Source organism: Tiliqua scincoides, chromosome 10, assembly GCF_035046505.1.
Source record: "Tiliqua scincoides isolate rTilSci1 chromosome 10, rTilSci1.hap2, whole genome shotgun sequence".
Classification (NCBI taxonomy): Eukaryota; Metazoa; Chordata; class Lepidosauria; order Squamata; family Scincidae; genus Tiliqua; species Tiliqua scincoides.
In genome coordinates this window covers 4,857,950-4,928,464 of record NC_089830.1, presented here as the reverse complement: position 1 = coordinate 4,928,464, position 70,515 = coordinate 4,857,950, and the positions used below count along the sequence as shown (strand labels likewise).

Sequence of the window (70,515 nt, the reverse complement as noted above, 5' to 3'; positions counted from 1 at the left end):
CAACAAAGCTAACTGGCTAACTCTATTATTCTCTAACCCTCACCTGGGTCAGCTTCTTTTGTAGATCCTCAGGCCAGTTACCTCTGAGGCCACATGGTCCTGGCGGGGCAGGATGTGCACCCACCACCTCTCACCAAGAGACCAAAACCAAAAAAACAAAAAACTCTGTCCTCCGGAAGTGGGCTGGAAGCTCGCCCTCTCAGCTCTTCCCTCCCCCCTGGAGATCTACAGCTGCATTCCATCCTTGATGGGTGTCTTTCTGGCTGCCTAGGTGCTACATAATCACCTTCCATTGAGTTGTAAATCCTTGCAGCTAGGACTGCAAGCCCCTTGCAAGCCCCTTCTGGGTTACTGTGGTTCAGGCTTTGCAATGCTACTAGGCCTAAACTGTACATATTCATGACATGGCGTCACTAGGGTTTACATCACCCAGGGCAGGAGATGAGCACATCACCCCCATGATGGACCTCTTCCCATGCAGAGGGCACGGCAATGCACCATTGCCCATTGGTGTTTTGGCTGTAACTTTTGTTATAACAGAGATATTTCAATGTGGTTTGTTTCATTGCATTCTGCATGAAATTACACATTGAGTGATATGACGGTATTATTCAGACATATCAAGATTTTAAAAATTTTGGCAAGTAGTGGTATCACCCCCCATGCGCGTCACCTGGTGCAGCCTGCACCCCCAGTGATGCAGCTGTCCCCATCAAGCTGGACTTCAACTCATGGTTTGGCTTCTGCGCTATGGTTAGTGTTACTCACGGATCGTGTGAGCAATCTGTAGTAGCAGTTATTTGTGGAACTGCTTGTTAATTGGCTGAAAGGCAGGCAATTCATCAGTTAAGATGTTTTAGTTATCTCATAACCCTGCATTTGGTGCACCTTTCCAGAAGGTTTTCTCCAGTCATCTTGGGGGAAGCTGGTGAGCGTTACTCAGAAAATGCCCCTGCAAATTAGGATGCTGGATTCAGGACCGAGTTTTGTTTCTTAATTTATCTCATGTGAAAATGTATACATTGTAAAAATGTGTTTCTGCTATTGTTGCTGCTCATGGAAATTAAGCCATTTCTGCCCAACGTTGCATATACACAACAGGGATCTAATGTATACACCTGTGTGCTGGGCAGAAATGGCTTAATGGAACGACAGAGAACGTCATAGGTCCAAATCCTAACCCACTTTCCAGCACTGGCGTAGCTATGCCAATGGGACGTTTGCTGCATCCTGCAGTTGGGTTGTAGTCACCGAGGCCTCCTCAAAGTAAGGGAATGTTTGTTCCCTTATCTCAGAGCTGCGTTGCCCTTATGTCGGTGCTGGAAAGTGGGTCAGGATTGCCCCCTTAAAAAATTACTGATGATGATTACTATGTTATAAATTTATACAACTTTAAAAAAGCAGAAAAAATCCTTTAAAAAGCAGTTTTTAAAACAACAACAACAAACGCCCAGTAATGGTATTGCCCCCTCTGTAAGTAGTAAGGGCAGGAGGTCTGGCTCAGTTGGTAGAGCTGCCACCTTGTATGCCTGAAGATCTGAGGCTACCAGTTCGAAACAACCGGAAGTACCCGAGAACTGACGACACACTGATATACTGATGAGCTGACCCTCGGTGGCAGAGAGGAGTTGCCATTAAGTGGAGCGTGGGAGGCGAAGGGCCAGAGAGAGACCAGACCAGGAAGGAATCCAGCTGGAAGGAGGAGTTCTATGAAAGACTAGAACTATTCAATTGTAAAAATCCCTATGGGGGTTTAGAACAGCCTGCCTATGTAAACCGCCTTGGATTAAAGTCTGAGGAGGAATCTGACAACCAAAGAAAGGCGGTATATAAATACCTGTATAAATAAATAAATATAAGGGTTGTGAGTGGCGGTTGGAAGTGGATTCAGGCTCCCCATTCCAGGAAAGCTAGCTATTGTTGTGTACTTGTCGGCCAGGCAGCATTCCAGATTTTGTACCGAAGGGCTTGTTATAGTTGACTGAATGTTCTTGTGCCTACAGATCTCTCATGCTGCCCTCTCTGGGCTTCGCAACTGGACAACTCCAGCTTCCCCTGTGAGCGTGATGTTTGCCCAGCAATTCAAGGCCTTCCTTCCCCCAAAGCACAAAACGGAACTTGGGGATCCCTGGTGGGTGATCCCCAGTGAACTGAATATCTTTACAGGATACCTGCCTAATAACCGCTTCTACCCTCCAGCTCCCAAGGGCAAAGAGGTCAGCATTCTGCTTATCAATATTAAGCAAATATATCTTGTATTTCTGTGATTCAAAGCAGCTTGCTCATGTTATTTTGGCAATCCTTACAACAACCTTGTAAGGTAGGCCAGTTTGGGGCGTTCATTGAGGTTATGGCTTCAGACAAAAAGTTCATTTGGGTGGCCCTGATTCTGTTCCTCAGGGGCATAACTTAGGGCCCAATCCCATCTAACTTTCCAGCACTGACGCAGATGCAATGCAGCCCCAAGGTAAGGGAACAGATGTTCCCTGCAGAATGCAGTGCATGCCCCCTTGGCACAGCTGCATCAGTGCTGGAAAGTTGAATAGGATTAGGCCCTCAGTATTTCCAGTCCTGATGGTGCAAGCTATTTCACTGAGTTCTGGTCCTTGCACAGCCAGCTTTCAGTCTGTGCAGGAGGGGAAGGGAGGGATGCGTGCCATCTGTGTGCACTTTCAAGTGCATTGTTTTCTAAATCAGGGTATAAAAAATCTTGCTGATCGATATGGCTTGACAGGAAAGTACAGTGAAAATGAGAAGATCAATTTCCAGTTCTTGGCTGCTGTACTGTAGAAGTATTGGATTTGGCAATTACAGCCCGACAACACCCCTATTACCATAACAGATATTCTGAGTGTCGGCTGGAGCGATAAATTATTAAAAGAGGCTAAGGAAACAAAGAAGGCCACACTTCTTAGTCAACTCCTGGATGCTAATTATTGGGCTTAACCTTCGAGGAGGATAAATTATAGTTCTGGGATTCCTCACTGCCACTTGTGTCTCACTCCCCTCCCCCCAATCATCCACAGATCATCATGCACAAGCTTCTGAGTATGTTTCATCCTCGGCCATTTGTGAAAACACGCTTTGCTCCTCAAGGTGCCGTGGCCTGCATCCAGTCTGTGGCTGAGTTCTATTACAAGATCGCCTTCAGGTAGGAAGAGGGGTGAGACCTGGGAGGAGCTGGGTGGAAATTAATTGCTAGATCAGTAGTTTTGCTGGGGCCTGTGTGCATTCTTATCCCCTGGGGGCTGGGGATAAGAATAGGCCCTCTGTTTGGCTGTACTTGTCGTAAAAGGCGACTAAACAGCCACCGGGTAGATGGGACTCGTCAGCCTGGGAAGGCAGCTCATCTGAGAGAAGGAAAGCTCTGATCCCAAACCTCCACTGCCTTGTGGCTACATCCAGTTAAGGAAAAGGCTTCAGGAGTCAACCTCGAGGCAAAATCCGGAGCCGGAGTCCCTGAGGCAGTTCATGGCTGAACACAGTCACGTTCTGGCAACTCCTGTGACGCCGCTGGAACCAACTGTATTGGCCTCTGCCTTTTCATTGGACCATTTCAGCGACGTGGAGAGGGGGGATTTGCTGCATGGGTGACAGTCTATCCTCCATATCTACTTTACCCAGGCTTTGCGCACTGGAGAGGACACTCTGTTCCAGAACACTGTTCAGAGCGCGATACCATAGTCTTCCGAGACTGAAGGATGCCAACAACAGTGTGCATGTGAGCTGCTGGATAAATTCAGCACGATTGGACCCAAGAACATGGTAGGGCCTTTAAAGCCTCTGCGTCCAACCTGGGCCCTTCATTCATTTCAGAGGCAAATAACACTTCATGTGAATTATATTAGTTGGATCCCCAACCACCTTGATCTCTTAGAGCCCAATTCTATTGGGGCCACTGTCTGGCGGAACAGCGGTGCCAGAGCGGCCACTGTTGTATCCTGCAGGACCAGGGAAGCAACCGGAGGTCTCTTCAGGGTAAGGAAACTTTGGTTCTCTTACCCATGTCAGGCCCCAACAGCCTCTATGGGTCTACTCACACCTGTGCTAGCTATTTAGCACAGGCCTAGGAAGGCCTGAGGAGATTAAGATTCAGTGGCAGCCAAGGCTGTTGTCCCAGCCCCCCTCCTGGGCCTAAACCACCCCAGCCTTCCCTCCCCCTGACCAGTTTTGCCCCCTTCCTGCTGCCCTCCCGTTGCCCAGGAATGCTTCCTGGCAGGGAACTTGTCACTGGTGGGCATCCTTTCCCCTCCTGGCCACCACAGTGCTTCTTATGGCATGTCTGCAATGGCCACTGGCACTACTAGGCATTAGGATTGGGTTGCCAAAATCCGCTTCTTTGTGCTCTTTAGGCCACGTTGTCTGACTTTTTTTGTTTCAGGATCCATGCCGAATTCCAGCTGAATGAGCCTCCAAATTTCCCCTTCTGGTTTTCCCCTGCCCAGTTTACAGGCTATGTGGTCCTCTCCAAAGATGCTTCCCATGTTCGAGAATTCAAGCTGTTTGTGCCGAACAACAGGTAAAGAGAAGTGTATTCCCCTTCCAGTTGAACTGGAGGCAAGTATATGGATTGCCCAGTCATGCAAAGTGTGCAAACTTCATAGCCTGTATTTATTGAATAAAGTAGGTTAAGTCCAGAACCTGAGATTTATGAATACACATTCTGGATTGCATTTGTTTGCAGAATAAGGTCAGGCTTGGTTGTGTTTCATTTTTTAGTAAGTTTAAAGCATCTTGTTTGAGTGCTTATACATTATTTATTTATTATAGTATTATTATACTGCCTTTCTCAAGACTCAAGGTGGTTTATTTTGGCAGGCTGATCATAAACCCCATTTTTATTCAAACCAGGTATTTACAAGTATTGTTCGTTCAGAGAAATTCATAAAACCTTCCGTTTCTCCAGATGTCTCCCTTCCAAAGTGTGATCGTCAACCAGGCTGCAGTCTTTCACTTCCCAAGCTTTCACCAGCAGCCGCAAATCACACCTTGGCAGGTTCTCAAGATGTTATCTGTCTCTTGACAGTTGATTCCTCCACATTCAACACTCCTCATATTCCTCTGCAAGCTCCATCAGTGACTTCCAGTCTCCCATCCAAGACCAATCCAAGGCTGATTCTGCTTAGCTTCTTCAGGCTCCTGAACTCAAAAACTCAACCTCCAGACCATACCTCCTGCCCCTCTGAAGAAATATTTGTTCTGATTGTGCCTGTTTTTCTCATCAGGTCCCTCAATGTAGACATGGAGTGGCTGTATGGGGCTCTGGAGAGCAGCAACATGGAGGTGGACATAGGATACCTGCCCCAGGTCTGTTGCAAGAACTTTGTGTGTCCATGTGGGATGCAGGTTCTAGAACCAGGGGTTTTTTTGTGCAGCATTGAAGGGCCTTTTTAGTGTTTTTTTTCTTCCGCTTTCTAGGGGAATGCAGGAGTTGTGGGAGATCCCTGTTGGAGCTGTCGGTATAGACTTTCATGAAAACTGAAGTGTTGTATTTTTCTCTTTTCTGTAGATGGAGTTGGAGTCTTTGGGACCATCCATTCCTTCTGTGCTTCATGACGAAAATGGGAATGTAATTGACAGCCGAGATCCCGAAGGGGAACCCATCCAGTTTGTTTTTGAAGAGATTACCTGGCAGCAGGAAATAAACTGGGAAGAGGCCGTCAGCAAATTGGAAGTGGCCATGTATCCATTTAAGAAAGTACGGAACAAATCTAGCTGATGTCCCCTTAAGCGTGTCCTTGGTGATTGAATTATTATTACCAGTACTGTGGGAAGGCCTTAAGCAATGGACCTCTCTGATTTGGGGTTTGTGAAAGGGACCACATTTTGCAGCTTGATGCCTGCTTGTGAAATACCTCGTTGGTAAATAATCGTTTATCCAAGATTCATCCCTTAAATAGGTGCATACTGTGTCTTTTGATGAATGAATGAAAAGGTTGGCTGAGTGTGCACCGTGACATGAGCTCAGATCTCCTTGGTACAGCCAGAGCTTCGAGCACAATATCATCCATCCTTACTGTTATCATAAGTCCCTGGTTTTGAAAGAGGCCAGCAATGGAGGTGGTCTGGAGGCCAGCAATGGAGGTGCTCGTAAGAGCACCTTCCTGGCGTGTGCGCTGCAGTGTACACGCCACCCTCAGAAGTGCGCTTTCCTTATCAGTAGGAAACACACAAGCCATGTGTTGATTGTGATTTGAAACAAAGAGTATTGTGGTAATAATTATGCACAGGCGCTAGGCTTAGCCTTGGTATGGTGGCAACAACGACAGCGGGCACGCCTGCATCTGTTGCGTCGGCACAAGAGCAAACTCTTGGCCTTGGTAATATGCTGAGTGTCTGAAGCCCAGTGCTGTCAACAATAGAGTCATAATCTAGGAATGTGTATTGCGGTTAAGCTAGAAGCTCCAGTTAGAGCTAGCCAGTGTAATCTTTTAACCTTTAATAAACTCAGTATTGCTTCATGTGTGTAAGACTCAATAAAAGCCTGAGCAGGCTGGCCGGAGGAGGAACTTATCTCTCGATCTCAGTTCGTTCCGCATCCTGCTCAGCTCTCTCGGCATCTCCAGATTCAAACCTGTCTGCCGTTTCTCATTCATTTGCTTTGATTCCATGCTCCATCAGCCCCTGTTCACAGGCTCAGCTTCTCAGTGCACTCTGCACTCCCACCAGGCAATAAAGTCCAAGCTGTGTGTGCCTCCCAAAGCGGTGCAGAACTGCTACGGAGTATATTTATAGCCTGAGCCGTTGAGTGCCGCTGACAATCCTGTGGCAGCCAGAATGGTCCCCACATATCTAATTCGTTAGCTGCGGGAAAGTGAGAGTCATCTGTGGAAAACAGGACTATCTGAGGAAATGGGGTGTGGGCAGCAAAGCATTAAGAACCCTGACTTTGTTTAAGGCCCCCCCCCCCCCGGCTGCCTCTGTGTAGGTCCTTTTAGAGAAGCGATTTTCAACTGGTGTGCCGTGAGAGGTCTGCAGGTGTGCCGTGGGAGTTTGGAGCACAGCGGCTGAAGATCGCTGAAGAACATGTGTGCGCTCAGTCCACAATATGGGAAACCTCCTCACTCACACCTGTCCTTTTTTCTGTGGACGGAGAAGGTTTCATCCTGTTCCTTCTGCTTTCAGGTGTCCTATTTCCCTTTTACCCAAGCTTTTGAAAGAGCAAGATCTGAGAGTAAACTGGTGCACTCCATCCTTTTGTGGGGGGCGCTGGACGATCAGTCATGTTGAGGTAAGAGACTGCTGCACTGTATTTTGCAGCTAAGTGTTGTTCTGTGTCGGTCGTGTCCATGTTGCCTTTCCTCCTCCTGACGGGAAACCACTTCAGGAGACTAATGGAGAAATTAATAGCAGTTTGCCTTCAGCTAATACTCTCTAGACATGGGTGGTCAGTTGATTCAGCTGCCTGATTTTTGAATAAATTAACCCTGTGTTTCCCAGACTGTGGGTTGGGACCCTCCAGTGGGTGAATCAGGTCATGCAACTGACAAGTGATTAACTCCCACGGAAAACTTATCAAGCCCAGTGGAAAAGGAAATGGAGCAACGCGTGCATTGACTTGTGAGTAGGCAGACGTGCCTCAGCTCTTGTCAAAGCCAGGCAAAGGGGAATGTGAGGCTCCACCAGAATGGTCCTGATCCAGTGAACGTGAAGCTCAACAAATGCTCCAGATGGCAGCCACCATAGTAAACTTGATAGAATCTTCATAGAGATACCAATAGATACCAATAGATAATAGATACCAATAGATACCATAGTAAGCAATAGAAATGCTTACTGAGTTACCCAGGAGAATACAAGAAAGCAAGCAGTGGCCAGCAGAGGGTGTGGGAACCCTTCCCTGCACCATGTCTGTAGCAGGTTGCTAGAGGGTGGGGTCAGGGGGCCACATTGCTGAAGACTGCTGTGCTCAAAATGCCTTCAGTTTCTAGAGCTTCTTATCTGCAAATGACATTCTAGTCATGGTAAAATGAGATTCCAGTAAGCCACAGCAGACCAGTTTTGTGCTTGGCTTTTGCTTCAGATTTTTTTTTTCTTTTAAAGTTAAATTCATACAGAAACAATAGCACAGAGTTATTTGAGTAAATATCTAAAGTCTGTTGCTTTGTAGGATCTATTTTAATAAAAATATTTTAATTTTTCATTGGGACAGAGGAGTAGTTAGCCCCCCCCAAAGGAATCAAAACTAACTACAGTGGGCCCTCATTATCTACATAAGAACATAGGAAGAGCCCCACTGGATCAAGCCAAAGGCCCATCTAGTCCAGCTTCCTGTATCTCTGTAGATACCCCTCTATCTACAGGGGTTTCAATCCCAAAACCCCCACAGATCACAAATTCCATGGATCGTGGAGTCCACAATCTGATGCCCTGAAAAGACTTACTGGCAGCCTCTGGAGCTTGTTCCCAGATTACTGTGGGTCTGTGATGCATTCTGTTGGCCTCCACAGGTGTCAGAAGCCTCTAGAGGTTTCTTTGGGTTTTTCGACACAAACTAGAAGTTGCTCCTGAAAACTGGAAGTAGCTTCTGGAGGCCTCTGTGATACATTCTGAAGCGCTGTGGAGACCAACAGAGTACATCACTGGCCTGGCGCAACCTGGGAGCGGCCTCTAGTGGCTGCCAGTGAGTCTTTTCAGGGCCCCTGGAGGACCTACAGTCTGCTGGTAGCTTGATCCACGGATGGTGAAATCTGTGAATAAGAAACACATGGATGTAGAGGGTCCACTGAACTTCGGACTAGAGTAGTCTACTATAGCTAGTTAGTTTTAAATAGTCAGTTACTCCAATAGTGCCGTGACCAAGGATGTGCTTCCTAGACTTGCTGTCTTCTGGGTCTGAACGGAGGTTTGACTTACCTGGCAGTCGGTTTCCCATGTGTGGATTGAGTAATGAGACTCTTACATAAAGCTTCAAAAATACATTCCTAAACTCAAATGGGCACAAATACATCTTTCACTTTTGTTTTCTCTTTCTGTTTGCGGCAGGTTCAGGGCGGACTCTACGGGAAACAGTCCTGGAGAGTTCGCCCATCCTTGCTTTCCTGAACGAGAGTTTCATCAGCACCTGGTCGTTGGTGAAGGAATTAGAAGAGTTACAGGTGAGCATTCGACTCCTGTGCAATAAAAGTCCATTCCCTGCCCCTACCCAGGTCTGTGCTACTTCATACTTTGTGTGTTGTCCTACTTAAGGGGTGGTGTCCTGCCCCATTGTAATTTAAGGATTTCACAGAAAGAACAATGGAATCTATTGGATTCCGATTAAAATTGATTCTTAAGAATGTAAAAAGGTTCTTGTTTGTGTGTGTGCCTCTGTAGTCGAAGGTGTAGTTGTTGTAACCTTTATTGGCATGTACATCATAACAATATACGGATAAAATTCAATATTTATATAAAATCATAAGATGGCTCCATGATCCATATTTACATGGCACACACACAGAGAAGATCCAATAGTAGATAATGCCCCCCATAAGCTAATCTCTTACAGGGCTAAGCTTCCAGTCTCATTTCCCGGGTACTTGTGACTGCAGCAACAAAGCAAGAGATGTTGACAAAAGTTTTTCCCTCCTTTGCTGACGAAAGTGCTTGCAAGGCATCTGCCTCTGCCCATCCCTGGAAGCGTGCCAGGATAGACCTAAGATGTTTTTGACGCTGAAATTTATGCAAAGGACAGAGCAAAATGTGTTCAAGTGACTCCACACGGTTCAGATCACAGGGACAAAGCCTTGTGGAAAGAGGTATCCCCTTAAACCGGCCCCATAGAAGGGCTGAAGCAAGGGCATTACATCTTGCCATCATGAAGGCTCTTCTTAACTGCGGGTTATATAGGTAGGATGGCATCCTGGTGAACTGAATGGGTATATGAAAGTGCAGTGGGGAACAGGAGGTTTTAGCCAAACTCTTTAGCTCCTGACATTCAACGTCAAGAGTTCTCTCCCTGATAGCTCTTTATGCTGCTGTTTGACCCATCATACTCGATACTCAATATCGAGACCAATTGATTTTAGCTTGGTATACAAAGTAATGATCCCACATGGCAGGTAGTCGAAGGTATTTTGCCTCTAAATGACCCCAAAATGGTCACAGTTCAGTAATAACACAACACGGAAGTTCCCCTGCTTACAAACACTTTGGTTTCAGGTGTCTGTAAGCCAACATAATTCTAATTGGCAGCAAACTTAAGACTGTTGCCAGATGCAAGGGAGGGCACCAGGATGAGATCTCTTGTTATCTGGTGTGCTCCCTGGGGCATTTGGTGGGCCGCTGTGAGATACAGGAAGATGGACTAGATGGGCCTATGGCCTGAGCCAGTGGGGCTGTTCTTATGTTCTTAACTACAATTCCCAGGAAGCCTTGCAGGTCTCTTGTTATCTGGTGTGCTCCCTGGGGCATTTGGTGGGCCGCTGTGAGATCCAGGAAGCTGGACTAGATGGGCCTATGGCCTGATCCAGTGGGGCTGTTCTTATGTTCTTAACTACAATTCCCAGGAAGCCTTGCAGATCTCTTGTTATCTGGTGTGCTCCTTGGGGCATTTGGTGGGCCACTGTGAGATCCAGGAAGCTGGACTAGATGGGCCTATGGCCTGATGCAGAGGTGCTGTTCTTATGTTCTTATGGGATGTCTCCACCTCTCTGCCTGACCATCCTCCCCTGCTTTGAAGCTCCCCATTGTGCCCTCTGCTCAGGGTCCATCCCATCGGTGAGACTCCCTGCAGCTGCCTAGCCAGCCTCCCAGTGAAGTCTTGTGAAAGTCAATCGCCCACCATCACCAGATGAAAAGCACAGAAGCCCCGACCAGCTATGGCTCCTTTGGGTTTCCCCACGGCTCGTGGTCATCCTGTCTGTAGTCAGTGGACATTTGGCCAGGCGTGTTTGTATCTTTGGGCGTTCATAAATAGTTGAGCTTCTGTAGCTTCTTTGTTCTGATGCAGCCATTAAAATAAACAAGTATTAACCATTCAGCACTGTTTTTGTTCATCCCGCCTGGACATTTTGAACAATAGGAAAAGGTGCATAAGGTATCCAAGGATGAGATAGTTATGTGGTAACTAACACCAGGGAAGGAGGGTATAATCAACCCCTCTACTATCAACAATATTCAATGCATCATGATATTTTAATGTTAAATCGTAAAAACATAGTCACAGGTTGATGGATTTTTGAAACTGTGACGTAACTGAGTTGCACATAGGTCAGATAAGTTGAGTGCTTTTTTCCAGCTGTGCAAAGCATGTCTGAGCATGTGCTCCTTTTCCACAGGTCAAGAAGGAGAATGAGGTCAACAGCAAACTTGCAGAGCTACACCTTGAGAAGTATAACTTTCCTGTGGAGATCATGATTTGTCTCCCCAATGGCACCGTGGTATGTCTCGGGCTCCATTTCCCCATGACCATTCATGCTCTTCCTTGTGTACGGTCTTTTAAATTGATGATGTCTCTTGGACTGGCCGATTAATAGATGTGCCACTTTAAGTGTTCTGCTTCCACCCCCTGCTGGGAGAGAGGACCTTCCTTATGAGGAAAGGCTATGGCGTTTGGGCCTCTTCAGCCTAGAAAAGAGACGCCTGAGGGGGGATATGATTGAGACATACAAAATTATGCAGGGGATGGACAGAGTGGATAGGGAGATGCTCTTTACACTCTCACATAATACCAGAACCAGGGGACATCCACTAAAATTGAGTGTTGCGCGGGTTAGGACAGACAAAAGAAAATATTTCTTTACTCAGCGTGTGGTCGGTCTGTGGAACTCCTTGCCACAGGATGTGGTGCTGGCGTCTAGCCTAGATGCCTTTAAAAGGGGATTGGACAAGTTTCTGGAGGAAAAATCCATTACGGGGTACAAGCCATGATGTGTATGCGCAACCTCCTGATTTTAGAAATGGGCTATGTCAGAATGCCAGATGCAAAGGAGGGCACCAGGATGCGGTCTCTTATCTGGTGTGCTCCCTGGGGCATTTGGTGGGCCGCTGTGAGATACAGGAAGCTGGACTAGATGGACCTATGGCCTGAGCCAGTGGGGCTGTTCTTATGTTCTGCTTGTGGGGACTGAGAGGTCTGCCTTCCTTAATGGGCACTTTGTTTTCCTAGGTCCATCACATCAATGCTAACTACTTCCTGGATATTACTTCTGTGAAGCCTGAAGAGATGGAGAGCAGCATCTTCGGTTTCTCTGCCAGCTTCGAAGATCCTTCAACTACAACCTACCTCCAGTTCCTGAAGGAGGGACTTCAGAGAGCAAAACCGTTCCTGCAGCTGTAAAGGAAGAAATGAAACAGTGTCCTCCTGTGGCCCATCAAAGAGTCTAGAGTTCTTATTTCTGGCACTCCATATGCTCAGGCACAGCACTGTACCGACTAGCAGAGCTCTGGGTGTGAGTGAAAGGGCTCCAGAGCTGGCCATGTAAGTGTCCCTTGAAAACACTTGTAATCACATATTTCTGGGATTTCCATTTAGCAAGCCATGGGGCTCCAGCATTATGAACTCACGACAATGTAGTGCAGAAAGCTGAGATGGGGTGGAGATTCCCAGGTCTTGTGTAATGAGGGTCTGGAACTAGAGCAGAGGCTGGGATTCCATTGGTTTGGGTTCCTCTTGGCATAAGGTTTGGGCTTTGCTGCATGGGTTCATGAATCAGTACCATCTTTTTTGTGCAAGCAGCACATGGTCTTGTGCTTCCCCTTTTCAGTAAAAAAAAAAAAAAAAAAGCTACTTCAATTCCTAAGGGGGCTTGGTTAAAGTGTGGAGCCACTTGCACAGTGGTTCCCAAATTTTCCAGCATTCCAACCTACCTTCAGACCCACCACAAGTCTGAAAAGTGCTGATCTAGAAGCTTGAATGAGACAGGCTATTTAGAGAAGTGAAAACCTGAGAGCAACAGTGCAGAGATGTAAATGTGAGAGAGTCCATCACAGAGAGTTTGGAGAGGGCAGTCCTTGGTCCAGGCCCCAGAATGGCTTTCTGAAGCTGCCACAGTTCCCTTTCAGGCTTGCATGCTGCACTGCTCTTCCTCCACTTCTTCCAGGATCAAGACTTTGGTATATTTCAGTGGCAGGAAAGCCATATGCAAAATTGTATTGAAAATGTATCCAGGAGATAACATATACAGTGGGCCCTCAGTATCTACAGGATATTATTCCAGGACCCCCCTGTGTTTACCAAAATCCTTGGATAATACGCAGCCCAATCCTATGCATGTCTCCTCAGAAGTAAGCCCCATTACGGAATTTACTCCCAGGTAAGTGTGGATGGGATTGCAGCCACAATCCACAGGGGGGAGCCCTGTGTGGCACCACAGTAGCTAACCTGGAGGCCACACCTGGCCTTCCGGAGGTCTTGCGTAGCTTTGCAGGCTTCTCAGAAGGCTTCCTGGACACAACCAGAAGGCACTTCAAACCAGTGACTTCTGGTCATGTCTGGAGGTGTTCCAAGGTGCGGGATGAGCTCATGGGCCTCCCCGCACTTCAGAGTTACAGTTAAGCATCGTGGAGGGTGAACGTCAGGTGGACCAGTGTTTCTCTTTTCCTAAGTCTGCTGTTGATTTGAGAAGGAAATCTCTCTTGTCCCTGTGAACACTCCCATTTCCGGCAAGCGGACGCTGATGTTGTTTCAGTCTGCTAGGTCAGGGAGGCCAGCAGTGTTAAGCCTTCAAATGAGCCGCTCGTTACGGCCAGTTAAGCTGCATGACAGTGTTTTGTGTTCTCGGAAGCACAGACCATTTCAGGGTTCTTTCTGTGAACCGTATTTTAAAAGGGATGCTTTTAAACCTTGCACCTTTATTATTAAAGAGACCTTATTCCTCTTGGCATTTCCCAGCATTAATTTTATGAGTAGCCTTTGGGTAGGGTTTGCAGTTTGTCAGTAACTCCCACATTGGGCTGTTCAATTCAGTTCCGTTGCTAGTGCTTGCAAGCCAGTATTTGTGTCACTTCACAGTCTTGTTCTTGAATCGACAACTTTTCTTTGCTACTGGGGAGTGAGCCAAAGTTAACTGTCAGCATTTCTGGTTTGAAAAAAGCATTCCTGCTTAGGCTAGGATGTTCAACACAATTTTTTGAGTAGCCAACCTCGGCATTCTATTCAGTTGGTATTCTGCAAACTATGACTGGAAACAGCACTTCATAGCATTGAAGTAATGCAGACCCATTTGCTGGGATTTTACAAAAGTGAATGATCAGAGATGGTTTAAAAAAAAAACAGTCCCATATAAAGGCTTGCAAAACTTTTGAGTAATTTTTTGTCAGTTTCTATGAAGAACTGGGATGTACAGCAGTGCGTGAGCAATTAATGAGTTTCTGCCTGTGCTGGGTCTATTGCGGGATGTGAAATGGGAGTGAACAGAAAATATTGTTCAGCTACAGTGGGGCAGCTGTGCATTCCAACCTCCAATAATGCATTTTCTGACACGCTTTTGCGCATTTCCAGTGCTTAATTTCTGTCCGTCCAGACGCAACCCTGACATTTGCTTTCATTGCCAGGGCTTGACTCTGAAGTCACTTTCCCGGCCTGTCTTCAGTAGGTCTCAGAACTGTTGGAATCTACAAAATGGAAGTCCTTTTGTGATCATCAGTCCGTTGCCATTACGGCATCTGAGTAGTTGCACGCATGAAACTATCCCACAGCTAACTCTTGCCCATTGGCACCATATGCTATCCCTCTTCCATGATTATTTTTTTGTTTAGGACTCTTTTAAGATGTAAGTAGCCTTCAGAGGAATTGTACAGGTTGTGCCTGCACATCCGTGGGTTTGAGACTCTCAGTTTTATCTCACCTGTGGGTCCCAAACTCGCAGATTTGCCCAGCCTGCAGTCCTCTGAACACAACCAGAGCTGGGTCCTGTGCACAGCCTCCCTAACCCTCAGGAAGGTTTGCCACTCACCCAGATTCTTTGACAACTAATTGTTAATGGAAATTTGCAATTCCTAGTATGACTACTGTGGCTGCTTGAATGTCTGGGGCAGACCACAGGGACGTTACCCCCTGCGTAATGGGTGCTAGCCTTTCTGTGTCCCGGGATGTCTTTCGTAGCCCTGCTCTGTGCGGGGTCAGGGATGGAAACTGAGACCTTCTGCATGCAGAGGTTGTGCTCTACCACTCAATGTGACCTTCCCCTCTCACCCAATCTGTTGTTGGGACGAGGGCTGCGCTAGTTTCATAGGCACCCATTGGATGGTATCTGGGACGTCACTGCAAACTCTTCCGTCATCTTTGTGTACATTTTGCATGTCCTTGTCATTTCAGAAGGCTGCTTCTCCATTCTTTGTGTTCCTTGTTTTCCTGGACATTATGTGCTCCTCTTCCAACACTCATGCCCAAACTTGAACCAGTAATGGGGGCAGGAACCTCCTTTTACCTGCTACGGCTAGTGAAAGCAAAAAACTAACCAACAAAAGCAATTCAGTGTTTCTCCGGGAATGGAAATAACTTTAAAATACAGGCATTCTTGTGTCACTCTTTCATCTGATCTCATTTTGAGCAATGGACTCCGCACAAAACCTGTGTCTTCTAGTTTTTTAAAGAACGTGCCAAGCTTTTCATGTTTATATTCTCTCTGTATTTCAAGAATTTTATAGATATTTTGATAACTCCAAAGAGAGAGAAAATGAAAGAGGTCTTTTCCCCCCCTATTCATCTGTTCTTTGTGATGACCTGACCTCAAATCAAGAACGGGTCAGATCTGATTTCTGACAGTTGAAGGTTGGAGAAAAATAACTTCATGTCGTTTTGCTCTCTTCCTCTTTTTAATGGTTACTTTTTGAGAATTTTATTTTTTTGCTAAGAGTTTACTCTCTCGGGGCAGCTCATTTTAAGACATGAGCTTCCTCCAATACTGGCCATTCTCAATTACACTGGGAATGTTTCAGAAATAATCAGTGTTACTAATTGTAAATTATAGCAAGAGAGCTTTGCAGGACAGATTATTGTGGTATTGAAGATATTTCAAAGATTACTTACAATGCAGATGATATGTGATGTCAATAAGGTTTTAAACTTTGTTATAAGACGTCTAGCTGGCTTGTGATACATATATTATCCTAACTTCTATATTGTGATACTATGGCCACTCCACCCCAGGGTTGACCCATCCATGAGGACAACTGAGCAGGTTGTCTCAGGTGGCAATTGTGTGGGGGGAGGGGTGCCCAGCTCTGCCCAGCCACTTCCCATTCCTGCTTCTTCCTCACTTGCTGAACTGAAAATGGAAGACAGGAGTGGAGAGAAAAAGAAGTGTGGAGAAAAGGAGAGTGGTGGACTATCTTCGTCTTCCATTTCCAGTCCAGGAAGTGGGATAAACAGAGTCTGGCATCAACAGCATTTGGCACACTGCCTTACGTGCCAGGAAGTCTTGGGCCAGTCCTGTGGTGCGTTCTGGCGGCTTTGATGCATCAGTTACAATGTTCATTATTCAGTGTAGTGGAAGGAAAATTGTATACTGTACCTGCAACATACTTCTTCCTTACGATCTTTTTCAAAGACTTTACATGTTTAAATAGCCAAATGTGCATTTTATGTATGAAAGTCCACCTATAGCAACATCCTGTACTGCCCCACAAGCTTTTGCTTGGGGTTCCAAGCAAAATGTCATAGATCTACTTTTGTATGGAATGTCCTCAATACTTCGCCTGTAGCAGCTCAGCTCTTTTTTTTTTTTAAGTAATAAAACCAGAAAATCCAAATGTGAGTGTTTTATACTCTGATGCGATGACAGTTCTCATTATATTTGAAAAGCAAAGGAGGAGTGACAGGCCTGATGTTTTGGCATACAGTGAAGGGGATGCATCTAAAGTGGAGCAAGGCTTGTTCATCCTGCCAGGTCTGATCAGGCACTGGTGCTTATTGAAGAGTTGGGGGGGTAGCTCTTTCTGTGGATACAGATCTTCCCACACTGGCCTTCCCCAAGCCCGCTCTCCTCCACAGGAGTGGAGGACACATCATGCCCCATTGGACAACAGGAAAAGCCACATCCGTGGAACTGTTTTGCAATTCTGTTCATTTTCTGTGGGTTCCTATTTATTTTTTCACATTTATATATCACCCTCCAAGGAGTCCAGGGGTGCTGTCCATAGCTCCTCCCCTCCTTTTGTCCTCACAACCCTGTGAGGTAGGTGAGCCTGAGAGTGACTGCCCCAAAGTCACTCAAGAAGCTTTGTGGCTGAGCAAGGATTTGAATCTGGATCTTCCAGGTCTAACTCCAGAACCACTTACACCATCCTATGTGTCTTCACAGAAGGAAGCCCCTGACCTCAATGGGACCTCTCAGGTAAGTGTTACAGGATTATAGCTTTAGACTTCCAAGAAAGACGAATTTAGTATTCTCATAACTCAGTGGTTCCCAAATGTTTTAGCGCCGGGACCCACTTTTTAAAATTACACAATATCAGGACCCACCTAACTTTATGAGCCAAAAAAATAGCTTCACCATACCAGATGCTCAACTCTCTGTTTTTATCCTTTTTACTATTGGGGGGGGGGAACATCTCTGGTTCCATGTTCATGAGATCAGAAGCATTCTGGTGGCCTTGCATTCCCCTTCACCTAGCCTTCCATATGAGCCAAGACATGGTCACCTGCTTGTGAGTAAATGTGCATGTCTGGCTGTTTTGCTTTCCATAGAATTCAATACATTTTGCTTGTCAGCTATCAGCTTGTTGGTTTCAGGACTCATAATCAGGTCGCAACCCATTGGTGGGTCCTGACCCACAGTTTGGTAAACACTGTTTTAACTAATTGAATTGGGCTTCTCGTTTTAGATCTAGCTTGGAATGTTGTCAGAGTGGTTTGTAATGCTGAATGCAACAAGGGCAGTGTCATGGCTTCTTTTCACCTTAAGGGACTGGGAAGATTACATAAAGCTGGGCAGGAGGAGGTGGTGGAGGTCTGTCTCTAATGTGCTCTTGAGGTTTCTTCTGATGTCAGATGTGCCCTCCTTCGGTTGGCACATAGAGGCATCTCCTTGCCACTTGGCATCATGCATCATCCCAAACAGCTTCCTTAGGACTTCACCACATTCCCAGCCTTTCCTGTGTAGATGTTATTGTGCTGTTTCCCAACTGGGCTGACAAAAGAAGTCAGTGTTTGTCAGGATTCAGTGTTTAAATGGGGGTTAGTATCTACCCCACAGTGTGATTGCGGATTTCTCTGCCAAACCATATACCACACTGTGTCTGGCTGCAAACTGAAGGTGTATACTGGCCCGTGGTCTGACTTTTTTTTTTAATTGAAGGTAACTCTGTCCTTGAATAGCTGGATGAACTGGACACTGATATTTGATCTAGTTATCTAAGTCCATATGCCATACACTAAAGAATAAATAAATCCTCCAGCTTTGCAGAGATGATCTTGTCACAAGTAGCCTGGCACAAACAAAGCACCCACTACTGGTGGTGTAGTTATAGGGGGGGCAAAGCACAAAGTTTTGCAGGGGGCCTTGCTCCAGCATGCGAAGAGCCCCCTTCGGAGCCATTCCAGACAGTGGGAGCAAAACGGAGGCACCCATCAGCAGTGGCGTAATTAGACGGGGTGCAAAGCACAAACTTTTGCAGGGAGCCTCACGGTGGCGTGCAAGGGGCCCCCTTGGGAGTCACTCCAGGGGGTGGGAGCAAAACGGAGACATTTGCCTGGAATGGCTCCCAAGGGGGCCCCTTGCACGCGGCGGTGAAGCTCCCCGCAAACCTTCGTGCTTTGCCCCCTCTAGCTACGCCACTGCCTCACGCCCACCGTGAGAAAGCCCCAGGGGACTGAATGGGGCTTACTCCGGAGGAGGCACCCCAAGGGCTTGCAAGCAGCAAGCAGCGCCGGAGAGAGGGGCGCCGTGGTGTGCCTCTTGTGCGCGCGCGGGCGCGCACCCACAGACACGTGCCCGCGCGTGCAGACGAGCAGCAGACACGGCTGCGTGCAGCAGAGGGCAGCAGCAGCTGGAGGAGGCTGCGAGCGGAAGGGGCGGCCGGGCTGCTGGGAAGCGGCTGCTGCGGGGCTTGTGCCTTCTGCGTCCGGGTCGGCGCTGCTGGAGCGGCGGGGAGGCTCTGCCCGCGCCCGGAGGGTAAGAAGAGGCGTGTCGGGCGGACGCGTGAAAGCAGGCGAGGGTGCCTCTGAGCGCGTGCAGAGCGCAATGCCCCGGCTTGCCCTTCTCCCTCCCCGTGCGCGCCCCAGCAGCAGGCTGCCACCCTGTCCACGCTTTCCTGGGAGTAAGCCCCATTGGCTAGGAGGGGGCTTACTTCTGAGTAGACACATCCGGGATGGGGCTCTCAGCCTTTGCAGCGCAGGTGCCAGAGGAGGCTGGGCGGTCCCGGGCACCTTTGCTGCGGAGCCGGGGGGAGCGGGCTGGAGGTGTGTGGGGTGGGGGGTTCCCTGGAGCGTAGTGGGACTCCTCGCGGGTAGGGGGTGCAGGGGACAGCCTGGGTCCCCCCCCCGCGCCCAGCGCAGCCTTTCCTGCGGGATTCCTTGCGAGTAGGGGGGCGTTGGCGCTGTGCCGTTGCACTCCAAGGGCCGGTGGGTGCCCTCCGTGCGTTCCGCGGCGAGCCGGGGGGAGGAGTCCGTGGCCCCCCGGCGCCCTCCCGTCCTGCTCCCTTGCCTGGCCTGGAGGGATGCTGCCCGCTGGCTGCGGGGATGCTCCGGGCGCCCTGCGCTGCTCATCCCTGGGGCGCCCTCTGCGCACCGCCCTCCGTGGCCTGGAGGGGGGCTGGGCTGGATCTTGGGGGGGGAGGAGACTCCAGGGCCCTGCCCGCCCCACTGTGGGAAGTGCGGCCCCCAGCCGCTCCTCTCCGGCTGCTTGGTTGGGGGGCTGCCCTTCTCTCTCCTGAAGGGACTTGTGGGGAGACCAGAGTAAAAGGGGGGCGTGGGCTGTGGTGTACGGGGGGAGGAAATACCCCAGGCGCCAGGCTTGGGGGGGGCAATGCCATGCTGCCACCCACCCACCGACCCCCGTGGAGCCGTCTGTAGCACTCCGTTGGCCGGCATGCCAATCTGGAGCCCCCCAGAGGCAAGCCAGAGAGGCCACATACAGCCTCCCCAGCCCCCAAATTGGAAGCAGGGAGGTGGCACCAGTGGGGGGAGGGGCAGCAGCTTGTAGCTGTGGCCCCAGGTGGCACTGGGACCAGGATGGCCACTGGGCATAGTTGTTGTGCCAAGCGGGGAGGGGGGGCCGTGCCAGTCAGCTAGCCAGCCCCTGGTGCTTGGCCTCCTCTCTCCTCAAAGCAAGGGCAGACCCCAGGAGGAACCTGATGCCTTAAAGCGGGTTCTTCAACCTTTTTCATGTCAAGACCCCAACATATAATGCATGAGAATCTCGGGGACTCCACTGTCTGTTCTGCACCCCTTTCCAGGACCCTGCCCGTCCACCTTGCCCCCACCCCACCCTTGTAGTGGCCTCCCAGCACTGTTCACTGTAGCTAAATATACTTACTAGAGAGAGCAGAATAAAGTGACCACAAAACCTGGCACTAGTGAAAGCTGTTTTGGCCGAATTGCTAAGAACCTGAGCAGAACTGGGACACCATGCCCTGGTACTCGAAGGGGTACACTGGTGGTGTACTAGTCTAGTGGTCTTCAAACTTTTTCATTCCCCTAAGTTGCCGTGACCCCACAACTGAGGCTTTGCAGCCCCATTGCGGCCGAGTTCCCAAACTAGGAGATGTGACTTCCCAAGGAGCCGTGGAAACCAGCCACAGGAGCTGCAGAATCCTCATGGAAAAACCCACCACCCTATATAATGTATAGGTAGAGGTGTTTTGAAAACTGTTGTTTTACTCAGAAGTAAGACTTGGGAACAATCTCCTTGCACTGGGTGACATGAAATCCATACTTGGGCTTCTTGAAAAAATGAACTCATTTCTCAGGGATTGTCATGGACAATCTGCTTCAACCCAGTGGCGTCACTAGGGGGGTGTGGGCCGCACCGGGTGATGCGGGGGGGGGGGATGCGCCCTGGGGGTGATGTGCTAAAATCGAGGCTTTAGGTGCTACCGTGTCGTGCCATACACCATTGGATGTGGAATGTCCAGCAGAATGCAATGCAAAAAACAGAATTGAAATCATTCCTTTCGTTCAAAAGGTATGGCCAAAAAACCAGAAAGAAAAATGCATGGATCCCTATGGAAAGTGAAAGTGAGCTGTATCGCATGTTTACTCGCGAGTAGGCATACTTGCCCTAGTCCAGGGGTGCTCAAACTTTCAACTTTAGGGATCCTGGACCTTTAAAATTGTGTAGGAGAGATAATTTCAGCAGGTGCAGCTTGTCATCTGTGGGATGACAAGTTGCACCTGCTGAAATTCTCTCTTCTATACACTTGTTAAAGGTCCAGCATCCCTAAAGTTGAAAGTTTGAGCACCCCTGCCTTAGTCTGTCAGAAAGGGTGTGCTGAGAGGACTCCAAACAACTTCAGAATGGTCCTGATCCAATGAATGCAGCCCTCCAAAACACCTGAGAAGATCCCTCCCTCCCAGCTACAAGTCTATTGAACCCAATGGAAAGCAAAGCAGCCTCACAGTTGTGTTTACTCATGAGTAGGCAGACATTCCTTGGCTGGTGGTCAGGCCAGGCAAAGGGGAATGTGAGGACACCAGAATGGTCCCGATCCGATGGAGCTGGAGTGCAGCAAATGCTCCAGAAGGCAGCCTCCTACCCCCCACTAAAAAGGACAAAAAAAGAGGCTTGAACTGGTAAGGGGAAAGTTTTCTGTTTTGCACTTGCAAAGCCAGGAGGGTCTTTATCTTGATGTGCCTGAAACAGAAGAACTTTAGACTGGGCACTGGGGAGGGCTGGAAATCTCACTGATTCTTTTTGGGGGGTGTTACTGCAGGCAGGCTACAGAGTAAGTTCCATTGACCACTATGACTTACTTCTGAGTAGACATGCATAGGATTGGGCTCACAGGCTGCAATCCTACCCACACTTTCCTGAGAATAAGCCCCATTGACCACTGTGGGACTTACTTCAGAATAGACACGCATTAGGTTCACAGGCTGCAATTCTACCCACACTTTCCTGAGAGTAAGCCCCATTGACCACTATGGGACTTGCTTCAGAGTAGACATGTATAGGATTGGGCTCACAGGCTGCAATCCTACCCACACTTTCCTGAGAATAAGCCCCATTGACCACTGTGGGACTTACTTCAGAGTAGACACACATTGGGTTCACAGGCTGCAATTCTACCCACACTTTCCTGAGAGTAAGCCCCATTGACCACTATGGGACTTGCTTCAGAGTAGACATGTATAGGATTGGGCTCACAGGCTGCAATCCTACCCACACTTTCCTGAGAGTAAGCCCCATTGACCACAATAGGACTTACTTCAAGGTAGATTCACTTGGTGGAACAGGACTGGCTCCCCCTTATTTAATTATTTCTTTTATTTTAATTTAAATATTTATAATTATTTTAATTTGCTTGATGATGTCACTTCTGGCCATGACATCACTTCCAATGGGTCCTGGACAGATAGTCATTTTAAAAAGTGGGTCCCAGTGCTAAAAGTTTGAGAACTGCTGCAATAAGGTGTTAGTAAGTTGACATAGGTGTGTGTGTGAGACTCTACAACAGGGGTGCTCAAACTTTCAACTTTAGGGATGCTGGACCTTTAACAAGTGTATAGAAGAGAGAATTTCAGCAGGTGCAGCTTGTCATCTGTGGGATGACAAGTTGCACCTGCTGAAATTCTCTCTTCTATACACTTGTTAAAGGTCCAGCATCCCTAAAGTTGAAAGTTTGAGCACCCCTGCTCTACAAGTTTTCAAAATCACTAAAATCAGAGTTTGGAGGAATAATCCCATCATGTTATATATCAATCAATGCGTAATTTCATGCATAATGCAATGAAAGAAACCACATTGAAATATCTGTGTTCTAACAAAAGGTGCAACCCAAAAACCAGTTGGGGCGGGGCGATGGCACATCAGCACGTCCACCTGGGGCGTTGCCCCGCCCGCTACATGGGATGACAAGCAGGCCTCCCGCACCGGGTGACACAAATCCTAGTGACGCCACTGCTTCAACCCCCAAGGGTGGGGGGGTTTTAGAGCACAAAGCACCAGAAATAGTTCCCCTTTTCCCTGTTCCCCTCTTTGCATGAATGTAGGTGCTTAGTGACTTCTTTTCAGCAGGGAGTGAGCAAGTGAAGAGTCTTTACCAACAGATTTTAATCTCTGCTCTGCTGCCAGCCTTGTCCAACTGTTCTTCGGCTTCCCCATGTGGAGCAGCCCAGCCCAGCCCAGGGTCTGGAGTGACAAGCACGGACTTTGCTTAGCCTCTGGCTGACTGCTTGTTAGTGAGACCCCCTCTGTCACACACAGTTGTCCTTGGTAGACTGAGCCCTGACATTCTCGGTGGTTTGTGTCAGCAGTTGACCTTGGCAGGCTATGGTGGGGTCTGCTGGAGATTCCTTTCTGGACGACTTTTCTCCTGGACTTTCTCCCAGCCAGCTTCTCTTGAAGGCTGTCTCAAACTTTGGGAAGCCGCTGGCTAACACAGTTGCGGTTGTTGGCAGCCCCATTAAACAGAGTGGACTTACTGCTGAGTAAACCTGTATAGGATGGTGCTGTTTATCACCTCAAGATAGGATTACCGCAAACACACTCTTTGTGGGACTGCCCTGAAGGCCTTTGCCAAGTGCAGAATTCCAACTCCGGGATTTATGGTTGTGCCTTGCCTGTTTGTTCCAGTGTTTCTGGGTGCATTTCAGCATTTTCTGGGGGGGGGGGCACCAACAAAACCCTACGTGGTCAGGGCTGTAAAGGAGGGGTAACCACCCCCTGTGTTTTTGTTATTCTCTCTGATTAGTCTGCTGAAGTTTTGTGAAGTTGTGTTTTTGATGGTAGTGGTGGTTTGTTTGTTTTTTTACTTTGGGGGAGTGTGTTTTCACATTGTGACGACTCATATCCTTCTCCATAGTACTTGTGCAAGGTGCTTCACAGTCCTCTGTTTTGCTGCACTATCAGTACCTGTGGGTGGCTTGAGGATGAGCTGTCAGGCGGTGAAACTGGGTTTTGGGACTAGTGGTCTGTGTTATTGCCATTGCACCCTGCTTGAAACTGGAGAGCTGTGTAAAATCTGGTTGGTATTCTGTTTTGGAAACTCTGGACAACTTCCTTGAGGACTTGTGACAGAGGCCAGTGCAAGAGCAGATGGTTTTTCACGTGTCGTCCTGGTTTGCAGCCCCCCAGTGCCAGTCATCCACGAGGTCAGCTGATCTGGACCTTTAGACCAGCGATTTTCAACTGGTGCTCCACAGCACACTGGTGTGTGGCGAAAGGTCAGCAGGTGTGCTGTGGGACTTAGGAGCCGTTGTTGGCAACCTTCAGTCTCGAAAGACTCTGGTATCGCGCTCTGAATGGTGGTTCTGGAACAGCGTCTAGTGTGGCTGAAAAGGCCGATTCGGGAGTGACAATCCCTTCCACACTGGGAGCAAGTGCAGTCTGTCCCTGGTCTGTCTCCCTGGCTATGGGCCTTCCTTCTTTGTCTCTTTGCCTCAGTCTGTTGGCCAAGTGTCTCTTCCAACTGGGAAAGGCCATGCTGCACAGCCTGCCTCCAAGCGGGCAGCTCAGAGGCCAGGGTTTCCCACTTGTTGAGGTCCACTCCTAAGGCCTTCAGATTCCTCTTGCAGATGTCCTTGTATCGCAGCTGTGTAGGAGCGCAGCGGCTGAAAATCACTGGAAAATTCTTCTGGATCCCGTGGCTGTGTTTCTACAGCAACTATCTGTAATAACCAATTGTCTGTCCCTCTTCCTCTATCAACTCTGCCAGCAGACAATTCATTATTACAGGGAGGTGCCCTAGAAATAGAGCCACAGAACCCAGAAGAGTCTCCTGGAAGCCAGAAGTGGCATCATGAGAAGCAGGCCACAGATATCAGTGTGCCATGAGAAAAAAAATGTTGAAAATTGCTGCTTTGGACAGCAGGCTGATGGGGGTGGCTGCCTTATCGCCTGCACACCTCTACTGCGCCTCCACATTCCTCTTCCACTCTGTTCTGCTCCTTTTTGAAACCAATGAATGACGGAAGAAATGGCTGGTGTGCTGATAGATAAGTTGAATGGCTTGTATCTGATGGCCACCTCAAGCGGTGGGAGGTCTTAAGCCAACTCTGTAGCCCAAAGAGGCTCCCAAGGCAGCTTACAAAAGATTCTGTTTGTAGACTGTCAGGGAAGAGCAGAAGGCTGGCCAAGGGAAGCAGTGCCTAGTGGGTAGTGCCCAGAACGCCCCTTCTCTCCCCAGATTTGCTGGGTGAGCAACTGAATGTGGCGGGTGATAGATCTATCTGTTGCTGCCATCTTGGGCAAAAGAAGCCTAGTTGGGGGGAGGGAACCAACCCTCCCAGGAGAGGGCAGAGCCCAGGGATGCTTATTTGAATATAATAATATAATAATAATAATATACAGTATTTATATACCGCCTTTCTTGGTCTTTATTCAAGACTTTATTCAAGGCGGTTTACACAGGCAGGCTTATTAAATCCACGCAGGGATTTTTACAAATTGAAAGAAGGTTCTCTCTTTCAAGAACCACCACATTCAAGATGTTACACTCCGATCTGGTTTAACATTCTGGCCTCCATCCTCCCACGCTCCGAGCAGATGGAACAGCTCAGCTGCAGCTTGCCAGCTGCTTCAAGGTCGCACGGTGCCGGTGGCCTCGAACTGGCGACCTTGTGGATGTTAATCTTCAGGCAAATGGAGGCTCTACCCTCTAGACCAGACCTCCTGCCCCTAGACCAGACCTCCTGCCCAAATGGAATCCAAATGGAATCCAAATGGAAGCAGTGCCCACAAGCTGAGTTACCTGGGAACACGGACTAGACAGGTAAGGAGTCAAAGTACAACCAGTTTTTCAAAAAGCCAAAAAGAGAAGGAACGGGCCCCAAAGAGGCTGGACTAAATTGGATGCAATAACTTAGCAAAGCAGCCCAGAAAACCACCAAGGTGTCCCTGCAGAGGTGGGTTTTGCAGGCTGGCTTGGAGGGGAAGGAGCAAACAAAGAATTTCCTAAGTGGGCCTAGCTAGAATTCAGTCCCTAGCGCCAGCCACTTACTTTGTCCCGGGCATCCTGGTCTTATATATGTTTGTAGGTTTTTATGGCCAGCAATAATCCAACAATTTAACATATCTTTATTTGGGTAAGAAGATCATGGCTGTGTCAAAGAATTACGATCCATGTTGTTGAAAAGTCCATCATTCCATTCTGTAACTTTTTCAGAACTTCATCGGGGAAAATGTTCCTGGACAGGACATGTTGTTGGAGAGCAAGCCATAAACAGCAGTTAAAAACCGGGACTCTCCAGGTTCTTAAGAGTTCCATTTTACTACTGCTTTAAAGCCAACTCAGACTAATCACAGTATCTCTCCCATCTCTGCTGGAAACCTCTTCCTTATAAAGCTCTTTAGCTTCTGCTTTTTAGGAGTGGAAGCCCGGCATTGCTAATATGGAGAACCTTTTCTATTGAAGCAAAAAATAGAGGGGGGGACGGACAGGGCATTTATCACAAGGATGTAACACTATTTTCCAACAGCAGGTCTTGTAGGGCTACCATGCTCAGGAATCCTACTCCGTTCTGAAGGACCAAGGGGAGGACATCAGAGCAGGGGATGTCAACATTGTGTGTCCCCCCAAAGTGCCAATGGGAAGTGCCTGACTTCCTGGAGTGTGGTTTGAATATTTTATCTTGCTCTTCTAGTTGATGTTGCGGACCCGAGTAGTGGCTTTTGGGCATCTTGGTAACGTTGCTGCGAGGGGGAAACAAACGTTGGCGTGCGATCTGTTTCAGGAGTTTGGAACAGACACTTCTATTGTGTTGTGTTTCCCACAGTTTGTCTTGGCTGTGATATTTGATTTTGGGATCTTGATTTTTTTTTTCCTCTGCTAATAAATAAATAAATGGCTTTTTCTTCCACAGTCAAGTCTGGGATCTCTCTCAAGTTTGGGATTGCTGATCTGTCCAGTTCATACCTTTGGCGGATGTGACATCAGCCGACGCTTTCTTTGATGGTGGGAGTAGCAGCTCTTTCTCCTCGTCCTGTGAGTGCCACCTTTGGAAGGCAAGATTTATTTCTTTTTCCACAAGCATTTGTCCGCTTCTCTGGGGTCTGTAATCTTCATGTCTCTCTTTCAGTGGGCAAGAGTGAAGGAGGGCCCTGCTTCCTTTCCTGATCCTTCTATTCCAGCATTTCTCAAACTGTGGATCAGGACCCCCTTGGTGGGTCGGAACCCAGTTCCTGATGGGCCTCCAATGAAAACAGATGGAAAGATCAGATAACTCACTGCTTCCAGCTCTATTCAAAAGTCGGGTAGCTGCTAACTCCCCAGCAAAGGGCTGAGTTCCTGCAGTTTGCATGCTTGTGTAAATATAGGGAGCTAAATGTTGATTGTCTTTGTTCTGGGGTGTTCCCCCCCTCCCCCATCAATGACAGGTAGTGAGGGCAGGTGAAGGTTGGGTCACATAACTAAGCCCCTCAAGCCTTGAGGCTTTTCATTAGGGCTGCCTCATTACGAGAAATGGTTTGAGGTGTTTTTTTTTTGCAAATAAGTAAATAAAATATTACTTGTAAATAAATAAATAGATGATTTCCTTCTAGATCACCTTTTTAAAAGTCTCATTAAGCTAGGTGGATCCTAACAGGGTGTCATTTTAAAAAGTGGATCCTGGGGCTAAAAAGTTTGAGAACCACTGCGCTGTTCCAAAGAGAACCACTCATATCTGTAAGTCTAATAGACAGAGAATAAAGATTAATCAGCCTTGCCCTGTTGGCTTCTCTTTTGTTGGGTTCTTCTGTGGCATTAAATGGTACAAGTGAGATCGGGGGAGAGGGGGAACTGGAGAAGAGAGAATCCTCCAGCATCCGGGTGGGTTGCAGGGTTTCCATTCTGAACCTGTAGCCTTCTGGCCTCTAACTACCTGTACCTTCTCCATTTGCATCTCCATCTCTCTCCATCTCAAAGAGTGGGAATGTTTCAGTACCAAGTTACAAGTTCAGAGCTGCAAGATATTTGTGTGTGTGGGGGGGGGGGGGAGATGGCATAGCTCTGAAAGTTCAAGGGATCCACCCTTCTGCTGGAACATGATGGGGCAGAAAATGGAGCTGCAGCAGTAATTGGTCACTGAAGCAGATTGCCAGAAGTCTATGAAGTTGCTTGCATTAGAGTTTGAGGAAGGCGACTTGCTAGGAATGCTTTCTATCGAGTCCCTTGCGCTGCGGCGGTTGCGTTTTGGGCTCTGGTGCTGCGGGTCTTTCTCCTCTGAGCTGGATGAAACTTGGAACAGAGCTGTGCCCCTTCCTCCCTGGGAGTGTTGTTTTTTTTCAGCAGCCCCTTTAGCTTTTCATTGAAACAAATCTCTGAATGCAGATGAAAGCCACTTCTAATGAGCCATTAATTTTCTTTTAAAGGTGAAATACTATGAAGCTACTCTATGATTTCTGGAGCTTCTGTTTTGGCCCTTGATTTCCTCGTACTTCCTATTTGGCTGGAGATGGAAGCTGATTCGGTAAGTGGAAATTAACATAATCTGTGGAACTCCTTGTCGCAGGATGTTGTGATGGTCTAAGGGGATTGGACAGATTTGCAGAGGAAAAGTCCATCACAGATTATAAGTCATGATGCAATCTCTGGGTTTTAGAGGTAGCCTATCTCTGAATGCCAGATGCATCCTTGATGTCTTGTGTACTCCCAGAATCATCTGGTGGCTCACTGAGATACAGGAAGCTGGACAAAAATTTGCATCTTGAAAATTGATAAAAATTTCATCTCCTAAATCTCTTGGATATTTTTGAAAACAGCAATGGGGTAAAAAAAAAACAAAACATGTACTTGTGTTCCATGCAAGTAGCCAGTATGAGGATTGCAGCTTGCAGGTATAATCCTGCCCACAGGTGGCTTTCTCTTGTCCTAAGGGGGAGAGTGCATTTTGTGGAAGCTTTGCAGGCTGCCCAAGAGTGCCTCACTATTCGTTGGCAATATTGCAAGGAGTCCTGTGGCAGGAAGATGCAGGCTTCCCCCTTGGGTGAGGATGGCCTTTTCTCTGAAGGAGTGCAATGAGGAGGGAATGCATTCCCAGTTTTAGAACCAGCAGGCTGATATTGTCTGTTGTGCTGCCCTGTGTCCGTTTCATTGTTGCTGTGCCTGTGACAAGACTGAGTTTATCAGTCAGTTGCTTCAGCAACAAGGAGGTGTGGTGTAAAGGAGTGGCTAAGAGACCAAACTGAGAATAGGACTTTCCCACATCTAACCTTTGCCACAGTGGCCTTGGGCAAGTTGTACACTCAAAAAGTGCTATGCAAGTACAGGTCATGTCTCATCATCCACTGGAACGGAACCCCCGGTGGATAAAAAAAAATCAGTGAATGCCAAATCAGTGGAAAAATAGCTTTAAAGACCCACTTCCAGGTTTCTTGCTCTTCCACTACCTCTCCAGAATTCATTGTAGAGACACTATACCACATCCAGCCATTAGATGGGGTAAATAATGGAATGAAGTTATAATTACAGTAGATACTAGCCTATAAGTCTGGGCAGGAGGTCTGGTCTAGAGGGTAGAGCCTCCATTTGCCTGAAGATAACATCCACAAGGTCGCCAGTTCGAGGCCACCGGCACCGTGCGACCTTGAAGCAGCTGACAAGCTGAAGCCGAGCTATTCCATCTGCTCTGAGCGTGGGAGGATGGAGGCCAGAATGTGAAACCAGATCAGAGAGAAACACCTGAATGTTGTGGTTCTTGAAAGAAAGAACCTTCTTTCAATTGTAAAAATCCCTATGGGGATTTAAATAAGCCTGCCTATGTAAACCGCCTTGAATAAAGTCTTGAATAAAGACCAAGAAAGGCGGTATATAAATACCTGTATTATTATTATTATTATTATTATTATTATTATTATTATTATTATTATTATAAGTCGATCTCAGATCGAGGGCAGTTTTTGAGCCAAAAATTGGAATTTTCTATGACCCTCGGATAAGTCGGTGGTTAAACTCAGGGCAGTGTCTGACTATAGTTTTGTCTGATTTTCCCCGGGGCCAGATCCTGAAAAATAACTTAGCAGTAATTGTTACCTAAGAACTTTACAATCTCTAATTTATTGAAAACATAGTAAAAGATCATAAGATACATTTTTATTTGTTTTAAATTCTGGTCTCCAGCACCTTTTTGTAAACACTATCAGAGTAAGTGCACTGTAAACAACATACCAGTAAAACAGTGGTTCCCAACCTGGGGTTCATGTACCCCCAGGGGCACTCAACAGGACATAAGAACAGCCCTGCTGGATCAGGCCATAGGCTTATCTAGTCCAGCTTCCTGTATCTCACAGCGGCTCACCAAAAGCCCCAGGGAGCACACCAGATAACAAGAGACCTGCAAGGCTTCCTGGGAATTGTAGTTAAGAACATAAGAACAGCCCCACTGGATCAGGCCATAGGCCCATCTAGTCCAGCTTCCTGTATCTCACAGCGGCCCACCAAATGCCCCAGGGAGCACACCAGATAACAAGAGACCTGCAAGGCTTCCTGGGAATTGTAGTTAAGAACATAAGAACAGCCCCGCTGGATCAGGCCATAGGCTTATCTAGTCCAGCTTCCTGTATCTCACAGCGGCTCACCAAATGCCCCAGGCAGCACACCAGATGACAAGAGACCTGCATCCTGGTACAGGACCTTCAAGGACCTTTAGGGGTACTTGAAAAAGAATGGAATAATGGCAGAAAAAGTGCTCCAGAATGCCTTGCAGGGCCAGCAAGGCATGAAGGGAGGTAGCTAGTTGGCTGTGAAAGCCCCACCAATAGCTAATTTTTGGTCAAAAATTCACATATGAATTAGTGATTGAAAACCAACACAGTAAGAAAGCTGAAACATAATATGGAAAGTAATCAATCACCAAGAGTTTCTCAGGACACTTCTGTTGCAAAACAGTGCAAAGGCAGAGTCTTCTGTTCTTCAAACAGATAAAAAGAGAAAACACTATGATGAATACATGAAGTCTGGGTTTTCATATAGAGGATATAGTTTATATTATTAATATTAATTACAAGCATTTTGCTAATATGAAGGGTGCAATTTATGGAAATGGGCTGCCAAGGGATATGCAAGTGAAAAAGGTTGGGAACCACTGCAGGAGAACCCTGAATCAAATCCACCTTTAAGGTGTCTGGTGTGTTAAGCCAGAAGCTCTACATACAACATATAACACATAACTGGGAGTGTGCAATTCATTTCACAGCAGAGAGATGCAGCTGCATATATTTGCAACCCGTTTTACTCAGAAGTAGACCCACTGCTTTCCATGGGTGTTATTCTTTAGTAAGGGTGCATTGAATTGTAGACTGGGACTTCTTCAGATGGAAAGGAGGATGAATATCCTGGTGTTAAAAAAAAAAACAGACTCCTGCCAAATGCAAGCATTAACAAAATGGAACAAGGCTGAGCCCTTTTCTCTGGAGGAGAATAAAAGGTTAACTTTGGCTGGAATTTCAGTGTGAGGGCAACTGTTTGACCTGTCTCATGAGCTGTGGGATGAGGGTTCCCTCCACTGCTTGCTGTTTCACATCTGTGATGCAGTAGCGGCAGCAAAGGAAAGGCCAGCCTTGCTTTGTGCAAGGCCTTTTATAGGCCTTGAGCTATTGCAAGACCTTCATTCATTCATATAAGCTCATCTTTAATATATTCATTTATGTAAACTTATGTAAATTTATTCAAATTTAAAATGTAAATTAATTCTTCCCCCCCCCCCCCGCCCCTGACACAGTGTCAGAGAGACGATGTGGCCCTCCTCCCAAAAACTTTGGACACCCCTGATCTATGGTAACAGCATGAAGGTAGAAAATGGGATTTGGGTCCTTTTTTCTCTTTTTACAAGGCATTTAAAAGTGGACCCCACTATTAGTGGTGAGTCAAATCAGTGGATTCTGTGGTTCCACCTGTATTGAGCATTTTTCTTAAGAACATTTTCTCCCCATCCTCAGTTTAGACAAGTGTGATTGGCCCTGGTGACATAATCATGTAGCCAAGTCCGATTGGTTATGTGATGTCATTGTGTTCACTGTGTGATCCCTGACTAGCTGAGATCTTGCAGTGAAGGACAAAGAAACTAGCAGGGAGAGGAAAGCATAGCACTTGGTCAGGCGTGTGATGGGTTCTTTGTGTTAAGGAGCTGCAGACATTTGCATTGTCATACAAGCAATATTGTGAGCATAGGTTATGTTTACTTACCTAGATTTTTCTGGGAGATTAAAATAATTATAGCGTAATATCATAATGCATAATTTTTCTTCAGCCTTGTATATATGATAAAAGATTTAATTAAAGTATTTGTTTAAAGGAGATATTTGGATTTCCCCCAGTTCACCTCTTGGGAAGTTTATCTTAGCAAAATTGTTCCAAAGAGAAGCACAGATCGTTCAATGTCAAAAGAGAGGGCAGCTGATTATCAAGGGGAGACAGACGACTCTTCAAGCAGTAAATTGTTTTGATTCTGGTGTCTGCGACTTTGTTTTTGTTGCGTTCAGAATCGACGTGCGCAAGTGTACTGCTTTAGAACAGAGTGTTGCATTTTCACTAAACAATGTGTGATGCTGTCTTTATAAAAATGTGTCTTTCAGCTTTGGGCATCAACTCACTGCGTGTAAAATGAACACTTAACGTTAGAGAGGAACGGACAGGTGGCTGAGGCCCCGGGGTCTGTGGGGAGATATTTATAGAACCAGCTGCTTACATTTCTTAATGGATTAGACAGAAGTTCTCTCTACTTTAAACAAAGTGATCTTAGCCACTCCAGCAACAAAAACTCTACGAAGCATTTGATCCGACAGCTAATGAGAATTTGGACGCCTTCCTGCATTTCGTCAAGGCCGAGGTCTTTCAATGCTGTGTTTGCGTCTGCAGTTGTGAGCTTTGTGTTCTTCGGTTCCCCAAAGCAGTTGATCCTGATTGATGCAAAATGGCTAGAAAAAGAGATTTCTGCACTCAGCTCTGCACTCACAGGGGTGCAGTGCAGGATGGGACAGGCTGGGGGATGTGACTCTCCTGCCAGAAAGTTTGGACACCCCTAGATCATAAGTCCTTGGAGGTGAGGATGTCACCTACAAGTGAAGGTGTTCTGTTAGTGAACATGGGGTTTGTGACAGGCTTTTGACCACCATGTCTCTTGGTCCGCAGACGATCCCAATTTGGCAGAATAAACCTTATGGCTCGACGCGCAGCTTTGTCAGGCGGATTGGGACAAACCTGCCTTTGAAACCATGCCCTCGTGCTTCCTTTCAGGTACAGTAGTGCGTTTGAGGCACCATGTATTCCGGTGGAAAAGTGACCTGTGGGTGGGGAGCTGTCCTGGTCAGCCTCGTGCATGGGCTGAAAACCCAAGAGTTGGGTCCGAAGGAAGCTAATCCCGACAAGCACTATTGAAAATCTGTGATTTGTCACTAATGCCTTGCGTCCCATTCACTGCAATGGAGTCTGGTTTGGATTTGCTTGCTTTGACTGTAGCCTCAAGATGGCTTTTTGGTTGCTGGTGGAATGCTTCAAGTGGGGCAGAGTTTCCTCTGTGTGTTAATGCACTTCAACCCCATTTTTGTGCTTGTCTTGTTCCACGGTGAAATCTTATTACTTCCAAAATCAGCTGGCCTGGTGCATCAGGTATGCAAAATATAAGCCTCATCCTTCAGAATATGCCAGCGTGCTGTTTCTTGTTCCTTGATATCAGGCAGATAAAAGAGCTCACACTAGGAGACTTGCAACTTATCCTGTGTGTGTGTTTACGGAGGTACAGTAAGCCCCACTGAGTTCAGTGGGACCTGTGTGTAGGACTTCAGCCTTGTGAGACTGGGGGCAACTCTGAGCGCAAATCTGGAATGGTTTGGGGATCTTTGTGCACCCTGACAACCCTGCTGTTAACTCCAGAGCTTCTTGCCTTGCCTGTCGTCCAGGAGCAGAAAAACCTGCCTTTTTTTGGTTCTGATGTTAGCTGTTATGCTTACAAGTGAAATCCTATGGAAATGTATTTAACAGCAGAAATTGGTTTGTGTCATAATATGTACAAAACAAGACATGTTGTAGTGTAAACACAAGCTCATACACACATAACAAAAACACTTCTGGCTCTTGTTTGTACTCTATATATACTCACAGTACAGTCATGTACATGTTGATTTACACTGATTTGCACAGTGCAGGCATATACATGTCTATTGTACATGTTAAGTTCTGTTGATTTCAGTGGGACGTATTCTCAGGTAAATGTGTCTAGAATTCAGTAAGGTCCAAAAATCAGAACCGTGTTACTCTCTGCATGTAGATCACTGGGGCTATGCATTCACTTGCTATAAAGAAGAATTCAGCCCGACTGGAGGAACGGAAGTTAGCTGGGGTATGAAGTCACCCCAGTGGAGAATCCAGTGTCTCCTATCTTCACAGTGCTTGTGTTAAAAACACACATACACACACACAAACTGGGCTAGGAGTAGATGGGCCTGATATTGCCCCAGCGACTTCAGCTGCTGAGAAGTTTGCAGGAAGGAAGATAATTAACTCCACGTTGTGGCAAGTTATTTCCTTGCCTTCTGTTAACCATCTGTCATCACTAGCAGCCTCTATGGCTGTAGGCTGCAGTACAGTGTCTTTCCCAAAGTTGTGGTCCACAAATGATTTTCAGGGCAACTTCTGTGCTGGAAAACCTCTAACTGTGCACCTTTTAAACTTGCAGGATGTTGTTTTGTAAGGTGACAACCTCAAGTCAGGATCATTGCATTCTCTCTCTCTCTCTCTCTCTCTTTCTTCCAGGCTCTACCAGATGTCTCGGATCTCTACTTAAATGACTCTCCGCCTGTCCCATCTCTGGCAGATGTTGCATGGATAGCCTCAGATGATGAAGAAACATATGCTAGAGTCAGGTATGTCCTTTCTCCTTTTTCAGTGCAGCATCATGGCTTGTCATGCCATTCAGGACCCCTTAGAGTAGTGGTTCTCACACTTCTAGCACCGGGACCCACTTTTTAGAATGAGAACCTGTCAGGACCCACCGGATGTGATGTCATGACCGGAAGTGACATCATCAAGCAGGAAATTTTTTAACAATCCCAGGCTGCAATCCTACTGACACATACCCAGGACTAAGCCCCATTGACTGTCATCGTTAAAAGAGTAACCTGTTAAAAGTACTGATCTGTCACATTTCCCCAAAAGTAGTCACATACCATGGTAGCATCTAGTCTAATATATTAAAATATTGAAATGAATGGGGACCCACCTGAAATTGGTTCGCGACCCACCTAGTGGGTTCCAACCCACAGTTTGAGAAACACTGCGTTAGAGGGAACATTGTAGGGAAGTTCCAGAAGAGCAAGCACATGAGCTACTCATTTTGCAAATCCCTGGCAACGTACCTTGGTGGCATCTGGCTGTGGGTAGGGGGCACAATGGGGGAGAGAGCCCTACGGACACCTCTGCAGGGCTCCCCAAGACTGCAAGAAGGTAAAAACCAGAAGTGGTTTCTGATCACGATGTTTACCTTTTTGGAGACTTGGGGAACCCTGTGGAGGCATTTGCGGGGCTCCCTGCACCCCCCCCTCCAAGACCAGTGCTGGCGGAGGTGTCAAGCATCCCCTTCCATCCCTAGCAGCTTCATCCCTTAGCTCCTCTCCCACAACTACTTACATGGTTCCCAACTCCTCCTCCGTAGGAGTTGGGAACCACTGTTCTAGAACACAAAGAATTTTGTTAAAGAAAGATGGTAGGAACGTTGGCTCCTTTCACTTGGGGGGGGCGCCTTTGCCTGCTGGGGCTGTTTCATTGGGGTGTCTGGATTTGTGGCTTCCAGGACAGATAATCGCCCACTCAAGCACAAGTGGAAGCCCAGCCCGCTCTTCGTCATACAGCGGAATGCCTCCGTCCCGAATTTAAGAAAGCAGGAAGAAAAGCTGCTGGCTCTGAAGAAGCCGGGCTTACCTGCCTTGAGTCGGACGACGGAGCTCCAGGACGAGTTGAGTCACCTGCGGAGTCAGATCGCTAAGATCGTGGCAGCCGATTCAGGTAAGAGGCAGCACCTTGGCAGGCAGCTCCGCGTCCGGCTGCATCTGCACATCAGATGTCAGAAACTAGCAGTACAGATAGTAACATAACTGATCGTTGGACACGCAGGAATTGCTGTAGCAAGCATGGAAGCTACCGGAAAGTTGGGTTCCTCTTTTGCAGGCAAATGTGCTGAAAAGATACTGGTAAGAAAAGCAATTTGTCTTGTAGAGAAGGTCCAATACACCTTTCCTGTCTTTCTGCCTGCTCACTAGGGCTTCAGTAGTGTCTGGTCACAAGGATAAGTAGTGTGACTGCCAAACATGATGAAATGGCGCAAAACACTCCCATGTGTTAGCGCGTGCAGCCACGTAGCACAGTAAACTAGCTGTTGCTCAGCAGTGGAGTCCCTCCCTCCCCTGCAGTGTTATCTGTGGGGTTCACATAGGTGCTTTGGCTATGCAATGGGACATCATCGTAAGCCAGCATTTCAAAGTGTTTTCTTCCTCTCTGCCCTGCCTGTGATGGTCTCTGCCAGATGCTTTTCATTGCTTATCTACCCATCTTGCTTGCTTTGCATGCTCATTTGTGTTGGAAGAAGGCTGCCTGTCTTCTCCTTTTCCATCTAAACCACGGTTTCCCATGATTGCATCTAACCTGCAGTGTGTCTTGTTCTGAAGCGAAAGCCAGTCCTTTCATTCTTCTCGCACGCGAGAAGGAGAAGGCCATAGTCTGTACCCTTAGTTCAGTTATGCCGATGACTACCTTTGTACAGCCATCCCCGGAGGACCCCCTCAGTCTGTTAAGGTCTGCAAAATGAGGCTGGGGCTTCTTTGCAAGAAGAAGCAGAGCAGGACTTCTCTGGATATGGCTTCTGCACTCTGCTGCCTCTGGAGACCTGCCTCTCCACTTCCTGGCACACTTCCAAAAAAGATTCAAAGACTCTTTCTTTCTCTCTCAAGCCCCTTCTAAATGTGTAGATGTTTTTGGTTTCCTGGCCATAACTGAGTTTGTTTTGTACCGTCTGATTCTTGATGCTTGCTTTTTATACCCTGTGAGCGCTTGAGCAGATGGGCAAGGCCAAAATAAATGTGCTAGAAAGAGCGAGGCAGGATTTGCCAGAGCTCTCTGAATGGATTGCGCCCAGGACTCCTGCAGTCCTTCTTGTTGGCATCCTTCAGTCTCGGAAGACTATGGTGTCACGCTCTGAATGGTGGTTCTGGAACAGAGTGTCCTCTCCAGTGCGCGAGGCCTGGGTAAGGTAGATATGGAGGATAGACTGTTACCCATGCAGCAAATCCCCCCTCTCCACATCACTGAAATGGTCCAATGGAAAGGCAGAGGCCAATATGGTTGGTTCCAGCGGTGTCGCAGGAGTCGCCAGAACGTGACTGTGTTCAGCCATGAACTGCCTCAGGGACTCCGGCTCCGGATTTTGCCTCGAGGTTGACTCCTGACGCCTTTTCCATAACTGGATGTAGCCACAAGGCAATGGAGGTTTGGGATCAGAGTTTTCCTTCTCTCAGATGAGCTGCCTTCCCAGGCTGACGAGTCCCATCTACCCGGTGGCTGTTTAGTCGCCTCTTATGACAAGTACAGCCAAACTGAGGGCCTATTCTTATCCCCACATTCAATGTATTTATATGCTAAATTTTCACCTTGCTCTTGCTGGAGCAAGTTCCAGCAATATAGAACGGGATGGATCCAAAGACATATGAGCAGGAGGAAGATCATAGCCTGTGCTGTTCCACGAGGACTCGTTCAAGGGTTTGCACACGTAAAAGGGAGGTTCTGTAGCAGTTTGCCTGATTCTGCCTCACATTAGGGGACGAGCCTCTTGGGATGTGCTTTCGCTTGTGCGCATTCAAGCACCAAGTGGAAAGAGGCCCTGCCACGGAAATGACTTCTGCATGCAGAAAGGCACCTTCCAACCCCAGAAAGTTTGCAAGAATTGCAAATAGATTAAAGCACTACAAATTCAAGAATTTGTGTGGGCTGCCAGCAGTGCGTGTGGGGGCCTTCGAGTGACACAGGTGGGTCTCTGCCCTGAAGAGCTGGCGCTAAAAATCTGAAGCAGGAGGAAAAGATGGACGTCTGGGTAGCTAGGGATGGATGTGCATTTGGTTCATCCCTTGGTGGATCTGGCACAGGTTGAGTGGTGGCCTGGTGTCCTATCCTAATTTTCGAATCCTGCCGACTACGCCCATTTGTCCCGCCCAAATATCCCAACTCCCTTCTAATGCCCGCTTTTTGGCTAATTAACACCCTCTTTATCTCTAGAACAACCGCTGTGGTGTGCAAAGGAATGAGCACAGAACTCCTTATCTATAGCAACTCCCCAAATTTATTGCTATGAACACAGACACTCCCTGCAAGTCCTCTTGTCCAGAGGCTTTCCCTCCCCAAAACTCCACTTAACTCAGTGGGTAAAGGTCTGAAGCTTCCAATTCAAGTCCAATCCGGTCTCCAAAGCACAGTCCAGTCTTCCCAGTCTTCTGTGTCCTCCAGCAGAGTCCTGGCAGTCTCCTTCTCCTGTAGGTCTGGGTCAGGTAGCCCTCTTGGTCTGGTTCCCTCCGGGTCAGGTAGCGTCTCCCTCTGGGCCAGGATCCGGGTTTCCCTCTGGGTCAGCGTCCCGCTTCCGGCTGGGTCAGCGCCCCACTCCTTTGGTCCTTCTGAAGCTGCCTTTTATCCTTTGTGTCCCATTAAGGGCAAATGCAGCTCAGCTGTGAGCTACCTCCTTAGCTCATTCAAAGCCCCATCAAGGTCAGATGAAGCTCAGGTGTCCAACCAGCTCTCCATTGGCCTTGATTGGTTACAGCTGTGGAGCCAGCCCTGCCCTTCCCAGAGCTGTCAACCATCTGTCAAAACATGGAATCGCTGTCAACACCACATCACCCACCTGATGATCTTCTGATCTTCCATTACACCTGGAGTGAGGGAAGGGCACCTCTGGCGACCTCATTTTAGAACCTGCTGCCACTCAGCATTTTGTCGCCCGTTCCTGTTCCTTTTTTGTTCTACGTATGCTCTTGGATGAATTGCTGCACCTCTCTCTCTCTCTCTCTCTCTCATTTCAACAACAGTGCTGTCTTTTGCCATGAGGATCAACACCTGTTGGCCTGGCCTGCTTTGACCTGTGTTGCCGCCGCATGCACTTTCTGCAGTGTGGCTCAATCGCAAGAGCATCCTGGCCAGCCCTCCCTCTGTCACCTCTTTCACTTATCAAGGTCTTGTGAGTCTTTGGAGGCCATGCTGCTGAACGCCATCTTTGGCATCTAGCAGCCATTCAGAATCAAACTGCAAACCGTGTGCAGCCTCTTAGACAATCTAGGACAGATGTGGCTACATATTTCGGGGTATAGTTTCTGTGTCCAATTAATAATTTCATTTGTTCTGTCCGTTTTCTGGATTCGGGATGGAGCTGTTATGGAGTGCCAGGACGAAAACGCGAAGCCGTTCTTTTTTAACTTCCAGTGTTGCACGTGTGCAACCCAGTCAGCGATTGTCTTCTGGTTTCAGTGCTCACGCAGAGGCCATGAATGCATTCAGTTCCTCTGATATTTACCACCCACCAAAGAATGTAATTTCCTTCCACAAGTTTCTCTTCCTGCGTGCCTCACTGTTATGGGGTACCAGCCTTGCACCCTGCTTCCTTACCAAGGCATTAAGAAGATTCCTGCCCCAAAGATATTGACAGACATCCAAGATGTCTGTCAGCAGTTATACACCCGAGATGGAATGAGCTCTGAATTCTCTGGCACTGCAGGGTAGCAAGCAGCTATTCCAGGCTCCCAAAATGACCCTGCATACATGCCTCCATTCTTGTGTAGTGGCTCTCTAGATAAGCTATGGAAGGACAGTTGGGTAGAATTCCAGTATGTTATAAATATATTGCATCTCTCTAGGCAACAGTCACCCACTTGTCTGTGTGTCTTTATTTTTATGCTGCTAAACTAATCAGGTATAACACATTCCACACTTGGAGCAACCAGTAGGTTCCTGAGGACTTACGCATCTCTCTCAATTTCTAACCTCAGTGGGCGCTTGGTATCTGCAGGGGATCCGTTTCAGGACTCCCCCAGGTACCTGAAATCTGTGGAGGGACCAGTGCAGTGCCACAGTTGCTTACCTGGGGGCTGTGCCCGGCCCTCTGGAAATTGCACGCTGCTTCCTCGGAAGGCTTTCCAGACACGGCCAGAAAGCACTTCTGGTTCGCACCGGCAACTTCTGGTTCTGATTGGATGCAGAGGTAGAACACCTATGGTTGCGACTGGAAGTGTCTTCCGGTTGTGTCCAGGAGGCCTCCTGAGACCCTCCAGCTGCTGGCTTGGAATTTGTGGATGCTGAAATCTGCAAATGCCAAGTCTGCGGAGAAGAAGTGGACCACTGTAATTCTAATTCTGGCTGCTGCTAAGAGATCATTATCAGGAACTAGCTCGTAACCAGATGGCAGTGTGGCCACTTTGGAGATGTTGGCTGAAACGAGTGGAGAGGGTGTGACTTCCTTATGAGGGGTGGCCCATCCCTACTCACATTTACTGCTGCTTCTGGAAAGAGGGGGAGAGGGGTGCTGTAGTCCACTCTGCTCTCCAATAGATCTCCCTTCTTTCCCATCCTCTTCTCCAAGGTGTGCATGAAGAGGTAGAGCGGCAGAGGTGGACAGGAATGGGTCAGCAACTAGCAGCACAATCCTAGACATGTCTACTCAGAAATGTCCCATTGTGTTCAATGGGGAGCTGTTTCTTTGGTCCAATCGTAGAACTTTGGCTTGGCATGTGGGGTTCTGCAGACACAAACCCTGCTTTGGTACTCGGCTTACATCTCCGTGTATTGTTCTCTTTTTCAGCTTCTTCTTCTTTAACGCCCGATTTGTTGTCTCCAGGAAGTTCAAATGTCTCTTCTCCCTTGCCTTGTTTCGGATCCTCATTCCAATCTACGACTTCCTTTGTCATTAGTGACATCACAGAGGAGGAGGCGGAGTTGGAAAGCCCAGAGCTTCCATCCGTGTCCATGCTTTGTTCTGTAACCTCCGAATGTTGCAAAGCAGACCCAAAGGATTCCGACGACGAAGACTCGGTCTCGCTCTCTAAGGCCAGCAGTTTTGCAGACATGATGGGCATCCTTAAAGACATTCATAGGATGAAACAGAACAAGGACTTGTAAGTTGCTTCTTTTTTCCATCCCTGAAAATCTGTGGATTGCAGAATGTTTGCATTCTTTGAAGTCACATCTGTTGGGTCTTCAGTGCTGCGATCAAGTTTGTACAGGGATTGATTCTCAAGCCTGCCTGCTGCATCACAGCAATCTTGCACAGCGTCACAAGATATATTTTTATTGCCCTTCCCATTTTGATCCCTTTATAGTCTTCTAGATAGGTCTACAAAAGTTCCTAGGAGGCATCTATTTATTGCTGGCCTACCTGTGATATGGACCTCTCATAGGGGATGTTTAAAAGAAAAGAAGCTGCTTTTAGAAAGTGTCCCTGCCTGGAGCAGGGCTTCTTAGAAACCTATCTTTAGATGTGCTTAAGGTTCTGAACCTGAATTAGTATAGTTGCTGATTGGCTGGTGTCAATCATAGTTGCCCCCTTACTCTCCACCTTTCAGAGCAGGACTGTTTACAATGGCTAGCCCTTATTGGCCACAGAGCCAGGTTCCTCTCCTATCAACGTAGCATCTAGTGTTTGAACAGTAAAAATTGTTCTAAGCGCCAAACGTACATCTGATTAGATAAACATGTCCAGCCCTTCGGGGGGGGGTATCAAACAGGCTTCCTGAAACATAAGAAAAGCCCCACTGGATCAGGCCATAGGCCTATCTAGTCCAGCTTCCTGTATCTCACAGCGGCCCACCAAATGCCCCAGGGAGCACACCAGATAACAAGAGACCTCATCCTGGTGCCCTCCCTTGCATCTGGCATTCTGACATAACCCATTTCTAAAATCAGGAGGTTGCGCATACACATCATGGCTTGTCACCCGTAATGGATTTTTCCTCCAGAAACTTGGCCAATCCCCTTTTAAAGGCGTCCAGGCCAGACGCCATCACGACATCCTGTGGTAAGGAGTTTAAGTGCCACACATTATGGTGTGGGGTCCAAAAAGAAGAGACAAATCAGTATTCAGTGCACAGACTAGTGCCTGCCTCTTTAGAGGAGTGAAAGTAGAGTGGGGCAGAGCTCACAGGTATGTCGACAGACACCCTAAAGCCGCTGTTTTCAATTGGTGTGCCATGAAAGGTCTGCAGGTGGGCTATGAGAGTTTGGAGCACAGCAGTTGGTGATCGCTGAAAAACTCTTCTGGGTTTTGCGGCCCTGTTTCTAGGGCAACTGTCCGTAGTAATGAGTTGCGTGTCCATCTTCTCCAGCAATGCCGCAGAGCTGGTGGAGGAAAATGGACAGACCATTCATGACTACAGAGAGTTGCCCTCGAAACAGAGCTGCAGAACCTAGATGAGCCTCCCAGAAGCTGGAAGTGACATCACAAGAGGTGAAGACTATAGAGAAAACCATTGAGGTCAGTGTACTGGGAGGGTGGGGAAAAAACCCACTGAAAATCACTGTCCTAAAGCTCCATGATGCTGCCTTGGCTCTTGCATCCTCCTCTGCTTGCCCCAGATACCCTCTCCATTTCATATGCTTCTTATCAGAACTGAATCTTCCTAAGCATCATTCTTTGTATGACTCTGATCTTTCTTCAGCCTGAAGCTGCCCTGTGGGTGTCTCAGCACAGAGTCCTTCATAACATCTCTTAACCACATGGGGGTAAGGTAGCACAGGTAAGGTAAGGTAACCACATGCCTGCCAGGTAGTACAGAAGTGTTTGGTGATAATTACTCCAGAAGTTCTATTCTTTATTCAGAGAGGGTGTTTAAAATCACTGCAGTGTTCCTTATGCAATTTAATTACGGTAGCAAGCAGGGCGATGCTGTGGGGCATTGAATTTAACACGTAATGTGCTTGGCCAGCTTCAGTGTCCATTGCCCTTGGATTTTTCACTCCAGTTTTAAGGAACTAAATGCATGATGCAGAGCCGTGTTTCTCAAGGTTTGTCCTCCGCCATACCACTTCAGTTGGTCCACCTATTCGAAGTACCACCAGAAGTAACTGGTGAGGACATCATTGCGAGTTAGTTCTGGGCTGGGAGGCCAGAGGTGACTTGACAAACACCAGTAAGAGGCTCATGGTGGACGGGAGGGCTTTTTCAAGCATGCTTTGGAGCTCTGCCCATTGAGCCAAGCCTCTTACCGCTGTTCGTTGTGTTGCACTCCTGGTCTCGTTGCCAGACAGCAGGTATTTAGGGGTCCAGCAAGTACCACCAGACACCACCTAAAGTACCACTGGTGGTACTTGTACCACTGACTGAGAAACAATGATGTAAAGAGGTCTCCTCCTTTTCCTTGGTGAACTTTCCCCGTGTACTTGTTAGAGGCTGCCGTTGGATTCACAGTGCTGAACGGGATTGCTGATCATGAATACACAGCACGTTTGTGCGTTTTTTTCTGAATTGCTCATTTTTTTTTTAGGTTATTCCTCCTTCTGTTTCAGTGTCACCTGTTAGGCAGTGGGGAAAATCTTGATTGTTTGTTTGGTAAAAAGGATTTATAAATATTAGCTTCTTGCAAGAACTGGCAGGGTTCACTCCACCTTCACGTATAAGTTAGCATTTTTTCATTTCAAATCACGTGGGTTTTGTCCAGTAACACATCTGTGAATGGAGCAGTCAGACCACTTTAATGGGTTTTGTCTAGCGGCCGGATCTGCCGGTACTGGTCACTCTGTGCACCGAAATTGGTCCCTGAGCAAGCAGTCTTTGATTTGGTGTTGCACTTTATTGGGGTTTTACATAAATAATATCCTTTCCATAAGAAAAAGTGTGCTCAGTTCTTACAGAGTTGTATATAAAATCTAAGAGAGTGGTCTTCAACTTTTTTCATGCCCTGACCCCAATTTTGTTGTTGGCAACCTTCAGTCTCGAAAGACTATGGTATCGCGCTCTGAAAGGTGGTTCTGGAACAGCGTCTAGTGTGGCTGAAAAGGCCGATTCGGGAGTGACAATCCCTTCCACACCAGGAGCAAGTGCAGTCTGTCCCTGGTCTGTCTCCCTGGCTATGGGCCTTCCTTCTTTGCCTCTTAGCCTCAGACTGTTGGTCAAGTGTCTCTTCAAACTGGGAAAGGCCATGCTGCACAGCCTGCCTCCAAGCGGGCCGCTCAGAGGCCAGGGTTTCCCACCTGTTGAGGTCCACTCCTAAGGCCTTCAGATCCCTCTTGCAGATGTCCTTGTATCGCAGCTGTGGTCTACCTGTAGGGCGCTTTCCTTGCACGAGTTGACCCCAACATAGGTATAAATAAAGCATGAAACTGGGGACCCCAATATTGATCTCCGCCCTCAGAGTGCCCTCCCAGCACTCTGTTCACTGGAAGCAAAAAATCTTCTGACAGCAGAAAAAGTCACCCTGAAACATGGCACAGGTGAAAGCTGTTTCAGCACAGTTGCTAAGAACTTGAGCAGGACTGGGACACAGTCTCCTGGTTCCTGAAGGGGTACCCCCGAATGCCTGGTGATATTTGCTTGAAGCTTTGGATATTCTCAGTCAAAAAATTTTCAGCTTTCAAAAGTAACAAAGAACTTGGTATTTTCTTAATTGTACCTTCTTGTATCGACAAGTCTTAACATAGAGGCAACCAACCGCACGTGTAAATTCCATACCCTTTAAAACGCTGTTTTTCCCCAGCCGTTTTGTAGTCTTAACCAGAAACTTGTTTCTGGCACCAAGAGGCGGTGATACCATCTGGCAATCCAATTTAAGAAGTCTCTCTTAGTTTTGTGAAGAAAATCACAAAAACACAAATACTGGGTGTCTTCTCCTGTTGATAAGAAATTGGGTCACATTCTAAATAAGTTAGTCTTGGCTAAATTCCATTGGAATCAGCGGGACAAGTTAATCATGACCGAGAGCCTGATACTATCCAACTTCCCAGTGCTGATGCTGCCATACCAGTGGGGCGTGTGCTGTATCCCGTGGTGGTGGGGTTGGGCAGTCACAGAGGCCTCCTCAAGATAAAGGAACATTTGTTTCCTTGCCTCGGGGCTGCATTGCAGCGGTATTGGCACTGGAAAGTTGGCTAGTTCCTCGCCACCAAGGGTAGCAACTGGTCTGGGGGTGGTGTGGATCTTTCCCGTGCTAGTGTAGGTGCAAAGTCAAGCTTGGCATCCTGCAAGTGCCAAGAAAGGAAATTCCTCTTTGCCCCTTGAGCCACAACCTGTATCCTGCCTTCCCAGTAACAGGAGAGTGTGCCCCCCACTGCAGGCTGGGAGATGGTAATGTGCCAGGCAGCACTTAGCATGCCAGAGACAAATAGAATTAGGGCCCTGCTGGCGTAATTCGGGCTCATAAGAGCCCCACGTCCCCTTGTGCAGTGCAGGTAACAGCTGCTGCAGTTAAGGGCTCTCCAAGGAGAAAGGGAGTCCCTCCTGTTTGGATACGCACAGCAGCTTATTGTTGTGTGAGGAGAACATCATGTACACATGTTGTCAAGTGCTCGCAGGGAGTGTTGGGGCTGGCTTTCAGCCAGGTGTCTATTTGCACGATTCGCCCTCGAGGTGAATGTAAGGGATCTCTCCCGCAGGGGACTGAGAAGGATCTGTTGTGATCTCTGAGTTTCAGGAGATGGTCCTAATCTTTGCCTTTCTCAAAAATACCTAGAAGAGGCAGCGGGTCACGGGGGGGGCGTGATAGCCGTGCTGCCGCTCTTATCGATACGTTGCAGGCATGGTGTGAGGTTTTGGGGAAAAAAGGGGTGGGTTCTTATCAGATGAATTCCAAAAATAGCCCGGCCACGCAGGCAGGGCTTGTGCAGAAACACAGTTGGGCAGACTGAGCCTGTTTATCCTTGTGCACGAAACGAATATCGGACAAAACAGGATTTGTGCTGCCAGAATTGCCAGGGTGGGATCGCAGGGGAACATGGTTTCCCCCCCGTCAGTAACCTGCAGAAGCAGGGCAGGTCCGGCAGCATTTAGTGAACGCAGCGCTTTGGACCTGCTTTTTGTAAGCACACGTTAATGACTGCACAGCCATTGTCTTTCCAAGCAGTGGACTGGTCTTCAGGGACGTGCTTCAGAGCACTTAGTGTGGATCAGTTGGCCCTCACAACCATTGCCACAATACCAATCAGGAGTGCCCAAACCCCGGCCCGGGGGGGCTACTTGTGGCCTTCTAGGACTCCCAATCTGGCCCATGGGGAGGCCTCCAGCCTCCAATGAGCCTCTGGCCCTCCAGAGATTTGCTGGAGCCCGCGCTGACCCCACGCAACTGCTCTCAACATGAGGGCAACTATTCGACCTCTCGTGTGAGCTGTGGGATGAGGGCTCCCTCCACTGCTAGCTGTTTCACGTCTATGATGCAGTAGCGGCAGCAAAGGAAAGGCTGCTCTTGCTTTGTGCAAGGCCTTTTATAGGCCTTGAGCTACTGCAAGACCTTCATGCATTCATAGATGTTCCATCTCTAATATATTCATTTATGTAAATTTATTCAAATTTGAAATGTAAATTAATTCAACACAGTGTGAGAGAGATGATGTGGCCCTCCTGCCAAAGTTTGGATACCCCTGGTGTAAATGCTTGAGATATGGCAAAAGAGTAGATTCTCTTCTGCCCTTTCACTATATGCTTATGGGTGAAACAAGATTCTGAAGAGGGGCCTCTTACCCAATTAGCAGTTCCCAATTAACACTGAATGCAGGGTTAGGTGATGGCAACACCCTTTTTAGTTTTTGCATTTAAATCCTGCCCTCCTTCCAAGGAGCTCAAGGTGATGAACTTGACTCCTTATCTTCACAAGAACTCTGAGCTCCCTTAGGCCAAAACAGAATGACTGCTGCAAGGTCACCCAGCAAGTTTCACGCCTCAGGGAGGACTTGAATTCAGGGTCATGATGTTCCAGTGCTCGCACTCTAACCACTACACAACACTGGCATTAGAAAGGAGAGGGGACTGCCATGAGCTCTGGACAATTACAAAAACACTTTTGCTTAGAGGCTGTCTCATAAAGTCTGTTCTTCTTGGACTTGATCAGTACAATCTTTCGGATATCTATTGAGAAGTAAGCCCCAGTGAGTTTAATGGAACTTACTTCCAGGTATAGGATTGCAGCCTCTCTCTTACCCCAAGATGCAGGACTTTTGAGATTTGCAGTTAAAAATTCAGTCATACAGGGGGTAAAATAAGACTGAAGCTCGTTTCCTGTATTTTTGTAGTCTTAAAGCTGTTGTTTCCAGCTTGCCTTGGGCAACAGCTAACATCCTAGGAGGCTACCAGACTTTTAATATTTTGTCATAATATGCTTGTCCCATGACAATCTCCACCCCCTCCCCCAGTGTAGTTAGCCTAGTAAACAAAATTATCTAACTATCCAGGGAAAACAGCAGAGATGAAAATTAGAGCTTGAACAGATGTGAGAAAACATGTTTGAAATAAGAGAGCCAAGAAATCTTTCGTCTGAACACATTCGAGACTGCCACAGTTCCTTGTACAGAGAAACCAGGGTTCCTTTACCAGTCTCCATAGTCTCACCACCCAAATCCTGTTTTCAACCCCTTTTTGCTGGAGAGATGTCTGTGCATTGATTTTAATAAAGCACACTCAAGATCATCCAGAGGGTGCCACGATATGGCTTCTCCTTGGTGACCTGTTCTGCTACAACCATGTTCCAACTCTCTGGCACTCTGGAAAGTCTGGCATCAAACTTGTCCACTACCATCTCAGGGGGTAGATTCCTGATTTCGCCTGGCCCAAGGGCAGTAGTACCTTACGACAAACAGGTGCCACAGAAAAAGCCGCAGAACCTGACTCTCCTGGAAGTGACATTGCAAGAGATCAAAACCATAGAGGTCCAGTGTGCCTGGAGCTGAAAATTGCTGTAGGGAATTCGTAATGCTACACAATAGTTAAAACCCTGAAGGAATGAGGAGCTTGTGTTCCCTGTGAAAAAAACCACTCAAAGCGGTGCAGAAACACTTGTGGTGTCCTCTTAAATGGTGCAATGTCGGTTTTGAGGGCTCTGGAGGGACAATACTAAGAGAGGCGCCTAATACTAACAAACTAGAATACTAATATTAAAAGAGGCGCCTAAGGGAGGACATGATTGAGACATACAGAATCATGCAGGGGACAGACAGAGTGGATAGAGAGACGCTCTTTTCCCTCTCACATAACACCAGAACCAGGGGACATCCACAAAAGCTGTGTGTTGGGAGTTAGGACAGACAGAAGAAAATATTTCTTTACCCAGCATGTAATTAGTTTGTGGAACTCCTTGCCACAGGATGTAGTGATGGCATCTTGCCTGGATGCCCTTAAGAGGGGATTGGACAAATTTCTGGAGGAAACGTTCATTACGGGTTACAAGTCATAGTAGGCATGTGCAAGCTCTTGGTTTTAGAGGCAAGCTGCCTCTGATCGCCAGATGCAGGGGAGGGCACCGGAACATAGATAGTGTCTGTTGTGTTCCCTGGGGCGTTTGGTGGGCCACTGTGAGATACAGGAAGCTGGGCTAGATGGGCCTTTGACCTGATCCAGCAGGGCTCTTCTTATGTTAATACTGTGTCCACCTCACTGTTAATTCCTGTTATCTTGCCTTTTGTTTAGGAATCGAACATTACTGAAAGAGGAAGATCCCGCTATTCTTATAGCAGAGGTCCTGAGGAGAAAATTTGCCCTGAAGGATGAAGATGTGACTATGAAAAAAGACTGACCCTATGCTAACTTAGTACTCTTAAGCAAAATATTGTGTTCCTCAGATATTTTTCCCACAGTGGCGGCCTTCCTCCAACATCAAACTTTATCTGTAGGAATTAGGGTTCCTCTGTGTGTGTGTGTGTGTGTGTGTGTGTGTGGAATTAACTCCAGTGTGAGAGGAACTGTGGATTTGCTCTTTTCCACACAGCTAGACTTTTTTAAAAAGCTAAATAGTTTTCCACAATATTTTGAACTGAAGCCTTGTTTGTTTGGTAAGGATTCTTCTACAGTGAACCAACACTGACCTAGGGGTGAGTTAAATTATTCAGAATTTTGCAGCTAAATTCTTAGCTTATACCTGTTTATGTAATGTAATTATTTTACTTCTCAAGCCTGTGGTAAGTTATCCATACAAACATGTAATCCTTCCCAGTTACAGGTGGGGACTTCTTAGGTAGTTTGTTTAGTTTCTGAAGGTTCCACCCTCTTCCCCCCCCCCCCAACTAATGTTTCATTTGTGAACCAGTGTTGGCTTCTAGAGGTGGACGAGGGTTGCTTTCACCTTGGACCTTCTCCTGGTAGGCTTTCCCTGGGCAAGGAAAGTATAGCTTCAGTGCCTCTCCTGTCTGTGGTCAGCCAAAACAGGTTCTTTGCTTTTTGGTACAATGAACATGGGAGGATGGCAAACATGGAACAGGTACCAGCAGAGCGAGAACCCTGTGATGGTAACTGGTGCTGGGCTATCATCCATCCCACTGGGCTGGCACTTTTCCTGGTTCAGAGGTGACTGGGACCCCCTGCAACATCCCTGTAAAAGCAGACTATGTAGCACTTCCGGCCTAGTAATCTCCTTTGCCCTCCCCTCTGGAGCTGCTCACAAGTCCACAGCAATGTGGGCGCGGGACACATGGGTGCATCTCAACAGCCACACTGTTTACCCAGTGTGGGATTTGGCTGCTTGCAAGGCGAGCTGTTCTCGGCTGCCGGAAGCCATCCTGGGCAGCCGGCAAAGAAACTGCAACTCATCTTCACAGCTCTCTGCACGGCACCAGGGTCACCTCTGCTTCCCAGCCTATTCTGAAGAGGGTATTTAAAACATTTTACACCAATATTGTAATTGACAGGCACCTCTCAGTAAAACTGCACTTGTGTGTCTGTGCACTGTGAGAAATGCCTCTCATTCTTCCAGCTTCCATTTTAGAGCCTTTCATGCACCTGTCTTCTTTTTCAGACCCTTCCTGTTTCAAAATGGCTACGGGGGGGCCGGCGGGTTGGCATGTCTTGCTAAGTCTGAACTAGGGCAGTCGTGCCCACAAAGGAACATTGGAGGTTGACCACCTATGGTATGGCCAAGGCTCCTCAGGCCTCGAAGCATCATTCAGTCTTTGGATTCAGGCTGAGTTGGATTCTAGGGCCAAACTGCTGCTGCACTGTTCACACTAAATGGGCAGCAGTTCTTCAGGGTCTCTGGCAAGAGAAAGGTGATTTCCCTGCCCTGCTTGAAGATAACACCATCTGCATGCACCCAGGGGCTGTGGGGGGGGGGCAGTCTTGTGACCTACAGTGCTCATTGAAACTATTACACTGTCAATACTTACTAGTGGTGCTGGCAAAACCTTTCCCATGGTTTTAAACACTACAGGCAAGTTCCCCCCCTCCCTATCCAGGGGAGATAAGTTACTGCTGCTACCACAGGTACCCACAACCATAGATAGTAGCAAACCCTACAAGAAATTGTTTAAATCCACCACCCCCCCAGCCACTATTACAAAATGTGATTGCAGCCCTCTTGGTGCTTAACTTACGCCATCCTATTTTCAACCCTCCATTGTGCTTCCTGTTAGCATTTTCAAGCAGCAGAGACAAGAGACGGCAACAGGAGGGGTGCAATCAGTCATTTGCGTGATGAGGGGGATTTGTGAGCCACAGACATGGAGGACAGACACCTGTATTGGATAAGAGGTTTAAGGTAATTCTATAGACTTATTTTGGACCAGGAGAGAGTATTGGGACTCGGAGTATGCAGACTACTAGGATAAGATCAGGAAAGCTACAACTTAAAAGTTGTAGCTCTTCTGATCTTGTTTATCCTATGGCTGAAGAAAACTCTAGGAATGCAAGTGGGAAGTGCAAAGATTCCAGAAAAAGGCCCAGGTTAAGAGCCAGTTGCTCATTGCCTAGGCCAGCAAAGGCAGACCTTTTTGGACAAAAATTAATTTAAGCCCTTAGAAACCCTACATAGGTGTTCTAAGTGATACCCAGGAAGACAATGCTGCACATTTTGAAAAACAACTTTTGGGGGAGGGGGGAAGCATTATATGATCCTTCTCAACCCTGCATTAAAGAGGGAACACATGGAGCAGCATGAATATTCTCTTGTGTGCAGCCACAGCTCAGTTCGCTTTGAGTAGGAATTGAGGGCTTCTTAGTGCTTGATGACTCTGTTGCCTTCTGAATCCTCCGTGAACAGTGAGTCGTAATGCAATTGCTGACTGGTGTCCAAAATGTCTGCACTGGGGCTGCCTTGGTTCCAAAGAGGCTTCTTTTGCAGGGGGAGTTTGCCTTGCTCACGAACAAAGCGGTGAGAGATGACCTTGCGTCCCTCCGAGTCCTGGCTGAACAAGGGGATAGGGAGTTCAGCCTGGCTCTCCTTGTGCCTTTCTTCATAACTGGATTTGCAAACTTCACCCTTGGGTCTTAAACGGAGCCCAGCTGCAGGCTCGTTAAAGCCCCTCACTTCTGTTCTCCACCCCTTTAGTTGGGGGTCTACATTCTCCGACTCAGCAGCCTCCATTAAGCAGCCATCACTCCAAGAGGAGAGGAGCCCATGTCGACTCTCAGCTTGAAACAGCTGCCGTTTCTTGCTCCACCAAGAATCCTGGGCGATATTTCTCTCTCGCAGAGGTGAGAAGGCAGCAAGAAACTCTTTTTCTTGCAGGGGCAGCGTGCAGTCCAAGGAAAGGAGGTCTTTGCCCTCTGCCAGAGCCTCTCTTTCTGGGGCTACGTCCTGCCACTTGGCGTTGCTCTGGGCTGAGGCAGAAGCTGGCTGCGGAAAGCCGAGGTCTTGGGCCTGCTTCTCCAGCCGAGTCAGCTTGTGGCCTTTGGGGAAGGGGGCACTGTTTGACACAGCAGCCGGCAGCCTCTGACTAGTACTGGTTCTCTCACCTGCAAGAATAAGTTGAACCTGAGTTGAGCCAGGCTGGTTAGAGAGAGACCCCCCCACACACACAATTCTATAAGCAACTGCTTTGATGAGTAACTGTAACGTTGAGTACAAATTCATACCTTTCCACAAGCCCATTTTGCACTTATACAAGATTCCCACGTGTAAAGCACTAGTAGAATTCACGCTGGGGAAGAAGGTGGTTTTTGATCATGAGGTCAGGCAGTATGCCCCTTCTTCGCTCAGCCCCCCACCCCATGTCTATAGTGCCACACAGACACATACATTAGGAAGATGATGCCCAACTCATTTGTAGGTTTACCAAGATAGTGAATGACATTTTGCATAAAAAAACTATTATTCTGCATTTGCCGTACCATGAAGACCAATACCCTCAGTGAGCCTTTGGTCTGCAGGTGGCCCTGACTGATACCGTTTCTTAAAAGATCCCAGCAGCTCCATAAGCCAAGGGCAACCACCAGACTGCTGACTTGAAAGCAGAGTCATGCCTTGTTACTCCCTTTGAGGTCTTTTCCCACCTAACTCCTGTTCATCATACAACTTCCACAGCAAATTCAAATTAGCAGGAGTTACTGCCCTTCCCCCACACCCCCTGTAACTGGCAATAGCACAGAAGCAAAGCTGACACTGTGTTTTGGTCAAGTGTTTCCACAATAAAACGATAGATGCCATGGAAGTGCGATCAAATAAAGCCTCTTATACAAAGCTCCACAGTTTGGGTTTGTGAGTTATTGACGCCTCCCCTGGATAGTTTTCTTCCTTTGGGGTTTTGGGAAACACAACTATTGCACCCAAGTATCTAGTTATTTACACATTTTGCAGGAGCCTGTATGTGCATCCCAATTTGAAAAGGTGTCCATGCAGACATTTTATTGTGCATGGTTGAAAGCCTGTCATGTTCAAACAAGGAGAGCAACCTAACTATCTAGTAAGGGGGGCTGGGGTTAGGAGAAAGAACAGAGAGGCAAAGACAGAATGACAGATTTGCATATCCCACAGAGAACAGGCTGGCAAAAAGGGAAGTGGCTTCCAGAGCAGTGACCCTCCCACCTTGCCAAGGGAGCTGAGAATCCTTTCAAATGCCTTTTTAGTGTATGGACAATTTGGGGGTCGGTGGCAACAGCAGTTTTAGTTCTAAACCACTGAGTGGCATTCACTTGGTTGGTCTGTGGAACTCTTTGCCACAGGATGTGGTGATGGCGACTGACCTGGACGCCTTTAAAAGGGGATTGGACAAGTTTCTGGAGGAAAAATCCATTAAGGGGTACAAGCCATGATGTGTATGCGCAATCTCCTGATTTTAGAAATGGGCTATGTCAGAATGCCAGATGCAAGGGAGGGCACCAGGATGCAGGTCTCTTGTTATCTGGTGTGCTCCCTGGGGCATTTGGTGGGCCGCTGTGAGATACAGGAAGCTGGACTAGATGGGCCTGTGGCCTGATCCAGTGGGGCTGTTCTTATGTTCTTAACTACAATTCCCAGGAAGCCTTGCAGGTCTCTTGTTATCAGGTGTGCTCCCTGGGGCATTTGGTGGGCCGCTGTGAGATACAGGAAGCTGGACTAGATGGGCCTGTGGCCTGATCCAGTGGGGCTGTTCTTATGTTCACTTCTCTGATCTTTGTCTCTACCCCAGCCCATACCTGTGCCTCCGACAGACCCAACATTTAACCATAAGCAGAGTGGATCCATTTGCTTTCAATAGGGGTTCCTCACTCTGAGCTATTCTGGTTCCAGGCGCAACACAGAATTCAAGGAGGCACCCGTTCTAGAACGGTTGGAAGCTTCTTGGCCGTAATACAGAACAGCAAGGGCCACCCAATTACCTTTGTGTCTCTCCCCCCCTCCCCAAACAGGAGGCAGTTGCCCTCTGGTGGGATAACAAACCTACCTGGTCGCAGAGCACTGAAGAAGGTGGAAATGGTGGTTTGTTTAGTGCAGGCAAGAGGCAATCTTGTTGGAGGAAGACAGGGAGACTGCTGGCTCAGGTCCCTTAATGGTGCCCGGGTCTGGATAGGAATAGAGAAGTGTCAGATCAGAATTTTACTACCTGCTTGATGATGTCACTTCTGGACATGATATCACTTCTGGTGGGTTCTGACAGGTTATCATTCTAAAAAGTGGGTCCTGGTGCTAAATGTTTGAGAACCACTGCCGTAACGTCAACATGGCTTAAACCAATGGGAAGCACAGGGATCATATGCCAGGTCCAACTGCTATGGGTGCCCGCCACCCCTTTTCCTGAAGGTCACCTCATTCTAATTAAGCATTGCTTGAACAGGGTTACCTCTCCATCTCCTTGCTGTACAGCAGGGGTGCCCAAACCCCAGCCCTGGGGTCACTTGTGACCCTCGAGGACTCCCAATCCGGCCCTCAGGGAGACCCCCAGTCTCCAATTAGCCTCTGGCCCTCCGGAGACTTGCTGGAGCCCGTGCTGGCCTGATGCAATTGCTCTCAGCATGATAGCCAACTGACCTCTCGTGTGAGCTGTGGGATGAGGGCTCCCTCCTCTGCTTGTTGTTTCATGTCTGTGGTGCAGCAGCAGCAGCAAAGGAAAGGCTGGCCTTGCTTTGTGTTAGGCCTTTTATAGGCCTTGAGCTATTGCAAGACCTTCATTCATTTATATAAGTTCCATCTCTGATATATTCATTTATGTAAATTTATTCAAATTTGAAATGTAAATTAATTCTTTTCTTTCCCGGCCCCTGACACAGAGAGATGATGTGGTCCTCCTGCCAAAAGTTTGGATAGCCCTGCTGTACAGCTACACAAAAGCCAGTCTACTAATGATGAGGACTGTCAACCAATGACATAAAACAGTTCATCTGCCTTTTAATTCAGTGGTTTGCAAACTTTTTAGCACCAGGACCCACTTTTTAGAATGACAATCTGTTGAGACCCACCAGAAGCAATTTCATTAACCAGGAGATGATGTAATGGCCAGAAGTGACATCATCACACAGTTAAATTTTTAGTACCCCTAATATGACAAAAATCAAGTAAGTAAATTAAAAGTTAACAATATGTTTTAAAATTATTTAAAATAAAGAAGAACCCTCCCAAGCAGTTGCTGATCTGTTTAAAAAAAAATTCCCCAAACATCCCAAAGGCTGCAATTCTATCCCACACTTTCTTACCCAGGAGTAAGCCCCATTGACTCTCATTGTTAAAAGCATAAAAGCCTGTTAAGAGTACAGATCTGTAAGACTTTCACAAATGCAGTCACAGACCATGTCTAATCAAGTCTAATATACTCAAAATAAAATACACATTGAAATAAATGGGGCCCCACCTGAAATTGGGTTCACAACCCACAGCTTTAACTAGTTTTAAACACTGTTTTAACCAGGGCTTAACTGGTAGTGTGGCATTACAGCACAGCTGCCCTTTTGAGGACATTGAAGGAAGTGAAAGATTACTTGTGCTTGTTAAACAAAATCTTCCACTCACTGCTAAACGGATAGGGTCTCCCCAATACCAGAAGTTGCTAGTTCAAATCTTCCCATGATCACAAACCTGCTAGCTGGTCTCAGACAAGCATCACTTTCTCAGCTCCAAGCTGCCCCATTTACACCACAAGGTTTTTGTAGAATGACCAAGATACCGCAAAATCCTTTGAATGCTCTTAAATGCCATATTGAAAAAGATAGCCCTTTTTTCTAATCTCCCAGTACAAGAAGCTACCATAACCAAAAGTTCTTGAAAAGTCAAACAAGTGTGTCCTCCACTCTCAGACTGACTGATCAAAATTCATCCTTTCCCATCAATCACCTACAGCAGCATCTCCTAAATTGTGGATCACGACCCAGTGTGTGGTGGGTGGGTCACGACCCAATGCTCAATGTTCCAACGGAAAGCACTTCTGGAAGCCTCTGGTGGCCACTTCTAGGTCGCGCCAGGCCTGCGACCCACTCCATTAGCCTCCGCGGTCCAGCAATTTCCAGTTTTCAAAAGCAAACCAGAAGTTGCATCCAAAAACCAGAAGTCACTTTTGGATGCTTCTGTGAGATTCTGGGACCCACAGTGGTCAACGGAGCAGGTCACAGGCCTGGCGCAACCCAGAAGCAGCTTCTGGAGGCTCCAAAAAGTGTTTTTACATTGAGCATTAGATCACAATGCACGCTATGGGGTGAGGTGGGTCACAGCGGGGAAAAGTTTGGGAACCACTGAACTCCAGTTTTAGGTGATTCACATACAGAATGAATTTTGCAGCCAAAATAATAATGCTGAGAGAGCAAATATTACTCTCAAATCTTCTGGGCACCCCTGTAGAGGGAGCTCCTTGTGTGCTTGGCTCCTGCTCTGGCAAGGAGCAAGCAGAAGAGGGACTGTGATCCACCGGTCAATAACTGGCCAGTTGCCATTGAACTCCACAACATTGGCTGGCTGCTGGCCTCCTTGCCAAGGATGCGCTTTGTAATTTTGAACTACCTTTGGAGACTGCAATGAAGCAAAGACTTAAGCCAGCCCACCCTTGCTCCAGGGCATGACTGGCAGAGTGGCAATGAAAGCCAGGCCCTGTGTAGGGCAGGGTCCCTTGCACAACTTTCCAAACACAGATTCTGGCATCTGTGCATGGAGAACTCGTGCAAGGAAAGCGCCCTACAGGTAGACCACAGCTGCGATACAAGGACATCTGCAAGAGGGATCTGAAGGCCTTAAGAATGGACCTCAACAGGTGGGAAACCCTGGCCTCTGAGCGGCCCGCTTGGAGGCAGGCTGTGCAGCATGGCCTTTCCCAGTTTGAAGAGACACTTGGCCAACAGACTGAGGCAAAGAGGCAAAGAAGGAAGGCCCACAGCCAGGGAGACAGACCAGGGACAGACTGGACTTGCTCCCAGTGTGGAAGGGATTGTCACTCCCGAATCGGCCTTTTCAGCCACACTAGACGCTGTTCCAGAACCACCTTTCAGAGCGCGATACCAGAGTCTTTTGAGACTGAACGTTGCCAACAGCACAGCCTCAACGCCCTGCATCTGTCCTGAACACAGATGAAGATTCAACTTGGGTTCAGATAAAATGCGTAAGTGTCACACAGGTCTCCAGTGCCTTGGATGAACGCATATGGGACTCAAAGAAGATTCCACAAAGAAGAGAACTTGTGTTCCCACAGACAGTCTCCCTACGCTCATGAGTGTTTCAAAATGGGCACTGAGTGCACCACAACATGGAGCTTTGTGGCACAACCTGCTACACTTGGGATACACACCTGCAGATTGCCAAAGCTCCAAGGGTGCTGTACAAGTTGGAAAAATCACACTTGCAAGTTGTTTCAACATCAACTTCTAGAAATGTGGTGTTTGCACCAAAGTATTCCTTCAGGCCTGTGCAGGGACAGCACCGAAAAGTACAGAACTTGAAAATATTTTTCCAGCCTGTTTAACCCTTTACCTGCACTTTGCGCTTCTTGAGTGCCGAAGCATCCAGCCAGACGCCACACGCTCCATGCTGTGGCGCAACAATCTTCCGTTTCATCACCAGAGGGATGTCCTACAGCCTAAAAGAAGAGAGGCATCGTACCAAGTTTCTAGACCTCATGGTTGCAAAGAGGAAGTCAAAAATTTGGTTAGCATTGTGCATCCTAGTGGCTCAGTGACTGGGAAGCAAATGGAGAGCCAGGGTGGTGTAGTGGTTTGGGAGGTGGACTTAGACCTGGATGATCCAGGTTCAATACCCCTCTCAGCCACAAAGCTTCCTGGGTGACCTTGGGCCAGTCACTTTCTCTCAGCCTCACCTACCTCACAGGGTTGTTGTGAGGACAAGAAGGAGGGGAGGAGCAGCTGTGTAAATCGCCCTGAGCTCTCTGGAGGAAAGGCGGCATAAAAATGTGAAAAATAAATAAAATAATAAATAAATATAAATAAATGGAAGCCCAACATTTATTATATCTCATGGCTAGAGGTGGTATGCGTTTTTATGTGTTTAACACACAAAACACCACCATTTTGCGTTTAAAATATCCGAATAAAAATGCAAAATGCCGCATTTTGATGTTTAAGATATTTTCCAGAAATTAGATTGCTTTTTCCAGTTAAAAATAATACTGTGGCTGCACTTTCAAAGCGTTTAAAATTAATGGAAATAGGAACTTGGAATAAAAACACATACCACCGCTGTCTGCCTTTCAAATCAGGAAATCCATGGAAAATAACACCATTTGCAAACACCCCTACCCGTAGCGGATCACACAACCCAGAAAGATCTACTGGAGCAGGCTGGTTTCCTCCCAGATGTGACACTGTGACACGGATGCATTCCTTGGCCCAGTGCTTCTGGCTTGCACCCGCAGCAACCCGCAGTAGTGCCCCCAGTATCCCATGTGGGCAATGAGTGTGGGTGAGACCGGAAAAGGGAAGATCCCAGGAAATATCTGGGCCCCCGGGGCCCCTTTCCAGCCCAGATATGATGCACCCCTTGCACCCCTGCTCAGATGCCCTTGTGAAACTGGACAATGCCAAGATCCCAGGAAATGCCCCTCCTTGGACCCCCAGGCCCCCTTTCAGGACCAGGTGTGATGCACCCCCTGCACCCCTTCTCATGCGCTCTGGTGAGACTGGACCCCTCCTGGGCCCCCATTTGGAGCCTGGGTTCAAACTGCTCCCTTTAGCCCCCTTCTCATGGGCCCTGCCCCCCTTTTTGGAAACGTGGAGAGACAGGAGAAACCCAGGCACGTGTGCATGCACACACACGTGTACCCGGAGCCCCTCAAGCCTCATCCCCCTCCACAGCCAGCCCCAGACCTTGCGGTGCAGCAGGAGGCACACGCCTCCATCCCCCCCCCCCGGTGAGCACGCACCTCTCCCTGCAGGGCTCTGCCCCGCACCCTCTTCCTTCGGGGCTGCCGCAGCTCCGGCTCCCGCGTTCAGATGCGCGCCCGCCCCGGCTTCGAACCGTCCAACCACGGGCTGGCCGCTCCCCCTGGGCGTCCCCGCTCTGCAGACCCGCCCAGGGAGGCAGGCTGGCCGGGCAGTGGTTGGCTGCAGTGCCAGGGTCAGGCTGCAGTGCCAGGCAGGCTTTCCTGGGAGTAAGCCCCTTGGACTCTGGGGGGACTTACTTCTGAGTAGACGTGCATCGGATTCTGCTCTTAGTACATGTGCATCTAGGCTGCAGCCCAAGTGGCCCAGCAGTAGCATAGCGAGAGGGGGTGGAAAGCATTAAGTTTTGCAGGCGCCTGAATGCGGTGTGCATGCTGTCCCTCCCCTGCCCCTTCAGACCCATTCCGGGCAGGGGGGAGCAGAATGGAGGCCTACGCCCAGAAGGCTTCCCTGGAACGCTCCCATAAGGTGTATGCTCCCCCAACCGGAATGGCTCCGAATACTTGCATGCCATGTTCAGGCACCTGCAAAATGTAGTGCTTTGCACCTCCTCTAGCTATGCGACCGCCACATGGGACAGGACTTCCCCACCTGCAAGGTGGCGCTTGCAAGACTGCCCGCACAGCAGTGTGGCGGGGGTTGCAAGGGGAGAGTTCATGTGCAGTGCTGCGCAGGCTCAGAACACCCTGTGCAAATGCTCAGTCTACATCAGGGGTGTCCAAAGTTTTTGGCAGGAGGGCCACATCATCTCTCTGACACTGTGTCGGGGGCCAAATTAATTTACATTTCAAATTTGAATAAATTTACATAAATGAATATATTAAAGATGAACTTATATGAATGAATGAAGGTCTTGCAATAGCTCAAGGCCTATAAAAGGCCTTGCACAAAGCAAGGCTGGCCTTTCCTTTCACATCACAGACGTGAAACAACAAGCAGTGGAGGGAGCCCTCATCCCACAGCTCACTTGAGAGGCCAAACAGTTGCCCTCATGCTGAGAGCAGTTGCATCAGGCCAGTGTGGGTTTCAACAAATCTCCAGAGGGCCAGAGGCTCATTGGAGACTAGGGGCTCCCTGAGGGCCGCATTGAGAGGCCTTGAGGGCCGCAAGTGGCCCCTGGGCCAGGGTTTGGGCACCCCTGGTCTACATGCACATCAGGGCCAAATCCTATCCAATTTTCTAGTGCTGGTCCAGCCGAGCCAATGAGGCATGTGCTGCATCCTGCAGAAGGGGACCGGTCACGGAGGCCTCCAACAGGTCAGGGAACATTTGCTCCCTTTGCTCAGCGCTGCGTTGTGGCTGCACCTGCACTGGAAAGTTGGATAGAATTGGGCCCTCAGGCCCCCCACAGTCAGAAGAAGTAAACTGGGTGAGTGTACAAAGCACATGTAGGAGGCTGCCCTGCTGTGGCTCCCAGGAGCGTGAAAGTGAATGAGTGTGTCCTGTTGCCCCCCTTCCCATGTTGCAGCTTTGGCACATCTCAGTACAGCCAGACCTTCAGTAGAAGCTACTTTTCAACTTTGTACAGAGCACCAGGCCAGGTCAAAAGTCAGATAAGCATCTATTTCCAAGAGATCTCCTTAGTGCAGTGGTTCGTAGGCCTTTATTGTTTACTCACAAGTAAGAACACTAGAGCAAAGGCCGCTTCCAAAGTTAATAAGGAGCTTTCTCCTTGCTTCCGGTTTTATGGCTTCCTGTTCAGCTCAGCGGGGAGGGGGCTAGCAATGAGGGCTCCTCAATGGCACATACAGCACAATAGGTCATAAGCTTGAGCATAGACTTAATCTACGGGGAAGAGGGCCTGAGACCTCCAGCTTACAGTGACAAGTGATAGGCAGCAGTGACAGACCATTGCACGCTTCCCATTGGTGAAGGTTCAGGGGGGTCTAGCTAGATGGGCTTCCAGCCAAAGTCCAACCCAACCAACTCCTAGAGCCAGCCCTGTGTGGACTCGCTCATCACCCCAGACCTCATCTGGGTATACTGGGTGTCACACAAACTCCTTACAAACTGCACTTAGAAGGTAACCTGGTGTCTGGACTGTACCTCTTCAGGATATGGGTGGGGCTCACCTGACCAAATACTCTTATCCAGAGGTGTCCAAACTTTTTGGCAGGAGGGCCGCATCATCTCCCTGATGCTATGGCCGGGGGGGGGGGGGAAGAAGAATTAATTTACATTTCAAATTTGAATAAGTTTACATAAATGAATATATTAGAGGTGGAACTTGAATGAATGAAAGAAGGTCTTGCAATAGCTCAAGGCCTATAAAAGGCCTTGCACAAAGCAAGGCCTGCCTTTTCTTTGCTGCCACTGCTGCATCACAGATGTGAAACAGCAAGCAGCGGAGGGAGTCCTCATTCCACAGCTCATGTGAGAGGTCAAACAACTGGCCGTCACACTGACAGCAGTTGTGTTGGGCCAGCACAGGCTCTCCGGAGGGCCAGAAGCCACTGAGAAAGGGCAGTAGATCTGATTCCTGTTCCTCAGGCACATTCCTCTGCAACCAGCCTATTCATACTTTCCACACACGGAAGTGGTGAGACCTGTTTTTGGAAAGCAGGCTGCGAGTTGGAACTCATGTGCCCACATGAAAACATTCCTTCTGCCTAGGAGTTTGTTTTTAAGGACTAGGGTTTGCTTTGTTACACCCAGGGTAACCCGACATGTGGGTTCTGGTCCCCAACAGCTCCAGCCCCTTTTCATCTCTTTGGTTGCACTTTGGTCCAGCCCCACTCACCATTTCTTTGGTCGTTGGTTTAGAAGGCCACAGGGCAGCTCAGCTGTGTTTGCACAGGATGTGCAAGTTTATAACACTGTGCAAGTTTATAACGTCTTCAAAGATTCCAGGAGATCCCCTTTGGAATTTCTAGGTCTGTTTACTTAGTAGAGTACTCGACAAGCATTAAGGAGGCCACATCAGGAATGGTGACTCCTTTCCTCGCACCAGGAAGTTAGCATGAAATGCAAACCCAGGAACTCTTAATAATAATAATAATAATAATAATAATAATAATAATAATAATAATAATAATACACTTTATTTCTATCCCACCCTTCTCCCTAAAGGGACCCAGGGCGGCTTACAACATATTAAAAACAGATTAAAACATAATTTAACAAACAGATAAAAACATATTAAAAACACATTAACAGAAACCATAAAAACCAATAAAAGTCAGAATAAAAAAGAGCATAAAACAGCAGTTCATAGAGGAGTCAGGCCTGTAAAAAAATAACTAAAACCAACTCTTCTGCTCACAGTTGAGTTTTCTGCATGCAACAGGTGAGAGAACTGGCCTAAAATGCCAAAATTACACACGGTTGCAACTGACTTTATTGGTTATTTATAACTCATAAAATGTCATTCACTGCTTGTCCGCAGCTTTCTACCAATATTTCCGTTGTGTGCATCCACCTATTTCACAGCTGTCTCTAAGGTGCTCACTTTGGTTTTCTGGAGACATGAACTCCAACGTGGGGAGGGGGAAGAGGACCAGTGCAAGGATCGCACGTGGACAGTGCGTGGCTTCTGGGGCAACATGCAGCCTTGCCAACTTTAAGCACAAAACAGCCACACCGCCAGTTGGAGCTCTGTGGAACAAGCACATCCCTCTGCCAAAAGAATGATCCTGGCTGCAGACCTCAAAATGCAGACAAGACTGGAGGGCAACGCTTTTCAGGCAAGCTTTCCTTATGGGCCAGTTTGTCCCCTTGTTTTGCACAGGCAACTGGCTGGGTCAAGCAGAGCTGATGCTCTTTCACATTGGTTGGTTTTTGGCAGCTCCTTATCACATGCGAGCAACAGGAAGAGAGACGCTTTGTGGGGTATACAATGACGCACCCTCTGCGTGCGCCTTCTTTGACAAGGACCGGCTGGAGCTGAAAACAAAGTCTCTGAAAGAGCACGTCCCACTGAGCCAGCTCCCAGCTTCCAAGCAGCCTCGCCCAGCCCTGTGTCTGAACCCAGCCTGGGTAGCAGACGCTCGGGTCAGTCCCAGACACACACCCAGGACAGGCGATGGAGTTGCACATCTCCCGCAAGGATGATGGTTCTCTCACATCTCAGGCGTCACCTGTTGCTTTGTCCTGCTGCTTTTGAGACAAATGAAAGAGCCAGGTGCGTTAACAGCAGGCCCTTCTCTCTCTGGCTGGCAGCTCAACACTCTTCCCCCAGCGCTCAGTTTTAAAAAATGGCCAAGTGGGGCCTGTTAGACTTCATAAAACCTGTAACCGACGCTGCCCATTTGCCTCCCTTTCTTGTTTCTGCAAATCTCTGAGCTGCTGCAAGCTCCTATCTCCGCCTTCTACCATGTGTTGATTGGTGATGTGTGCACAAGGAATTTCCCCTTCCAACTTAACTCAAAGAACTGGAACTTAAAAAAAATTCAATGGAAAAGCATGTGCTGCCTGGGCATTGTACAGGCATCCCCCCCATATCCTTGGGGGATCCATTCCAGAGCCCCCCCCTCCATGGGTACGGAAACACTATCTCGGAGGAGGGGATGGACCCATTAACATTTATTTGCTTACTGATGCATGCCAGCTTATAGTGCAATGTGCAGGCAATGGGGCGGAGGGGGTTCCATGGATAAGTGAGATCATGTTTTTGCCTCTATGGACAAACATCAGCAACCACCTGGCAAATACGTATATGCAACTATACCTGATCTGCAGGATTCACTCTGCCCCTTGTGCACAGAGAGCACACACTTGCTCACAGGCTGCTGCAAGCCAATGTGTGTTCTGTCCTGTAATTATTTCCAAGAACTGCTAATAGCCAACAGTCCAAAGCAAGGCCTGATCTTGCCTTGTATACCTGTTGGCAAACTTCAGTCTCGAAAGACTCTGGTATCGCGCTCTGAATGGTTCTGGAACAGCGTCTAGTGTGGCTGAAAAGGCCGATTCAGGAGCGACAATCCCTTCCACACCAGGAGAAAGTGCAGTCTGTCCCTGATCTGTCTCCCTGGCTGTGGGCCTTCCTTCTTTGCCTCTTTGCCTCAGACTGTTGGCCAAGTGTCTCTTCAAACTGGGAAAGGCCATGCTGCACAGCCTGCCTCCAAGCGGGCGCTCAGAGGCCAGGGTTTCCCACCTGTTGAGGTCCACTCCTAAGGCCTTCAGATCCCTCTTGCAGATGTCCTTGTATCGCAGCTGTGGTCTACCTGTAGGGCGCTTTCCTTGCACCAGTTCTCCATAGAGGAGATCCTTTGGGATCCGGCCATCATCCATTCTCACGACATGACCGAGCCAACACAGGCGTGTCTGTTTCAGCAGTGCATACATGCTAGGGATTCCAGCACGTTCCAGGACTGTGTTGTTAGGAACTTTGTCCTGCCAGTTGATGCCGAGAATGCGTCGGAGGCAGCGCATGTGGAAAGCGTTCAGTTTCCTCTCCTGTTGTGAGCAAAGAGTCCATGACTCGCTGCAGTACAGAAGTGTACTCAGGACGCAAGCTCTGTAGACCTGGATCTTGGTATACCTGTATATACCTGTATACAGGTACATCTCCACCACAAGCACAGCTCATCAGGAACAGTTCTGACAATCAGCAAGGCAAGAGTTCTGTGGGGAGGACTACAGGGTAGTGGTGGGGCACAATGGTTGTATGTAGCAGGTGACAGGTCCGGTGCTCAGCAACAGCTGTCAAAGAACTGCAAGGAGCAAGGCTGGACCTCTGCACCTGAAGTCCTGCAGTGCTGTTGTCAGTCCAAGTAGACACAGGGAAAAGTGGCTTCTATCAGCACTGGTCCAAGACTCTCTGGTTCCCAAGGCAGTGTGGCCTGTTGATGTGTAGTGAAGGAGAGGAAAATGGTTGACTAGGCCATCCTGCCCCCTCCACTCTTCCTTTCCCAATCCAGGGAGGCAGTGGGTGTCCCCTACCAACCTGTTGCAACTGCCTCAAACCCCAATCCTATGCATGTCTACTCAGAAGTATGTCCCATGATAGTCAATAGGGCGTACTCCCAGGTGTGGAAAGGATTGGGCTCTCAGCTGTCTTTGATGGATGGACCAGCTCTGCCTTATAGTCTGCATTTTAAAACCCCAGAATTATATGCCCACAAACACTACAATCTGCAACAATTTGAATTAACTTTGCAAATGAAAAAGGTATGACTAGAATTCATTTATATGTTTGTGTCTGGTGAGCCATATGAAGGCTTTTGTTCAGGAGTTTTGGGTGGTGGAGACAAAATGGTGGTGGGGGCTGAGGAATGAGATAGGTGGGGAGAGATTAAGCTAAGTACTTTGACTGTAAGAAGTCCCTTCCCTAATCTTTGTTTCTGACAGTACAATTTGATGCATGTCTGCTCAGAAATACTCCACACTGAATTCAATGGCACTTACTCCTAGGTACGTGTGTATCGGGTTGCAGCCTAAGGGCCCAATCCGATCCAACTTTCCAGCACAGGTGCAGCCACAATGCAGCCCCAGGGTAAGGGAACAAATGTCCCCTTACCTTGAGGAGCTCTCTGTGACTGCCTCCCCACCACAGGATGCAGCATCTACCCCATTGGCATGGTTGCACCAGCACTGGAAAATTGGATAGGATTGGGCCCTAAGTCTTCAGCAGGAGTTAAGATCTTGCTAACTTCAGCAGGAGTTAAGGCCCTTGCTAATTGCGTAAGAGGTACTTTTTCAGGTGGGTGCTCCTCTTTTACTTAGCAGGGGGGAGAGTAACTGGCCCTCCTCACCCCAGCAGTGTCTTTTCTAGTGGCTGTCTGTATTGAAATTGCAGCTAGTGAGGAGGTAGGATGTGGTGTCAACAGTGGGCCCTTTAAGGGTAAGGCCTGGGCATCCAGCAGAGAGTGTGCTGCACAGCTGCAGCCACTTGAAGGCAATAGGTCCATCAGGCATAAAAGCACCTGATGAAGGGATAGTTTGGTGTGGGTAGCAGAAGGAGGAAAGCTTGAGGAGGGACAGACTGGAGAAATGGACTGAGGAACTGATGGCTAATAGACTGCTGATGGACTGATGTGTGAATGGACTTTGGAAGCTGCTGGCGCAGAAACTACTGGAGACACTAAGACTGGTGTTTGGCTGCTGTGCCCAAGATCTGCTGAGGACCAAGGGGCTGCTGTAGTGGTGGGAGGACCTCTGTAGGTTAAACAGGTGAGCTACCCTGGTGGTGGGGTCCAGCAGTACTGCAGGGCAGAACCAGGGTCATTTTTGAGGAAAGAAGGGGGGCTAATTAGCTAATTAGTGAGCATAGTTCTCCAGGTGGAGCTTGGAATCTGGCAGAACACTGTCTACTGGTGTTTTGCATCTTTTAGACTGTGAGCCCTTGTGGGACAGGGAGCCATTAGTTATTTGATTTTTCTCTGTAAACAGCTTTGTGAACTTTTGTTGAAAAGCGGTATATAAACAATAATAAATCTTTCCCCCTCTGAATCATATGGACTACAGACAGACTCTTTTCACAAATATAGGCCAGTATTCCCAGCATGGTGCAAAAACCAGATTTCTCACCAGAGATACACTCCATGCTGTCATCAAGTTCCACAAAACTCCTGAAGCTACTTTCTGAAGGCTACTCATCTGCTCCAACACCACTTATGGAGTCTTCCAGGTGCAATAACGCCATGCTCAATAGAGATTATTGTGCACTGCAAACTTTATGCTCATAATTGAACAATGCAAGCACTTAAGAAAAATGCTTGAGTCCTGCACTTTATAAAGTCAAGAAACAAGTAGCCCCCCCATCTGGAAGACTGAGACAAATTGCTTGTTTTCAAAGGGCAGTGCCAAAGACTTTGACAGGTAGATAACAACGTCTGCAATAGACGTTATAGGCAAATAGATGCAATAGGTCTTTCCTCACAAGAATCTTCTCACCTCTCTATGCCCCGTGTCCCGTCTTTGCCATGAAATGACAACAGCTTCCCTTGTTGGTTTTTGCCAACTTGCGCACTGCCTCCTGGCTGTTTTGTTTGGACTTTAGATGAATAACTTTTATTCCTGTTCCATTTTAACGGGATGTACATTGTAAACTTTGATTATTGAAAGCTGCCTCAGGGGGTCTTTTTGTGACCAAAAGGGAGGATGTTAAGGCCCAGAAATAAAGATAAAGAAGTTTAAGGTATAACCCTTTGGGCCAGCAGTTTTCAACATCCTTCTTGCAGCATACTGACCTCTATGATCCTCTCTACAGTTTTTGTGATGTCTTTGTAATGTTCTGAGAGACTCCTCTGGGTTCTGTGTCTCTGTTTCTAGGGCAACTGACTGTCGTCATGAATTTTAGTCCCTCTTCCAGCTCTTTCTACATTTTCATTGCTTTTCATTCATCACTATTCGTTGTAGTAATGAATAGTAATGAATGAAAAGCAGTTGCCCTTGAAACAGAGCCAAAGAACCTAGAATAGCTTTTCCGGTTATCTTCAACCACTGTGCTCCAAATTCCTGTGGCACAGCCGTGGCCCTTTTCTTGCACATCAATGTGCCACAGCACACCAGCTGAAAATCACTGCCCTAAGAGATGGAGGACAAGTCTCATCACTGGCTGCTAGCTGGGATGTGTATGCACTGCCTCTAAACACCAGCTGCAGGGGAGCATCAGTGGGACAGGAGGGTGTATTGGAATTGCGGAAGATCTGGTGAGGAGGTAGAATGTGGTGTCTGCAGTGGCCACTTTAAGAGTTAAGGCCTGGGCTTTCAGCAAAGGGTGTGCTGCACAGCTGCAGCCACTAGAGGCAATGAGGACCCTAAGGATATAAGGATCACTTGAGGCAGGAAGGGTTTGTGGGTTGTAGAAGGAGTGTAGGTTGGAGAGGAGACCAAGGGAGCGACCTACTGACCTCAGACTGTGACTTGGCTTAGGACTCTGGTTTGGCAACTCTCATTGATTGGACTGGCTTACCTGGAATCTGACCTCAGACTGTGATTTGGCTTATTGGCTCTGGTTTGGCAACTCTAACTGATTGGACTGACTTACTTGGAATCTGTGGACTGGGACTTGACTCTGACTTTTGCTTGCTGCACTTGTAAGTTTAACAAGGGAAACTAATCAGCCTTAAGTGGGCACAAGGCCCAGTGGGGAGGAGCTGTGGCAAGACAGAGGGTGCCTTTACCTCCTGCTTGTGGGTTTTGCGGAGGCAACGGGTATACCTGCGGACCTTCCACAGCACACTGGTTGCAAATTGTTGCTCTGGAGAAAGACTAGTAAAATCTGAGATGAGTTAAGAATGACCTTTTAGGAGGAGACTTCCCCCCCCCAACCCAGCTTCTGTTTTGCCCTTTTTCTTTTTCAATTAGCTCCTTTGTGACTCCTTTCACCCATTTTTGCGGCCCTGCCAGGGCTACACTCATAACTGGAGTCTTCTTCTGCCCCACCCAAGTTACAGAATCATTTAAAGGGTTCTCACGAAGATTGGTGAGACAGAAGACGAGAAAATATCTGGCTTGTGAAAAGTCTTTATAGAAACAAGTTATAGGAGCAGGCCCATAAATGTATAAAAAAAACAGGCAAATATACAAGTCTTTTAGCACACAAATCCTTCTGCACAGTCCTGGCTCAGAATCTGCCTGAAATTTCTCTGTAGATTTGGCTTTTGACTGCTGCATTTTCAGTATACAGCCATGCCACACTAAGACCCAAACTGCACATCCAACAATAAAACCTGGCGCAGTCCTTCTGGAACTGTACCACTTCACAATTCAGATGGGAGAGTGCATGTCAAAATTTCTTCCCAGCATTTTGTTTTGTTCTTTGAAAAAGCTCATTGCATGTGGAAAACTGGCACATCAAGACTATAGTTCAGGGTTACCAGATTTCTACATGCAGATGTTGTGGTGGTTTTGTTTTCTTAAAAACATCAGGAAACATTCCAGAATGAGATTCCCCTCCCACCAGTATTCTGAAGTGGTACAGTCTCAAAAAGACTTACACAAATGAATCTGACTCAGTTCCATTTTGAAAGAAAAGAACTGTAACCTAATTTGAGCCAATCCTCTGACCAGGACTGACTCAAGACCTGCTGGTGACTGAGGCAGCAAACCAAATGTTGCCTTTCCTAATCTGGCAATATGCAGCCTCTACTCCTTCTGCTTCAGCCCACCACTCTCCTCCACGCTTATATTCCCCTGTTACTCTTCCAATCCAGAGAGGAGGAGGAGGAGAAGCGGGGAAGGCGGGTGGGTGGACAGAGGTGGGTCTACCTTGCCAACCTGGTGCCTGAGGCAACCACCTCAGTTGTCCTCATGCATAGGCCAGCCCTGCCTTTGACTTCAGTCCAAACAGTAAGTGCCAATTCATACCACCATTTTGATGGGGTGAAGCCCCTTTCTGAGACACCGTGAAGGCTTCCAACCCTCATCACACATGTGGGGATCAGTCACCTCCTCTCTCATCCCGCACATCAAAGGTTTCCCCAAGAAGCATCAAGTGTTGGAGACATTCTGGCAAGTTTGGATTTACTTAGGGCACAATCCTAACCAGGTCTACTCAGAAGTAAGTCCTATTGTGTTCAATGGGACTTACTCCCAGGAAAGGTGAGGTGAGGATTGCAGCCTTACTCATGCCATTTAATGGCAGCCCATCCAGGAAGAATCAGGACACACACAATTCAGGGAGCAATTCATCACATGTTGCATAATTAGCAGAGAATCCATTCGTGCAGGATGCGGTGGGGGCCACTACCACAGAGACTTGTGGGGGACCGACCTGCAAATGGCTTCTTTGTGTACAAAGATGGGAAGCCTCCAATTTGCATATGCCAGGAACAATCCACAAGCCCTGTTGGAGAGCTTTTTGGGCATCTGGTGGGGCCTGCCGGAGAGACAGCACTGGACAAAAGATGGAGCTTTGGCCCCAGCCAGTGTGACAGTCCTTGCATTACAGCCAGCCACTGGATGCTGCTTGTCAGAGATTCTTAGGCTTATTAGGTTAATTAGGCTACTCCCTAAATGACTTTCACCAGAACCAGTCACATCCCTCCCCTAGAAAATACCATGACACTGGAGCAGCTTCACCCCATCCACATGGCCATACAGATCTGCTCTCTAAGGCATGTCCACATGGCCGCTTCCTGGCTGCTGGTTTCCTGTCGCTCTACACACCCAGGCACATCCCCACAAGATGCAGGAGCATCCTCTTGCTCCAAAAGCTGGAAGGCATCCTTGACAGTGCAGCGGCCTGACCAAATCCTGCAAAAACCCAGGCCAAAAACCCATGCAGAGGCACATGAGGACCAGCGGGCAACTGAGGCTGCAATCCTAACCACTTTCCTGCGAGTAAGCCCCCCATTGAACAAAATAGGGCTTACTTCTGAGTAGACCTGGTTAGGGTTGTGACCTGAATCCCACAACTATGGCTGATAGATCACCGTAGCCACTGTCTGCATAGAGCAAAAGGGGCCAAGGATTTTGGAAGGGCAGGCCAAATCCCAGCTCCAACTGTCCCTGAAGTTTTTGCACTGCTCCACAGACCAGTGCAGAGGGTGGCTTAAGGGATGGGAAAGGTGTACACATGACACACTCTCCCTGGGGGGCAGATCTAGCTCCTGAAAGCAATGCCAGCTCGCACCCAGGAAGCAGGTGCATTCCTCCTGCAAGAGTGTTTTGCTTATGTTACCTCCTTTCTGGTGCACTCTCCAACCCACCCTCCCTGCTGCTCAAGAGTAGCAAGCACCATTCAAGGGAGCAAGAGGCACATTCTTGCTAGGACAGGGGCCCAAAGGAGAGGCCCACAGTCAGTCCAGCTGGAACGTCTGGTCCCTTACATGATAACCATGTGGATGTATTCAGAGCAAGTGTAAGGAGGAAACTGGCAGACAGATCCCTTTGCATTGTTCTTGTTCAGTTCTCCTTTCGAT

General features: G+C 47.9%; 3 protein-coding genes across 3 annotated transcripts in view; 2 read left to right on the top strand and 1 right to left on the bottom strand.

Moving 5' to 3' along the window:
* The window catches only part of SELENON (selenoprotein N), a 17,454-nt gene extending 780 nt beyond the window's left edge, over positions 1–16,674 (top strand). Inside the window, exons 2-10 of the mRNA XM_066638956.1 lie at positions 2,004–2,216; positions 3,027–3,151; positions 4,382–4,519; positions 5,226–5,307; positions 5,510–5,698; positions 7,126–7,231; positions 8,986–9,098; positions 11,259–11,360; positions 12,089–16,674. Coding sequence (XP_066495053.1) covers positions 2,004–2,216; positions 3,027–3,151; positions 4,382–4,519; positions 5,226–5,307; positions 5,510–5,698; positions 7,126–7,231; positions 8,986–9,098; positions 11,259–11,360; positions 12,089–12,259 — 1,239 coding nt within the window. The 3' untranslated portion in view covers positions 12,260–16,674. The remainder of the gene's footprint in view (positions 1–2,003; positions 2,217–3,026; positions 3,152–4,381; positions 4,520–5,225; positions 5,308–5,509; positions 5,699–7,125; positions 7,232–8,985; positions 9,099–11,258; positions 11,361–12,088) is intronic.
* Positions 16,675–18,932: 2,258 nt separating this feature from the next.
* MTFR1L (mitochondrial fission regulator 1 like) lies at positions 18,933–48,857 on the top strand. Its single transcript, XM_066638903.1, has 8 exons — positions 18,933–19,037; positions 26,885–27,006; positions 28,374–28,471; positions 33,130–33,234; positions 34,750–34,859; positions 35,786–35,997; positions 40,823–41,135; positions 48,623–48,857. Exons 3-8 carry the CDS (start codon positions 28,397–28,399, stop codon positions 48,726–48,728), a joined length of 921 nt encoding a protein of 306 aa, XP_066495000.1. The 5' UTR covers positions 18,933–19,037; positions 26,885–27,006; positions 28,374–28,396; the 3' UTR covers positions 48,729–48,857.
* Positions 48,858–68,096: 19,239 nt separating this feature from the next.
* The window catches only part of PAQR7 (progestin and adipoQ receptor family member 7), a 7,311-nt gene continuing 4,892 nt past the window's right edge, over positions 68,097–70,515 (bottom strand). Inside the window, exon 2 of the mRNA XM_066638586.1 lies at positions 68,097–70,515. This exon is cut by the window's right edge and continues 1,075 nt beyond it. Within this exon, the coding sequence (XP_066494683.1) occupies positions 70,499–70,515 (17 nt within the window). The 3' untranslated portion in view covers positions 68,097–70,498.

What these genes read in the sequence shown, in the direction of transcription:
- MTFR1L (XM_066638903.1), top strand. Translation starts at nt 28,397, where the DNA reads ATGATTTCTGGAGCTTCTGTTTTGGCCCTTGATTTCCTCGTACTTCCT. An exon ending in TGGAGATGGAAGCTGATTCG is followed by an intron (nt 28,472 to 33,129) that starts GTAAGTGGAAAT and finishes CTTGGTCCGCAG; the next exon opens with ACGATCCCAATTTGGCAGAA. An exon ending in GATCGTGGCAGCCGATTCAG is followed by an intron (nt 35,998 to 40,822) that starts GTAAGAGGCAGC and finishes TCTCTTTTTCAG; the next exon opens with CTTCTTCTTCTTTAACGCCC.